At 44.8% G+C, this 72,089-nt stretch overlaps 2 protein-coding genes across 2 annotated transcripts in view; both read right to left on the bottom strand.

The window, feature by feature from the left end:
- Positions 1-33,209: 33,209 nt before the first annotated feature.
- MCM6 (minichromosome maintenance complex component 6) lies at positions 33,210-50,979 on the bottom strand. Its single transcript, XM_077447769.1, has 17 exons — positions 50,802-50,979; positions 49,816-49,962; positions 49,613-49,723; positions 48,545-48,794; positions 47,022-47,187; positions 44,829-44,974; positions 43,460-43,610; positions 43,235-43,376; positions 41,080-41,221; positions 39,768-39,875; positions 39,521-39,676; positions 38,955-39,083; positions 38,664-38,825; positions 38,336-38,462; positions 38,103-38,258; positions 37,871-38,010; positions 33,210-35,234 (listed from the first exon to the last, which is right to left on the bottom strand). The coding sequence occupies exons 1-17, from the start codon at positions 50,900-50,902 to the stop codon at positions 35,115-35,117; spliced, it is 2,454 nt and encodes an 817-aa protein (XP_077303895.1). The 5' UTR covers positions 50,903-50,979; the 3' UTR covers positions 33,210-35,114.
- A 13,679-nt stretch (positions 50,980-64,658) lies between these two features.
- The window catches only part of DARS1 (aspartyl-tRNA synthetase 1), a 177,075-nt gene continuing 169,644 nt past the window's right edge, over positions 64,659-72,089 (bottom strand). The window contains exons 17-18 of the mRNA XM_077447770.1: positions 70,035-70,106; positions 64,659-66,213 (exon numbers count right to left, since the gene is read on the bottom strand). Of these exons, the coding sequence (XP_077303896.1) occupies positions 66,122-66,213; positions 70,035-70,106 (164 nt within the window). The 3' untranslated portion in view covers positions 64,659-66,121. The remainder of the gene's footprint in view (positions 66,214-70,034; positions 70,107-72,089) is intronic.

Here is a 72,089-nt window from a genome sequence, read left to right as displayed (position 1 = left end):
CTGTACCCATATGAAACTTGCGTCCTTTTTTCCACACAAATAGAGCTTTCTTTTAGTGGTATTTAATCACTAGTGGGTTTTTTATTTTTTGTGCTATAAATAAAATAAAACGCAAATTTTGTGAAAAAAAAAGCCTTTTTCTTTGTTTCGGTCATACATTTTTGCTAATTAGTAATTTTTCTTCATACATTTTGGCCAAAATTTATACCGCTACATATCTTTGGTAAAAATAACCCACATTAGTGTATATTATTTGGTCTTTGTGAAAGTTATAGAGTCTACAAACTATGGTGCCAATCACTGAAAATTGATCACATCTGATCAGGCCTTCAGTACATCAGGTGTATCTCAATTCTTGAGACACTAACAAGTCAGGAAAGTCCAAATACCCCCCAAATGACCCCTTTTTACAAAGTAGACACTCCAAGGTATTAAGTAAGTAGCATGGTGAGTTTTTTTAAGTTGTCATTTTTTCCCACAATTCTTTTCAAAATGAAGATTTGTTTTTATTTATAATTTTTTTTTACAAAATTGGCATATTATCAGGTTATTTCTCACACACAACATATGCATACAACAAATTACACCCCAAAATACATTCTGCTACTCTTCCCGAGTATGGCGATACCACATGTGTGAGACTTTTATACAGTCTGGCCACATACAGAGCACCAACATTGATGTAGTACCTTCAGACGTTCTACGAGCAAAAATGACGCATCTCATTTCTCAACCACCTATTACACTTTTGAAGGCCCTGGAGTACCAGAACAATGGAATTTCCCATAAAATGACCCCATTTTGGAAAGCAAACACCCCAACGTATAATCTGTGAGGCATAATGAGTCTTTTGAACGGTTCATTTTTTTCCAGAAGTTTTTGGAATATGTGGAAAAAAATGAAAACGCATTTTTTTTTTTTTACACAAAGTTGTCAATTTATAAGATATTTCTAACACATAGCATGTATATAGCAAAAATTACACCCCAAAACACATTCTGCTACTCCTCCTGAGTATGGCGATACCACATGAAGTAGTACGTTCAGGGGTTCTAGGAGCATAAATGACACATCTCATTTCATTCCTACCCATCACACTTTTGAAGGTCCTGGACCACCAGGACAGTGAAATTACCCACAAAATGACCCCATTTTGGAAAGCAAACACCCCAACGTATATTCTATGAGACATGGGCTGCAAATAGGTACTCGGGTACTCTGATGGCCTGGTGACAGGTACTCGGGTACTCTGATGGCTTGGTGACTGGTATTTGGGTACTCTGAAGGGCGGTGACAGGTACTCAGATGGACTGTGACAGGTACTCGGGTACTCAGATGAACTGTGACAGGTACTCAGGTACTCAGATGAACTGTGACGGGTACTCAGATGGACTGGGACAGGTACTCAGGTACTCAGATGAACTGTGACGGGTACTCAGATGGACTGGGACAGGTACTCAGGTACTCAGATGAACTGTGACGGGTACTCAGATGGACTGGGACAGGTACTCAGATGAACTGTGACAGGTACTCGGATGAACCGTGACAGGTACTCGGGTACTTTGATGGGCTGTGACAGCTACTCGGGTACTTTGATGGGCTTTGACAGGTACTCGGGTACTCTGATGGACCGTGACAGGTACTCGGGTACTCTGATGGACCGTGACAGGTACTCGGGTACTCTGATGGACCGTGACAGGTACTCGGGTACTCTGATGGACCGTGACAGGTACTCGGGTACTCTGATGTGCCGTGACAGGTACTCGGGTACTCTGATGGGCTGTGACAGGTACACGGGTACTCTGATGTGCCGTGACAGGTACTCGGGTACTCTGATGGACTGTGACAGGTACTCGGGTCTTCTGATGGACCGTGACAGGTACTCGGGTACTCTGATGGACCGACACAGGTACTCGGGTACTCTGATGGACTGTGACAAGTACTCGGGTACTCTGATGGACTGTGACAGGTACTCGGGTCTTCTGATGAACTGTGACAGGTACTCGGGTCTTCTGATGGACTGTGACAGGTTTTCCTGAACATGTCAAAGAAGAGGTTTTACAAATTTTCTCTTTTAGTAAAAGGGACATTACAGCCACCATAAAACAACAAGGAATTTCACATGATGGGATACAGCAGCAATAAATGACAGTTAATACACAATAAGGCAATTCATTGTAGCTGACATCAGGCATTTACAGATGAAATGTCATTATAATGGGTGGTATAGAACATGTCTATAGACCAGTTTACAACCAAAAATGGTCTATATAAATGCTGCTGAAATTGTTCCAGATAAGGAAGAAATACCTTGATTTATCAAAGCAAGACAAGCATGCAGCAAGTGAAAAATCGATCTGCAAAACTGCAGTAGATCAGATGGATCGGAATGAAAGGCAGACAGCTCTGGGAGGGGAGCCTAGAATTCAGGAACCCCAGAAAAGCCTTAGCTCACTCAGAGAAAGTAGATTCGATTTGCTCTTTTTGGCACAGAGGATAGACAGATTTTCATATTGTGTGCACTAGTCTTCCAATATACAGTATGTCACATGAACAGTAAACAAGCTTCCATTCTACCGTATCTAATGCCCCATACACAATATTCGATTTTCTGCTGATTTTTGTCTTCAGATTTACCAAAACCATATAATATATGAGGTCAAACCTTTATACCCCATACACGCGGTCGGAAATTCTGATGGAAAAAGTCTGATCGGATTATGTTGTCGGAAAATCCAACCGTGTGGGCTCTATCGGACTTTTTCTGTCAGATTTTCCAACGCACAAAGTTTGAGAGCAGGATCTAAAATTTTCTGACAACAAAATCCGATAGCATAAATTCCAATCGTGTGTAGACAATTCCGACAGACAAAGTGCCACACATGCTCAGAATAAACTAAGAGCCGGTTCACACTGCGGGCGATGCGAGGCGACACGACTCGCCTCGCCGCGCTCTGGCAAGTCGCCCCCGTTCTGTACAATGGAACCGTTCTGAGAGGAGCGACTCGAGTCGCTCCGACTCAGAAAAAAGGTTCCTGTACTACTTCTGGGCGACCTCGGGGCGACTTGCATTGACTTCTATACAGAAGTCATCTGCAAGTTGCCGCTGAGGTCGCGGCAGGTCGCGGCGAGGCAAGTCGGTGTCGCCTCGCATCGCCTGCAGTGTGAACCGGCCCTAAGAGACGAAAGCTATGGTTACTGGCCTGTTTAAATTCCCGACATACGTGTTTGACATCACCTCGTTCAGAACGTTCGGATTTTCCGACAACTTTGTGCGACTGTGTGTATGCAAGACAAGTCTTGGCCAAAATCTGTCGGAAATAATCAGACGGATTTTGTGGTCGGAATGTCCGACCGTGTGTAAGAGTTTGAGTTTATATGTAATCAGGCAAGCCCTTGCACTACATGGTTTTGGTAAATCTGAAGGCAAAAATCTGCAGAAAATCGAATGCTGTGTACACACGACCGGACTTTCCGGCAGAAAAGGTCAGACGGAATAATTTCATCGCATAATCCGATCGTGTGTGGGCTTCATCTGACTTTTTCTTTCGAAAATTCTGCCGGACCTAGAAATAGAACATGTTTTAAATCTTTCCGATGGAGTCAACTCCTATCAGGAAAACCATTCGTCTGTATGCTGTTCCGACGGACCAAAAAGGACGCATGCTCTGAAGCATGTACGAGACCGAAGCTATTGGCTACTGGCTATTGAACTTCCTTTTTCTAGTCCCGTTGTGCGTGCTGTATGTCACCGCATTCTTAAAGATCGGACTTTGGTGTGATCGTGTGTACGCATGACAGTTTCAGCGGAACTCTGTCGGAAAAACCTTTGGCGTTTATTCTGACGGGGAAAACCGGTCATGTGTACGCGGCGTAATAGTGTGTATGGGGCCTTAGACAGCGGCCTCCAAACTTTCTAAACAAAGAGCCAATTTACTGTTATTCAGACTTTAGAGGTGCCAGACTGTGGCCAGTGGGAGTAGACAGTAGACAATGGGCTCAGGATTGGTGGTAAATGGAAGTAAAAAAGTTGTATGGTGTCTGTGGTCAGTAGGGAAAGAAATAGAATAGTGCCCCATCACTTATAACAGTGGAAGGAATTATGCCCCATCATTGGTGTCAGTGGGAGGAATAGTGTCAAATTGTTGGTGTCAGTGGGAGGAATAGTACCCAATCATTGGTGTCAGTGGGAGGAATAGTGCCCAATCATTGGTGTCAGAGCGAGGAATAGTGCCCTGTTGATGTCAATGTGATGATTAGTTTCCCATTGTTGGCATTGGTGGAAGGAATAGGGGTCCATGGCTCTTATTGAAAGGAATGGTGCCTAATCACTGGTGTCAGTGGAAGGAATAGTGCTGCATTGTTGGTGTCAGTGTAAGGAGTAATGCCCTGTTGGTGTCAGTGGAAGGATCAGTGCCACATTGTTGGTGTCAGTGGAAAGAATAGTGCCCCATTGGTGTCATTGGGATAATTAGTTCTCCATGGTTGGCGTCAGTGGAAGGATCAGTGCTTCATTGTTGGTGTCAGTAGAAGGAATAGTGCCTCATTGTTGGTGTCAGTGGAAGGAATGGTGCCACATTGTTGGTGTCAGTGGGAGGAATAGTTGGTGTCAGTGAAGGGATCAGTGCCCCATTGTTGGTGTCAGTAGGAAGAATAGTGTCCCATTGATGGTGTCAGTGGGAGGAATAGTGTCCCATTGATGGTGTCAGTTAAAGAAATGGTGCCTTATTGTTGGTGTCAGTGGAAGGAATAGCGCCTCGTTGGTGTCAGTGGAAGGATCAGTGCCCCATTGTTGGTGTCAGTGGGAGGAATAGTAACCCATTTTTGGTGTCAGTGAAAGGAATAGTGCCCCCATCACTGGTATTAGAAGGAATAGTGTCTGGATAAAGGCAAGCAAGGAGTCAGATTAGGCCCCATGAGCAGCAGTTTGGAGACCACTGGTCTAAGACACTGAGGCCTTATGTGTACTATGCAGCCAATTACACAAAACTAATCACATGCTGCAATCTATGTGTTGCATCAATTTTGACACATCCTTTTGAGTTGACAGGCAGCACAGTCAAGTCAATAGGTCTGCACCACAACTGCTTTTACGGTGCATTTCTTCAACTTAAAAAAAAGGCATTCAGAAGGTGACAGGATCGCCACATGAAGGCCTGACAGCGACTGCTTAGCTGCACCCTGAAAAGCAATTGAGCACTGATCACTTTTAAGAGCATGGGCTAGTTACATACTTACATAGTAGGTGAGGTTGAATCCAACCTATGTGTGTGATTATATGTCAGTATCACATTGTATATTCCTGTATGTTGTGGCCATTGAGGTGCTTATCTAATAGTTTCTTGAAACTATCGATGCTCCCGCTGAGACCACCGCCTGTGGAAAGGAATTCCATATCCTTGCCGCACTTACAGTAAAGAACCCTCTACGTAGTTTAAGGCTAAACCTCTTTTCTTTTAATTTTAATGAGTGGCCACGAGTCTTGTTAAAATCCCATCTGCGAAAAAGTTTTACCCCTATTGTGGGGTCACCAGTAGGGATGAGCTTCGTGTTCGAGTCGAACGTACGTTCGACTCGAACATTGGCTGTTCGGCTGTGCGGCCGTTCGGCGAATTCCGAACGTTTGGGCCGTTCGCGTCAAAATTCGAGTGACGCGCGCGCGCGGACCACAATGCACTGCGGTGGCGCAGTGCATTGCTGCCCCATGATTGGCCAAGCATGCACTGTGACCCCGCATGCTTGGCCAATCGCAGCGCCGGCAGCGAGGAGAGCCATGATTGGCCACAGGCATCCTGCCTGTGGCCAATCATAGCTCAGGCTGTGTAGTGCACGCCCCACACTATATAAGGCCGCCTTTGAGGCGGCTTCGTGTAGTGTGTTACTTAGCATCTGAAGCAGTGGGTGTTCTGTGTACCTTCAACACAGTACACACCAATCGTTTTTGGCTGATTTCCTATCTTGCTGCTGTGTAGTGGTTGTTGTCTGTGCCCTGACTGCAGTATACACCACTATATTCATCTCACCTATATAGCTAGTGATCTAGCTTTAACCACTTAACAACTGCCCATTGCCGATTAACGGCTTCAGGGGGGTTGTTTAACTCTGAGAGGCCGTTAATTAACGGCCTCCCAGAATTCTGCTCTCGCGTGCCCCGAGGTGTGCGCACTCGAGAGCATCCGTGACCGCCGGGTCGCATCACGGATCACGGTAAACGGCCGCTCATAGCGGCCGTTTACCACGTGATTGCTCCATCAAATGACGGAGTGATCACTTGGAAACAAACCGGCGTCGTGTTATGACGCCTGTTCCTCCCTCCCCTCTCTGTACCGATCGGTACAGCGGAGGGGAAAGAGATCGGTGTCAGCAGCGATGTGGGCTGCATCTGCAGTGCCCACATCGCTGCTCACCGAATTTAACCCCTCAATTCCCTGCCAATACTCTGCAATACCAGTGCATACTCTGCAGTACCCTGCCATTACTCTGCAGTACCCCGCCATTACTCTGCAGTGCAGTACCCTGCCATTACTCTGCAGTGCAGTACCCTGCCATTACTCTGCAGTACCCCCCATTACTCTGCAGTAACCCCCATTACTCTGCAGTACCCCCCAATACTCTGCAGTACCCGCCATTACTCTGCAGTACCCCCCAATACTCTGCAGTACCCGCCATTACTCTGCAGTACCCGCCATTACTCTGCAGTACCCCCAATACTCTGCAGTACCCTGCCATTACACTGTAGTATCCCCCAATACTCTGCAGTACCCTGCTATTACTCTGTAGTACCCCGCCAATACCCCGCCAATACTCTGTAATACCCTGCCATAAATTGCCATACCCAGCCATACTCGGTGATACCCTGAAATACCCAGCCATAGACGCCCCCCACCCCTCACCGCCCTCCGGTGCTTCTACCAACTCGCCAGTACGATCAAAGCCAGAATTTTTTTTTTTTTTTTTATTTCAGGCTTCCCAGCCTAGAGGTGAGATGTGGGGTCATATTGACCCCCCAGATTTCACTGTAAAGAGGACCTGTCACCCCATATTCCTATTACAAGGGATGTTTACATTTCTTGTAATATGAATAAAAGTGATCAAAAATATATTTTTGGGGAAAAAAATGTCAAACTAACATAAATAAAGTAAAATGAACAATAAAAAAATAAAATAAAAATTAAAGCGCCCATGTCCCCATGTGCTCGCATGTGCCACACATGTGAGGTATCGCCGAGAATGTTAGAGCGAGAGCAATAATTCTAGTCCTAGACCTCCTCTGCAACTCAAAACATGTAACCAGTAAAAAAAAAATTAAAGCGTCGCCTATGGGGATTTTTTAAGTAGCGACGTTTGGCGCCATTCCACGGGCATGTGCAATTTTGAAGAGTGACATGTTTGATATCTATTTACTCAGCATAACTTCATCTTTCACTTTATGCAAACATTGGGCTAACAAGTGGTTAATAATAGAGCTTGCAGTCAGTAGTGTTAGGAGAGTGCGTGCTGTCTGCGTGCTCTGTACCCAGTACATACCGCTATAATATAGGGCAGGCCCCTACTTTCAAACATCCAACTTACAAACATCTCCTACTTGCAAACGCAAGGAGACAGCAGCAAGTGAGATGAAAAAAGATGGACGACAAAACAAATTATACAGGGGTGATAACCCTTCCCTATGTTTTCCAAAAAGCTTAAAGATAGTTTTTTTGACTGGAGCTACACTTTAAAAATGTACCAGTTGAAAATGACAAACAGATTCAACTTAACACAACAAACCTACACAGTCCCTGTCTTGTTTGCACCGCCTGTATACTGCTGTTCTGAGTATATAGGGCCTGGGGGCCACACGCATTTCCTTTTTTTAATATGGGTACAGGGTTCCCTTTAATATGCGTACAAGACCCAAATAGGCTGGTAATGGGCAGGGAGGGCTACCCATGCCATGTTTCTCAATGATTTTCAACCATATTGCAGGAACCAGATATAACATTAAAACCGCAAGCAGTTTTAAATGGTGTTATTTCCGTTTAATGTCATTTTGTGCAGGGACTGTTCTAAACACGGGAAACACGTGGCACTTCACAGGCATACTACAGACACCCCCCAGGCACCATATTTAAAGGAATATTTCACTTTTTTTTTCACTTTAATCGTCATTAAAATCAGTGCTCCCGCCAAAACGGCAGTTTTTAAAACTTTTTTTTGCAGTGACCCATGTCCCCTGAGGCAGGAGGCAGGTCCCCAAACCCTTTTTAGGACAGTATCTTGCATATTAGCCGTTAAAATTAGCACTTTCCAATTCGAACGTTCGAGTCCCATAGACTTCAATGGGGTTCTAACGTTCGTACCGAACGCGGGGGTCGTTCGCAAGTTCTGGTGCGAACCGAACCGGGGGTTGTTCAGCACATCCCTAGTCACCAGTACGGTATTTGTATATTGAAATCATATCCCCTCTCAAGCGTCTCTTCTCCAGTGAGAATAAGTTCAGTGCTCGCAACCTTTCCTCATAACTAATATCCTCCAGACCCTTTATTAGCTTAGTTGTCCTTCTTTGTACTCGCTTTTTATCAAGGGAGATTTGGGCGGCCGTAGAGTTGCGTTAACTTCTATATATCTTCCTAAACCAAGCACAGTTGAGCTGCCTGGAAGAAATTTGTGTGTGTGGGGGGGGGACTGATCTTAGGGGTCAATTTTAACATGGCCCTTGACCTACTGTTAGATGCCTCCAGGTTGTCCACACATTTGTCCTTTTCTTACCTTGGACCAGTGATGGCGAACCTTGGCACCACAGATGTTTTGGAACTACATTTCCCATGATGCTCATCCACTCTGCAGTGTAGTTGAGCATCATGGGAAATGTAGTTCCAAAACATCTGGGGTGCCAAGGTTTGCCATCACTGCCTTAGGCCCCTTTCACACTAACGTCCCGTTCAGGCCCGCCTGTCAGTTTTTCAGGCGGACCTGAACGGGTGCTCCATAGAGCTCTATGGAGCGTCGGATGTCAGCGGTGACATGTCCGCTGACATCCGACCCGCTCCGATCCGAAAAAGTGTGACGGAGGAAAAAGCTATTTTTCCATCCGTCTGCGGATCGGATCGGGTGACGACGGGCACTGCGGTCCGTCGTCATCCGATCTCCCATAGGGGAGAGCGGCGCTGTGACAGGTCCGTCCCTGCACAGTGTGCGGAGACAGACCTGTCATCTCCCTGCTCAGCGGGGATCGGCGGAGTGATCCCCGCTGAGCAAACGGACATCCACGGGGCGGATCAGAACTGATCCGCCCCGTGTGAAAGGACCCTTAGACGCATGAAAAAAGCCTTTCAATCTTTTCTTCTATCTTTTCATGTGACAACACTGAAGAAATGACACTTTGCTACAATGTAAAGTAGTGAGTGTACAGCTTGTATAACAGTGTAAATGTTCTGGTATATTTGAAATTATCTTTTGTTTGTACAAAAAAGTTAAAATAAAGAATTGTAAAAAAAAAAAAAAAAAAAAAAAAACACTTTTGCTTTTAGTTATACTTTAACCATAGGGTCCTGGGTACCAAGAGTGAGCCTGCTAAGGGAGGAGATGAGTAGGGCACATGGGATGACCACCCAAGTTTATGAAGGGGAGAGAAAAATAGGGATGGTCCCTTTGTGTGCCTCCTCACACATCTTGAACAACCTCCCGCTGTATAAACAAATTTTCGCAGGTGGGATCCTCTCTCGTCCCGACCCTGATCTCAGTAAAGAGCCGATGATACAGCTCTTTACCCATGTGATCACATGTAAACACGGAAATGCCATTGATCGGCTCTCCTCACCTCATATAGACTGTGAGCGGAGAGCCGATCAATGGCATCTCCTCACAGGGTAGATATGCACAGATAATCAGAGCACTGATCAGTGCAGCTTCAACAGCACCACCTAAGTGAAGGAGAAAAATTATTTACATAGTGTTCTGACAAAAACTTTTACAAACTTTTTTTGGCTTTTTTTTTTTTTTTTAGCAGAGAATTTAAAAACCCAGTGGCGATTAAATACCACCAAAGGAAAGCTCTATTTGTGTGAAAAAAAAATTATAAATTAGGATTTTTATAACAGCTTACCTGTAAAGTCCTTTTCTTGGAGTACATCATGGGACACAGCACCATAATAATTACTAACTGGGTATATAGGCACCTTCAGGTGATGGACACTGGTATACCCAATACAGGAAGTTCACTCCCTATATAACCCCTCCTCCTACCAGGAGTACCTCAGTTTTTGTACCAAAGCAATATACTTAAACCCCAGAAATAGGTGAGAGACCTCTGTGTCCCATGATGTACTCCAAGAAAAGGATTTTACAGGTAAGCTGTTATAAAAATCCTATTTTCTTTATCGTACATCATGGAACACAGAGCACCATAGTAATTACTACGTGGGATGTCCCATAGCAATGCTATTTGAGGGGAGAGAGAGACTTGTGCCTGCAGCACACTGCACCCAAAGGCGATAGCCTCATTCCTTCTTACATCCACCTGATAAAATTTGGTGAATGTATTAAATCATAAGTCTGAATTATAACTTTCCGAATCCACTTAGTGACAGTGGATTTCGACGCTGCCTGCCCTTTCTTAGGACCCTCTGGCAGTACAAATAAGACATCAGTCTTTCGAATCTGAGCAGTTGCCTTTAAATAGACTTTGTCTTGATGTGGTGAGAGCAGTCAATGTAGTGACTTATCTTCCCTGGAACATGGTTTTAGAGAAAACGATGGCAGGACACTTTTGGCAAAAAATCTGGACGAGGGCACAAAACCACTCTGTCCTCATGAATAATCAAATATGGCTCTTTACAAGAAAGAGCAGCCAATTCCGAAACCTTCCTCGCTGAGGATATAGCAGCCAAGAATACCAGCTTCCTTGTCAGATGAACCAATGCTGCGTACACACGATCAAACAATCGGGTAGAATAATCGGGCAAACTCAAGTCCGCTGGACAGTCCCCCCGTGTGTAGCCTCCGGCGGACTTTTTTTTACCCGAAAGTACGGTGGACTTAGAAAGTATTTTTGCACTCCAATCTTCACGCCGGACTCGCATTTCGGCAGACAATCCGGCCGTTGGTATGCCAGTCCGCCGTACTTTTGAAATGAGCGGACTTTTCACGCGCGGAGAAAAGTCTGCTCATTTTGAGCGCGTCTCCAGGTAGACGGGGCCAGTGAAGGAGGCGTCGCTGGCCCCGTCACCTGGTATGGAGTTAAAGGGGAACCCCAACGCCGAAAAAATCAGTGTGGGGGTCCCCCCAGGTCCACATCAGATCATTGTCCAAGCACGCTACACAGCCGGCCAGGAAAGGGGGGGACGAGCGAGCGCCCCCCCTCCTGAGCCGTACCAGGCCGCGTGCCCTCAACATAGGGGGTGCCTTGGGGAAGGGGGGCCACGAGGCCCCCCCACCCCAAAGCACCTTGTTCCCATGTTGGTGAGGACAAGGGCCTCTTCCCGACAACCCTGGCCGTTGGTTGTCGGGGTCTGCGGGCGGGGGGCTTATCGGAATCCGGGAGCCCCCTTTAATAAGGGGGCCCCCACCCTATGTGAATGAGTATGGGGTACAATGTACCCCTACCCATTCACCTGTAAATAAAAGTAAAAAAAAAAAAAACACAACACACAAGGGTTAAAAAAGTTTATTGCACAGCTCCGGGGGTCTTCCGTCTTCGGGGGTCTTCTCGCTGGACTCCTCCGCTATCTTCTTCTAGCTCTTTTGCTAGCGGAGGAGCCCGGCTTTCTTCCTCGCCGCCGCCCTCTTCTTCCAACTTCGGGGGTCTTGACCCCCTCTTCAGTTCTTCTTGCCGGGGCCACCGTGCCTTCTTCTAGCTCTTTTACAGGCGGTGGCCCTCTTCTGTCGCCGCTTTCTGTTCTTCTCTTCAGATGTTGCCTCGTTGCATCCTCCGCTCACAATGGCACGGATGCGACATGCGGCGACTTATATAGGGACATCACCAGATTATGTCCCTGTCCATTATGGTGTCACAGTCCCAGAGGATGCTCCACCATAATGGGCAGTGTGAAAGTAGCCTTAAGCATAAAATACAGTAACAATAGAGAGAGAAGAAAAATAAATGGACAAGTATTTTGGATTTTTTTATTTAAATTTTTTTTTGTGTTGTTTTTTCTTTTTCTGCACTTTTATTTTAACTGTAAATGTTCCAGATTAGGGTCTCTCAAAATGTGATGTCCATCTCATCTTTTGAGACCCTGTGTTAGTGTGCCATAGGACTGTGCAGTGCTGTATCCTACACTAATACTCCACTAGTGTGTGGTAGCGACGGAAACATTTACTGATGCAGAGACCAGGTTGGTCAGGACAGGAGGGACAATAATAGCGGTCCGCATTTTCTGCAGACACATCTTTGGGGGCTCTTTGGGCAAGGTTAACCTACGGAGGACTTCTGGAAAGTGTCTCTCATGCAGCCGGCTCACTGAATTGCATTGGGAAGTTGGGCCACAGCACCGTCTGGAAACAAAAGGGCTGTGATGATCTCTTCCTGGAATTTTAGGAAGGATCCAGTTCTTTCTGATGCTTTGTATAGCACATAAGCATTCAGTGGAGCCAATTGGAAAAAATATACAGACACTTTTTATACCAGCGTCTGGCCTTACGGGCACTTAAGTACTGCGGCATCATCTGGTCGTTGGAAGTCCACCTGTCCCATGTTAAGGTTGTATTCGTGGACACAGAGGGGTTTCACAAAAACACCAGTCGCCGTTGGAATTTTGACTGCCGTATTTGCGTGAAGGGAGGACAGAACAAAAACATTCCATGTATCCCTCCACTTCATTGCGAGTAAAATATTACATCTCAAGCAGGCTCTCTCCCCCATCTAAGTCGGGATTCTACAAGCCGTTGGGGAAGCCCTGGAGATTATATCGCACGGTGCCACATGGGCCAATTCCACAATCAAAAAGGCGACTAAAAAGTGGCATGCTTGTGTAACGTAGAAGGGGTACCCCTATCCGAATAAGGGTGACACCAAGTCCCAAACAATCTTGCCAGCGCTCCCTATGTAGTCTGGCACTTCTTTTGTTAGTGTAGCGTTGGTGCAACTCATGGTTAGATGTCCTCTTTCCTCTCACTGGAACCGAAAAGGGCTCCACGAGAGGAGGTGACATCACTTACTCTCCCTGTGTTTACATTACACAGGTAGATGACAGGCTCTCATTCGCCAGAACCAATCACCAGGTCCAGGTTGGAAATCATTGGCCTGGAGACTGATCGGTTCTGGAACTAATCCGATCAATGTGGGTGCGCGTACTTGGCGCACAATGAAGGCAATTCGCTCAGGAGAGCCAACCTGCCTCATTACAAATTCGGTGGCTTGTCCTTAATTGGTTAAATATATATCCGATTCAAGTATGTGTTCTTAACCCAAAAAAGTGATTTTTACCAATCTCAGATTCCTCCAAATCTAAATTTTTATTTAATTTTTTGTGATCCGACTTCCTGCTGTGGGCTCTGGACAATGGGCTTTGGACTTTAAGCTATGGGCTTTGCAGTGTACTTGACTGCAACTAATGCCGCGTACACACGATCAAACTATCCGGCGGACTCAAGTCCGCCGCACAATCCACCCGTGTGTGGGCTCCGGCGGACTTTTTTTACCCAAAAGTCCGGCGGACTTAGAAAATAGTTTTGACTCAAAAACTGTCCGCCGGACTGTCGTGTGTGTGCTAGTCCGCCGTACTTTTGAAATGAATGGACTTTCCCGCACGGAGAAAAGTCTGTTCATTTTGAACGCGGCTCCAGGTAGCTGGGACTAGCGAAGGAAGTCAATGTCGCCGCCCTTGGTGACGAGATTGACATGTCGCTGGCCCCGTCACCTGGTATGGACTTAAAGGGGAAAAACGGCGTGGGGGTCCCCCCCCTAGGTCCATATCAGACCCTTATCCGAGCACGCTACCCAGCCAGTCAAGAAAGGGGGTGGGGACGAGCGAGCGCCCCCCCCCCTTCTGAGCCGTACCAGGCCGTGTGCCCTCAACATGGGGGATGCTTTGGGCCCCACCCTAAAGCACCTTGCCCCCATGTTGATGAGGACAAGGGCCTCTTCCCGACAACCCTGGCCGTTGGTTGTCGGGGTCTGCGGGCAGGGGGCTTATCGGAATCCAGGAGCCCCCTTTAATAAGGGGGCCCCAAGATACCAGGCCCCCCCCAACCCTATGTGAATGAGTATGGGGTACAATGTACCCCTACCCATTCACCTATGAAAAAAAAAATGTAAATAAAACACAACACACAAGGGTTTAAAATAATTTATTGCACAGCTCCGGGGTCTTCTTCCGTCTTGGGGGGTCTTCTCACCAGACTCCTCCGCTATCTTCTGCTCTTTTGCTAGCTCTTTTACTAGCGGAGGAGCCACCGCCGCGGGGTCTTTTTCTGACTTCGGGGGTCTTGTCCGCCTCTTGCCAGTTCTTCAGCTCTTTTACAAGCGGTGGCCCAGTCAACATCTTCCCTTTTAAGTCCATACCAGGTGACGGGGCCAGTGACGTGTCAATCTTCGCTAGTCCCGGCTACCTGGAGCCACGTTCAAAATGAACAGACTTTCCTCCGTGTGTGGGCAAGTCCGTTCGGAAAAGCCCCGTGTGTGGGCAGGTCCACTCGCTCGGAAATTTGGCGGACTTTCTGGCGGTTTGTCCACCAGACTAAGTCCGCCGGATAGTCTGATAGTGTGTACGCGGCATAACGTGCGCTGCTTGTTCCAAACAGACATGGGGAGGGGGAAAGAAGGGGTGTGGGGGGGGAAGGGGAATTAACTAGTGGATGTGGATGGATTTTTACTGAAAAAGATAGTTTACGTAAAACAACAAAAAAAATTAAAATCCAACCTCCTCCTCCTCCCCTATAGCCAGCCAATCGCACTCCTTTGTACGATGTTAAAGAAGTGACACTAAACTCTGGTTTAAAAAATATATATTCAATTTAAGTATGTGTTCTTAACCCAAAAAAAAGTGATTTTTACTAATCTCAGACTCCCCCTATCTCATTTATGTTTTTTAGATCTAACTGCTTGAAATGGGTTTTGGGCTGCAGACTGCGGGTTTTGGGCTACAAGGTTTGGGCTGTGGGCTAAACGAGAGGTATGGGAGTTAATGGAGAATGACAGAAGGAGGAAGGAACATACAGAGACCATTTCATAAAACAATCTTTACAAGGACATTAACTAGAATGTCTATCTTATCTATAAAATCTACCTACCTACCTACCTTTTTTAATAAACAAGACTAAAAACATACATACTATCTTATCATATCACTATCTTATCTATGCTTACAAAATATTTTTTTTCAAACAAACAGAAGCGAGAAGAAAGGGAGAGGTTAGGGGTTAAAAGGAGGGTGTGATAACGAATAAGAAACACACAGCAAGAAACAATTTCATGACAAATAATTTGCAAGTACATTGACTATAATATCTATAAAATATATACAAGAACAAAATATATACATACTATCTTATCTATATTTACAAACTTTTTTTTTGTATTTTTTAAATTTCAAACAAGCAGAAGTGAGAGGAAATGGAGAGGTTTAGGAGTTAACAGCAGATGTGACAAGGAATCAGAGACACGCAGATAAGAAATGATTTCATTAAAAATAAATTACAGAAACATTAAGTAGTGGATCTGTATGGAGTATTAAAAAAATTATATATTTAGTGCCACGAAAAAAAAGAAAATCTGGCCTCCTCCTCCCCCAATAGCTGGCAAATCACACTCCATTTTTGTCGGCTGGTAAAGGAGTGATTTAAGGGCTTACATTTTTGATTTCACACCTCACTACCTATCACGGTTTTCGAAGGCCATAAAAGGCCAAGATGGCATGAAACTCCCTCAAATGACCCCATTTTGGAAAGTAGACACCCCAAGCTATTTGCTGAGAGGCATGGCGAGTATTTTTCAGTTCCCATTTGTTTTTAAAAATGAACAAAGAAAATAATTATTTTTTTTCTTATTTCAAAACTTTGTGACAAAAAGCAAGGCCTGCAAAATACTAATCATACCTCTCAGCAAATAGCTTGGGGTGTCTACTTTCCAAAATGGGGTCATTTGGGGGGATTTTGTGCCATCTTGGCATTCCATGGCCTCTGAAACTGTGATAGGCAGTGAGGAGTGAAATCAAAAATGTACACCGTTCAAAATCCTGAAGGCGGTGCTTGGTTTTTGGGGTCCCGTACGCGGCTAGGCTCCCAAAAAGTTTTGTGTCATGTGGTATCCCCGTACTCAGGAGAAGTAACAGAATGTATTTTGGGGTGTCATTTCACATATGCCCATGGCATGTTTGAGCAACATATCATTTAGTGAAAACTTTGTGCAAAAAAAATAAAAAATTGTCTTTTTCCCGCAACTTGTGTCAAAATGTAAAAATATTCTGTGGACACGATATGCCTCTCAGCAAATAGCTTGGGGTGTCTACTTTCCAAAATGGGGTAATTTGGGGGGTTTTGAACTGTCTTTTTTTGTGCACAACATTTAGAAGCTTATATCACACATCACCCACTCTTCTATTCACTTGAAGACAAAGCCCTGACACTTTTTGTTTACATGAAAAAGTTTAAAATAAGGACATTGTTTAGACCCCTTTCACACCACACCACCCATTGCGTCTACCGCCGGATTTGCGGCACATTTCGGCCGCTAGTGGGGCGCTTTTACCCCCGCTAGTGGCCGCAAAAGGGTTAAAACCGCAGGCAATACGCCGCAATAGCGGCGTTTTTCCGGCGGTATTACAGCGCTGCCCCATTGATTTCAATGGGGGGCAGCGTTGGAGGAGCGGTAAACACACCGCTCCAAAGAAGCTGCTGGCAGGACTTTTTTCTGACGTCCTGCCAGTGCACCGCTGTAGTGTGAAAGCCCTACATACAATGGTGCAGCTTCTTTAGGGCGGATTGCAGGCGCTATTTCTAACGCTATAGCGCCTGCAAAACGTCCTGGTGTGAAAGGGGTGTCAGTGTAAATAAATCCGGCCTCCTTCACCTCTTATAGCTGGTCAATTCCTCTCCTTTTTTATAAGATGTTAATGAAGTGACACTAAACTCTTTTTTTTTTTTTTTAAATGTGTTTTGCTGTTTATATTTTGAGTTTGTTGCTACATTTTGTAGTCTGGTCTTAAAGAGGAAGTAAACCCTGATGGGTTTACTTTCTCTGATTCCCTGCAAAAGTAAAGCATAATGGGCTACTATGGACAACTGAGGTCCTTGTCGCCATCAACATGGGGGCAAGGTGCTTTGGTGTGGGGGATGCAAAGCCCCTCTGACCCCAAAGCACCCATGTTGAGGGCATGCGGCCTGGTTTGGTTTGCAGGGGGGGGGGGGGGGGTTCGCTCGTCCTCTCTGTTTTCTGGCCCGCCGGGCTGCATGCTCGGATAAGGGTCTGGTATGGATTTTGGGGGACCCCCACTCCATGTTTTTTTTTAATGTTGGTGTGGGGGGGTTCCCCTCCGAATCCATACTAGACCCAAGGGCCTGGTATGGACCTGGGGGGACCCCACGCTGTTTTTTTTTCACTATTGTTTTTTTTAACCGGCAATTCTTTTTTTTACATTCAGCAGAGAAGCCCGCTAACAGCTGATGACTCACTGGTTGTTAAGGACGCGGTGGCCAGCTTCACAGCCCTTTCCTTAGCAACCAGCTATTTGCAGTGTAAAAAAAAAAAAAAAACGCAAAATGCAAATCCCTGCAAAATTGCGGTGAAATCGCTGTAAAAACTTGTCTCCAAAAATGTGGCAACCACCGCAAAAAGCACTGCAGAAAAGCTCAAAAGCAACATGCATTGATGTGAATCTAGCCTTATGCCCCATACACACAATCGGACTTTGACAACAAAACCGTGGAATTTTGATCGAAGGTTGTTGGGTTGGCTCCAACTTGTCTTGCATACACACAGTCACATAAATCTTGGCCAACAATTACGAACATAGTGATGTACAAGATGTACGGCGAGCTGATAAAAATAGGATTTTTATAACAGCTTACCTGTAAAATCCTTTTCTTTTGAAGTACATCACAGGACACAGTAATACTATGTGGGTTATAGGCCACCTTCAGGTATTAGTCACTGGCACGCCCTAAACAGGAAGTTGCCTCCCTATATAACCTCTCCCATACCGGGAGTACCTCAGTTTTGTATCAAAGAAATACACAAGTATTCTAGAAAGAGGGGCAGGACCTCGGTGTCCCGTGATGTACTTCAAAAGAAAGGGATTTTACAGGTAAGCGGTTATAAAAATCATATTTTCTTTAAATGTACATCACGGGACACAGGGCCTTAGTAATTACTATGTGGGATGTCCCATAGCAATGCCAACTGAAGGGAGGGAGACACAAAAAAAGTAGGGCACCATGAGATCAGAGGACTTATATTGCGACATCCTCATGTCTTTACATCCACCTGATAGAATCTGTTAAATGTATGGATTGAAGACCAAGTTGTGGCCTTGCAGATTTGAGCCATGGAGGCTTGGTGATGCTCTGCCCATGAAGCACTAACAGCCCTAGAGGAGTGCGCTTTCATTTGAGGAGGGTGGAATCTACCTCTAAACTATAAGCTTGAACGATTACTTGTCAAATCCATTTAGAAATAGTAGATTTCTATGCTGCCTGTCCTCTTTTAGGAACTTCAGGCAACACAAATCAAAACATCCATTTTCTGACTCTGAGCAGTCGCCTTTAAGTAGATTTTGACTGCTCTTACCACATCAAGAGAATGTAGTGATTTTTATTCCATAGAACAGGGTTCTGGAAAAAAAAAGAAGATAGAGCAATATCCTGGTTTAGATAAAAAAAAAAATGATACTACCTTCGGGACACAATACTACCTTATGCTTGTGAATAATAATTGTAGAGGCGGGCTCCTGAAGAGCACACACAATGCGTTTTTCAAAGTAAAACCTTGTCTAAACTGCAGTTTGGTTTAGGTACATTTGTCTAAATTGGACTATGAAATGGAACAGTTTTAGTGGTTCAACCTCATACAACACCTAATAGATAAGGCACCACATCCCTGAAAATTGAAACATGAATCAAGAAGCTAGAGAGGGAATTAGGGATTTTAACGGTGCAAGTGACAACTAGATAGTAAACATTATTAAATAGGATACAGAATTATAATACAAGTATTTATTAAATTCAAAGTTAAAATCATTAACAAATTATGCTAAAAACAAAAACACAGGACAATGCAGTGCAGTGGTTGTTCTCATTAAACACACATAATCCCGACATGTTTCGCAATAGGTTGCTTCTTCAGGGGATGTGTGAATATTTCAACGAAATCTAAATCAAAATGCAAAATACAAAATAATATAGTGACAAAATATATTACAAACATGTGTCAAAAATCAATAAGTATGAGTGCAGGCTTGGGAAAAAAAAAAAAAAACACACACAACCACACCCACCTTAAACCACTACGTAGATGATAAAGTAGGGAATTTGTCCACCTCAGGAGTTAACCACAACCATGCTGGGTCGCAGGGGGCTAAAAAAACAGCCAAAAATTGCTGATAGGAGAAAATATACAAAGAAAGAAAGGATTGTTGGCAAATCTCAGTAGATATAGATAGAATTTTAAAATTAATAAATGAGTAAATATAAAGGTTGCTGAAATAAGTCAACCTAAAGGGGGTAAACACCCTCCCAAATACCAAATAAAATGAAAAAAAGTTAGTAAAGATGTATTTATATTTTGATAAATTACTTACATCAATTGAGAAATTGTAAAAATATGGGCGAGCGTTGAAAGTTTGGCACTAAAGAAGACAAACTATCGAGAGAGTACCAGCTGAACAAAAAATATCAAAAAAGAGACAAAAATGAAAAATTAGAAAGAAAAAAAAATAAAACAGAAAAAAATATATAAAAATATATACATACATATATAAATATATATATATATATATACACATACATACAAACATATGCACACACATATATATATATATATATATATATATATATATACACACAATTAAAATTCAAGAAAGGAACCCCAAAGCATAAGGTTTTAGACTAATAGATAAATATAAAGGTGGTAAGAACCATGATGATAACCCAGGTGTATAGAGTGTATGGCAAAGCCAAGACCAAACCGAGGAGGAAAAAAAAAAAATTATTATTTTTTTTTTCGATGTGCATGTTAAAGAGAAGCTGAATAACAGTGCAAAGCATGAAAATAGAGAAAAGGAAAAAAAAAAAAAATAAAAAATAAAAAACGAAACCAGGCAAATGGAAAATATCAGCTATAATAGTATAAGATAGATGTAGCAAATAACTCACTGATAGATACAGGATCTTGAAAATAAAGCGTCACCCTTGGCTGCAGCTAGCAAGGAGTGACAGTATAACGCTGGCTTTTTATAAGCCCAGCCATCAAGCCGGCGTCTTACGTCGCCGGCTTGATGCGGACAAAGAGAGCGCTATTGCGCAAGCTCGCCAGTGGGACGAGGCTACGTAAGCCTACAACTCCCATAGTGCCTCAGGCCGGCGGGCGGGGGAGGAGGGAACGATCAATGCCTTGGTCGCAACCCTCCCAAAGGGGCGGCGTCGTGCAGGATCGCAACCACCTAGCCATCCGCCCACTCAGACGTAGAAGGACAGAGAGATGGATGATGGAGAAAACAGGAGGGGAGGGATGGCCTGAGTATGGCCAGTCCCTCCGAACCAACCAGAGGGGAGCATCGCAGCGCTGAAAAGGGGAAGCGGCACTCAGGGCGCCTATGCCCCCGGGCGTCCGTGCGAGCAACATTGGTGGGGGGACCAGAGAGGTGGACAATCGCGGTGGGAAAAAAAAAGAAAAAAAGAAAAAAAAAAGGGAAATATAAATAAATAAAAAAGGGGGAAGGGGAGACTCCCTCCAAATCAGAGAGAGTCAACAACATAAAAATATTTCTCAGGAGCTGCAGATCATAATCTTACAAACAGTAATATATTATTGTTTATTTGTTTTACAGTTTATTATATATAAAATAATATACACATATAGCAAATTATGAAAAAATACAATTGATAATAATAGGGGGAAAAAAAAAAAAAAAAAATTACATTCACCCCTCTCACAAGGAGGTCACCAGAACTAAAGGACCGGGAAAAATTCACAAAAACGGTTTGAAGCTTAAGTTTTCATTAAAGCCAGGAGGGATTGTGGCCCTTAGATTGAAGATCCACTCAGCTTCATGCTGAAGTAGAATATTGTCCACACTGCCCCCTCTCGAATCCAGAGGAATGTGCTCTAATGCAGAGAAAGTGATACATTTAGGATTGAAGGCATGGAAAAGGCCAACATGCCGGCTGATGGCCGTCTCCATTCTCTTTTTGATAATGGGTTTAATATGATCCTTGATTCTAATGCAGAATTGTCGCTTTGTTTTGCCTACATAGAATCTGCCACAGAGGCAACGGGCAAGATAGATGACGCCCTGTGTTTGGCATGTGACACGGTGTCTAATAAAATCTCTACAACACAATTCCCCATGACAAGGGAGTTGAAGTTGTATGTAGTTTCCTCTCTGAAAGAGGTTCATCCTTTTCACAATACAGTACCTTTTGTTGTGGACCTTCTTGAATACATTTTGAAATATAATGTTTTCATGTTTGACTCTACCCACTACCTCCAGGTGCAGGGGGTCGCGATGGGGACTAAATGTGCCCCATCGTACGCCAACCTGTACCTGGGGGGGTGGGAAAAAGATACCTTCTCTAGAGAAGATTTGTCACCGTTCTTGGACAAAATCATTTCTTGGTTTCGTTACATCGATGATGTTCTCTTTTTCTGGTTGGGCACGGAAATAGAATTAAAAAACTTTTTTGAATTGATCTCTATCAACAATTTTAATTTGAAATTCACTATGCAATACAGTCAATCCAAAGTTAATTTTTTGGATTTAACTATTTTTTTGGACAATGAAGGCAGACTTAGTTCTTTCCTGTTCAGGAAACCTTCTGCCGGTAATACGGTTTTACATGCTACTAGTTTTCACCCAACCTCTCTGGTCAATAGTATCCCCTATAGTCAATACTTGCGCTTAAAGCGAAATTGTAGCAAAAACTCTGATTTCCAATCAGCAGCTGATGATCTTTATCAGAGATTGAGAAAAAGAGGCTACAGCCACAAATGCCTGAAACGAGCCTACAACCGTGTCAAACCCAAAAATAGAACATCTCTTATCTTTTCTACCCGACGTTCAAATACAAATGAATCGGTTAGAATAATCACTCGCTACTCTAATCAGCATCACAAGTTTAAGGAAATTTTGCATACGTTTTGGCCACTCCTTTTGGCCGACCCTACCACCAAGAAATATATCAAAGACTTCCCTGAAGTCACTTTTAAGAGGGTTCCCTCTCTTAAAGATAAACTAGTGCACAGTCATTTTGAACAAACAGATTTGAATGCTAGAAAAGTAATCAACGGCACCTTCCCATGTGGAAATTGTGATGTTTGTTGTTATGTCAACTCTCATACAAAACTTAAATTGCCAAATGGCAGATGGCACTTTATTAGACACCGTGTCACATGCCAAACACAGGGCGTTATCTATCTTGCCCGTTGCCTCTGTGGCGGATTCTATGTAGGCAAAACAAAGCGACAATTCTGCAGTAGAATCAAGGATCATATTAAACCCATTATTAAAAAGAGAATGGAGACGGCCATCAGCCGGCATGTTGGCCTTTTCAATGCCTTCAATTCTAAATTTATCACTTTCTCTGCATTAGAGCACATTCCTCTGGATTCGAGAGGGGGCAGTGTGGACAATATTCTACTTCAGCATGAAGCTGAGTGGATCTTCAATCTAAGGGCCACAATCCCTCCTGGCTTTAATGAAAACTTAAGCTTCAAACCGTTTTTGTGAATTTTTCCCGGTCCTTTAGTTCTGGTGACCTCCTTGTGAGAGGGGTGAATGTAATTTGTGTTTTTTTTTTTTTTTTTTTCCCTATTATTATCAATTGTATTTTTTCATAATTTACAATATAATATACAATGTGTATATTATTTTATTTATAATAAACTGTAAAACAAATAAACAATAATATATTACTGTTTGTAAAATTATGATCTGCAGCTCCTGAGAAATATTTTTATGTTGTTGACTCTCTCTGATTTGGAGGGAGTCTCCCCTTCCCCCTTTTTTATTTATTTATATTTCCCTTTTTTTTCCCACCGCGATTGTCCACCTCTCTGGTCCCCCCACCAATGCTGCTCGCACGGACGCCCGGGGCATAGGCGCCCTGAGTGCCGCTGCCCCTTTTCAGCGCTGCGATGCTCCCCTCTGGTTGGTTCGGAGGGACTGGCCATACTCAGGCCATCCCTCCCCTACTGTTTTCTCCATCATCCATCTCTCTGTCCTTCTACGTCTGAGTGGGCGGATGGCTAGGTGGTTGCGATCCTGCACGACGCCGCCCCTTTGGGAGGGTTGCGACCAAGGCATTGATCGTTCCCTCCTCCCCCGCCCGCCGGCCTGAGGCACTATGGGAGTTGTAGGCTTACGTAGCCTCGTCCCACTGGCGAGCTTGCGCAATAGCGCTCTCTTTGTCCGCATCAAGCCGGCGATGTAAGACGCCGGGGCTTATAAAAAGCCAGCGTTATACTGTCACTCCTTGCTAGCTGCAGCCAAGGGTGACGCTTTATTTTCAAGATTCTGTATCTATCAGTGAGTTATTTGCTACATCTATCTTATACTATTATAGCTGATATTTTCCATTTGCCTGGAATAGTTTTTTTTTTTTTTCCTTTTCTCTATTTTCATGCTTTGCACTGTTATTCAGCTTCTCTTTAACCACTTGCCGACCGCCGCACGACGATGTACGTCGACAGAATGGCACGGGCAGGCATAAGGGCTTACATGTACGTCCTTGCCTGCCCGCCGGTCGGGGGCCCGATCGGGCCCCCGCCCGGTGCCTGCGGCGGTCGGTATTCGTTCGGGAGCGATCCCGGACGAGGGGACGGCCATTCATTCATGGCCACCCCCTCGCGATCGCTCCCGACGAATGAAAATGTCCCGTGACATCATTTCCTCTCCTGTAATGTAAACACAGGAGAGGAAGTGATGTATTCTCTCCTCCGTGTCGGTATTTTTCGTTCCGTCACCGAGGAGAGAGCATCGGTGAGTTGCACAAGCACTACACTACACAGTAGAACATGCCAGGCACACTCACACCCCCCCTTTACCCCCCGATCACCCCCCAATTACCCCTGACCCCCCAGTCACAGTGACACCAATTGCTTTTTTTTTTTTTTTTTGCATTGGTGTCATTTGTGACTGTAATAACTGTTAGGGCAGTTAGGGTTAGCCCCCTTTAGTTCTAATGTGCCCCCCTAACCCCCCCAATAAAGGTTTAACCCCGTGATCACCCCCCGTCGCCAGTGTCACTAAGGCTGGGTTCACATTGCAGCGGTTTATGAGAACGAATGTGATTCGCACCGCACTGCAGTGCAAATCACATCCGATCTCTGTGCGATTCGAGTTCAGCCATACAGATAGTATGGCTGAATTCGTGTCGCACCCGCCGCAAATTCGCACGGGACCCTTTTTTTGGCCCGCAGCAGAATCGGATCGCATGGGTGTTCACACCATGCGATCCGAGTTTGCAGATCGCACTGCGATATGCGAACTGATCTGGGGGTGTCATTAACATTTCACTGACACTCCCAGCAGTTCGCATAGGGCAGTGTGAACTGCCGCCGGGAGGCATGCGATGCGGGAACCCGCCGCGGATTCATGGTGTTCCCGCATCGCTCCAGTGTGAACCCAGCCTAATAAGCGATCGTTTTTCTGATCGCTGTATTAGTGTCACAGGTGACACTAGTTAGGCAGGTAGGTATTTAGGTTCGCCGCAGCTTTTTATAGCGCCAGGGACCCCCATATACTACCGCATAAAGCCCCCTGATTGCCCCCTAGTTAACCCTTTCACCAGTGATCACCATATAACTGTTACAGGTGACGCTGGTTGGTTAGTTATTTTTTTATAGTTTCAGGGCACCCGCCATTTATTACCTAATAAAGGTTTAACCCCCTGATCACCCGGCGGGTGTCATTTGTGACTGTAATAACTGTTAGGGCAGTTAGGGTTAGCCCCCTTTAGTTCTAAGGTACCCCCCTAACCCCCCCAAAAAAGGTTTAACCCCGTGATCACCCCCCGTCGCCAGTGTCACTAAGGCTGGGTTCACATTGCAGCGGTTTATGAGAACGGATGTGATTCGCACCGCACTCCAGTGCAAATCACATCTGATCTCTGTGCGATTCGAGTTCAGCCATACAGATAGTATGGCTGAATTCGTGTCGCACCCGCCGCAAACTCGCACGGGACCCTTTTTTTTATATATGTGTGTGTGTGTGTGCATATGTTTGTATGTATGTATGTATATATATTTGTTCAGCTGGTACTCTCTCGATAGTTTGTCTTCTTTAGTGCCAAACTTTCAACGCTCGCCCATATTTTTACAATTTCTCAATTGATGTAAGTAATTTATCAAAATATAAATACATCTTTACTAATTTTTTTTCATTTTATTTGGTATTTGGGAGGGTGTTTACCCCCTTTAGGTTGACTTATTTCAGCAACCTTTATATTTACTCATTTATTAATTTTAAAATTCTATCTATATCTACTGAGATTTGCCAACAATCCTTTCTTTCTTTGTATTTTTTCTCCTATCAGCAATTTTTGGCTGTTTTTTTAGCCCCCTGCGACCCAGCATGGTTGTGGTTAACTCCTGAGGTGGACAAATTCCCTACTTTATCATCTACGTAGTGGTTTAAGGTGGGTGTGGTTGTGTGTGTTTTTTTTTATTATTTTTTTCCAGCCTGCACTCATACTTATTGATTTTTGACACCTGTTTGTAATATATTTTGTCACTATATTATTTTGTATTTTGAGATACATTGAGATTTTTAGATTTCGTTGAAATATTCACACTCCCCCTGAAGAAGCAACCTATTGCGAAACATGTCGGGATTATGTGTGTTTAATGAGAACAACCACTGCACTGCATTGTCCTGTGTTTTTGTTTTTAGCATAATTTGTTAATGATTTTAACTTTGAATTTAATAAATACTTGTATTATAATTCTGTATCCTATTTAATAATGTTTACTATCTAGTTGTCACTTGCACCGTTAAAATCCCTAATTCCCTCTCTAGCTTCTTGATTCATGGACTATGAAATGCTCAGCCAGGCCACAGGGGGCACTGTCTGTTGTGGCAGACATAGAACTATGGTCTGGTCAGGTGCTTAAGTTACTCTTTTTCGGAGCCAGGTAAGTGGGAGTGGCCCTCTTGCTGTGCCCTCTGAGAGAGGATATTTTAAGATGCAGACACCATGTGGTTTGGGGGTTTTGGTCCAGTATGATGTGCTGACTTCATGGTCCTGGTCCTCCTGACCAGCCCCCAGCAAGGCTATGGCCTGGGGGTGCAGATCCACCCGACTTTGGTGCCTGGGGCTGGCTAGCCCAGGGCAAGGAAACTAAACCAGGATTTTGAGGTGGTTGGGTGCCATCTCCGGCTCGGGAGAGACCCATTGTACTTCAAGCATTCCAGGGGAGGACTCTTTAGAAGAACATCATGTACGGGTTGGTTTTCTTAACAAGAGCCTGGAAGGGCTGAAGTAACCGAGAGAATCCAGTCTTGTGGATATCGCCAAACAGGCTGAAAGATCCAGGTATCCTACAAGTGTTCTACAGCAACGTCTTTGACAAAGACTTTGTTCCTGAGTAAGCACCTTGTTGGCTGCTAGGCCTTGTGAGAGAGGGACTGTCCAACCTGCACGCTCATCCAGCTGCGAATGGTTATTCTCTGGATGCAGTCAAAACAAGCAAGTTCTTTAACGTTTTTTGGACTTTGACATACGAGTACCTGAACTCCTTTCCAACCCCCTGATCCCAAGTTGAAAGACTGTTCAATGGTTTGAGTTTTGCAAATAAAATCCATTCGAGTGGATCTATTGTCAGTCTCAAGTTACTGGGCCATCTACCACAGGACATCCCCTAGACGTGCAACAAGGAGAACGGAAGGTAACGGTAAGCCCAAAAATAATCAGACGCTCCTTCGGGGGTTAGTGCTACATAATAATATGGCTCTTTAGAAGAAAAGAGCAGCCAACTCCGATACCCTTCTTGCAGAAAATATGGTTACCAGAAAAACTAGTTTTCCTTGTCAAAAAGGACCAAGGGAATATGTTGTATCGGCTCAAAAAAAGTGTCTGTTTTTTTAATGCCAATAAAACTAAATTCAAGTCCCAAGGGTTCAGGGATGACCTATCCGGAGGATTAAGCCACGTTAACCCCTGAATAAAGCTATGAACCAGAGAATACGAAGCAAATGGTCATTGAAATAATACCGATAAGGCCGAGACCTGTCCTTTGAAAGTACTCAAGGCCAGCTTTATTTCTAACTCCATCTGCAGAAGGTCAAGGATTCTACCTATGACCTACTTCCTGGGGTGCCAACCCCTGGTTTCATACCAGGAAACATGTGCTTTCCAGACTCCATAATATACGATTATGGAGGCCAGCTTGCTTGCATTAACCAAGGTAGATACCACTGAACCTGACAGCCCAGGCTTCCTCAGAATGTGGTTCTCAATAGCCAAACCGTTAAATTTAGCGCTTGAAAAAGTAAGATGGAATAACGGACCTTGTGAGAGAAGGTCTGAACATGGTGGTATCATCCATGGGACCCCTACCACCATGCTAATGATCCCTGCATACCAAGATCTTCTGGACCATGCCGGGGCCACAGGAATCACCGACTTCCCTTCCTGCTTGATCCTGCGAAGAAGTCGTGGATGCAGGCAGAAAAGGAGGAAATGCATAAATCAGTAAAATTGATTCCACGGGAACACCAAGGCACCTGTTCCGCATGCTAGCGGATCCTTTGTTCTTAACACAAAGTTGTCAATCTCTTTGTTGAACTTGGACGCAAACAGATCTATGTCTGGGATCCCCCATCTTTGATCTATTGTCAGAAAGATATGGGGGGGGGGGGGGGGGGGGAGAATCATTCTCTTGGGAACAACTGCTGCGGACTCAAATATGGATTGGATCCTGACAGGACATCTCTGTAAACTAAACATCCAGGCCCTCAGGGCCAAGCAATCTGCCCGAATGTTAATGGGCAAGGTCATTTCTGCTCTGGACCACTTTTCTTGGACAGTTGCCTCTTCACCACTTTCCAGGTAACTGGTAGGAAGGATTTTTCCCTTTTGCAGATTTTTGGTTATCAACCACAAACTGAGGCTCCGACACACCTTTGAAGTGAGACACATTGGGAAATCTAAAGCTTGGACCTTCTTGTTCCAAGCCAATAGGATACTGTTTTGCAACAGCCTTGAATGAAACGAAGCATAAGGAACGGCCTCGATTGAAGCCACCATCTTTCCCAACAACCTCATGCAAAGCCAAATAAAGGATTCTTTTTTGCTTTGACAACCTGAATCAGTTCCTTTATGGTGCTGATCTTTCTTTATGTTGAGAACCCATCCTAGGTATCCCAGGTAGTTGACTGTGGTGACCATACTTTGGTCTAAGCGGGCTACTGACTAGTCTATCAAGAGCAGATCGTCTAGGTAAGCTATAATCTTTATACCTTGGGCCCTTAACTAGAGGAGGGGCCAGAACCTTTGTAAACACTCAAGGTGCAGTAGCTAGACCGAAAAGCAAAGCTACAAACTGAAAATTAAGATTTTCTACCTTAAAAAGTAAATATTTCTAGTGAGCGGGGAAATATGCCCATGGAGGTATGCACCCTTGATGTCAATTGACGTCAAAAGTTCTCCTCCTTGTAGGATGGAGACAACGGATTGGAAAATGGCTAATTGGACCCAATTTGGACATTTTCACTTAGGGGTATACTCACTTTTGTTGCCAATGGTTTAGACATTAATGGCTGTGTGTTGAGTTATTTTGAGGGGACAGCAGATTTACACTGTTATACAAGCTGTACACTACTTTACATTGCAACAAAGTGTAATTTCTTCAGTGTTGGCACATGAAAAGATATATAATAAAATATTTACGGTACAAAAATGTGAGGGGTGTACTCACTTTTGTGAGATACTGTATGTGTATGAGCCCATTTCCTTGTGCCCATAATGCTCGTTATGTCATTCTGGTTTGGGAGGTGTAATGAGGAGTCCTAGCAGTGCTGAGAGCCTACACCCGGAGAATGTATTCCTTACCTCTTGCTGCTCATCTTATACACAAGATTTAATAGTCGGGTGTGGAAGAGGAAGGGGCATCCATGGGGTATCTGGGACACTTTTTCCCAAAGGAAACCGTGAGCCTAAATCTGCCTGCAGCACCACCTTCCAGAGAATGAGGTGAAGTATATTCTTGTGCTGTGTATTTGTGTGTGGAACAGGTTGGCTCTATACACTGTATCACCCCTCGTATTTGTTGGGTGACCGTGTCAGTGGGACTTCCGCTTTACCTTCTGAATGCATTCTTGAATCAATAATTGTGCTCTACTGCTTTGTTTCACAATGCTAGTATGGTAGTATGTGGGGTATAATTTGTCTCAGAAGTTAAAGCAGAGTAATAACACTGAGCCACTGAGGGCTTCCCCTAGTACAGCGATGGCGAACCTTGGCACCCCAGATGTTTTGGAACTACATTTCCCATGATGCTCTTGCACTCTGAAGGGTAGTTGATCATGGGAAATGTAGTTCCAAAACATCTGGGGTGCCAAGGTTCGCCACCACTGCCCTAGTATCTAAACAGCAAAATGTTCCACCCCCTCTCTCTCAAGTAACGCTGTAGCCAAATAAATGTTATATCCTTTTATAGATTTTACATGTAATTTACAAACCCCCTCCCTTTCTAAATGAACACAGTGAGTAGTGATGCACCAAAATTTCGGCCGCCGAAACATATCGGCCGAAAATGCCCTTTTCGGCAATTTGCCGAAAGAGAAAAACAGCCGATAATGGAGCCTAAAATGGGGAGTGGCCTGGGTGGGGGGCGGGGCTCCACCCCCACCCCTGGTGACGCCCATCATAGCGCAGGAGAGCCACCTCCGCCGCCTTTTTGATAACAGCGCCGGGAACATCACAGCTTTCATTTTAATTGCTGTGTGTTCCCGGCCGTGAGCCATCACACGCAGCCCCTCCCCCTTGTCAGGGCACTTAGATAGACAGATCATGCACAGGCTGGCTGCAAAATGGCACACTGGCTGCAATGGGGACACACTGGCTGCAATGGGGGATGCCTCCTGTACCACGTCCTCTGTCTCTGACCATCTCCTGTACCACGTCCCCAGTCTCTGACCATCTCCTGTACCACGTCCCCAGTCTCTGACCATCTCCTGTACCGTGTCCCCAGTCTGACCATCTCCTGTACCGTGTCCCCAGTCTGACCATCTCCTGTACCGTGTCCCCAGTCTGACCATCTCCTGTACCGTGTCCCCAGTCTGACCATCTCCTGTACCGTGTCCCCAGTCTGACCATCTCCTGTACCGTGTCCCCAGTCTGACCATCTCCTGTACCGTGTCCCCAGTCTGACCATCTCCTGTACCGTGTCCCCAGTCTGACCATCTCCTGTACCGTGTCCCCAGTCTGACCATCTCCTGTACCGTGTCCCCAGTCTGACCACCTCCTGTACCGTGTCCCCAGTCTCTGACCACCTCCTGTACCGTGTCCCCAGTCTCTGACCACCTCCTGTACCGTGTCCCCAGTCTCTGACCACCTCCTGTACCGTGTCCCCAGTCTCTGACCACCTCCTGTACCGTGTCCCCAGTCTCTGACCACCTCCTGTACCGTGTCCCCAGTCTCTGACCACCTCCTGTACCATGTCCCCAGTCTCTGACCACCTCCTGTACCATGTCCCCAGTCTCTGACCACCTCCTGTACCGTGTCCCCAGTCTCTGACCACCTCCTGTACCGTGTCCCCAGTCTCTGACCACCTCCTGTACCATGTCCCCAGTCTCTGACCACCTCCTGTACCATGTCCCCAGTCTCTGACCACCTCCTGTACCATGTCCCCAGTCTCTGACCACCTCCTGTACCATGTCCCCAGTCTCTGACCACCTCCTGTACCATGTCCCCAGTCTCTGACCACCTCCTGTACCATGTCCCCAGTCTCTGACCACCTCCTGTACCATGTCCCCAGTCTCTGACCACCTCCTGTACCATGTCCCCAGTCTCTGACCACCTCCTGTACCATGTCCCCAGTCTCTGACCACCTCCTGTACCATGTCCCCAGTCTCTGACCACCTCCTGTACCATGTCTCCAGTCTCTGACCACCTCCTGTACCATGTCCCCAGTCTCTGACCACCTCCTGTACCATGTCCCCAGTCTCTGACCACCTCCTGTACCATGTCCCCAGTCTCTGACCACCTCCTGTACCATGTCCCCAGTCTCTGACCACCTCCTGTACCATGTCCCCAGTCTCTGACCACCTCCTGTACCATGTCCCCAGTCTCTGACCACCTCCTGTACCATGTCCCCAGTCTCTGACCACCTCCTGTACCATGTCCCCAGTCTCTGACCACCTCCTGTACCATGTCCCCAGTCTCTGACCACCTCCTGTACCATGTCCCCAGTCTCTGACCACCTCCTGTACCATGTCCCCAGTCTCTGACCACCTCCTGTACCATGTCTCCAGTCTCTGACCACCTCCTGTACCATGTCCCCAGTCTCTGACCACCTCCTGTACCATGTCCCCAGTCTCTGACCACCTCCTGTACCATGTCCCCAGTCTCTGACCACCTCCTGTATAAAAATATTTTTTTAAAAACAGTCATTTTCGGTATCGGTGCTGTTTCGGTATCGGTTTTCGGCCTAGTGTATTTTTCATTTTCGGTATCGGCACCAAAAAACCCATTCGGTGCATCCCTAACAGTGAGTGATCAGTACTGATCACTCACTGTGTTCATTCATAACTGAAGCATAATAAACAGTTTACTATGCTTTTGTTTATGAATTAACAGGAGCCTCGTCCTCCTGTTCATTAAACTGCAGTACAGCTGAGGCTACAGAGAAGGACGGGGTTCTCAGTTGCTTTCTTGGTTTCAAAAGTGAGATCTGTTTAGATGTAAAGATGAGATCTGTTTAGACCCGATATCTCAGCAAAGAAACCCCAAAAAAAACCTCACCAAAAAGCCTAAAAACATAAAAAAAAATGATAATAAAAAAAGTGATATAAAAAGCCATGCCCAATATGAAGCATAAATTGTCATGTATAAAATGCATGAAAGTAACAAACCTACAGCTTTTATGCTGGCCATACATTATACAATTGTCTTGTACAACTTTAATATAATATTTTAGGTCAAATCTAAACACTTTCAGTTTGTATGCAGTCAGGCAGGCCCTTGCACTACATCATTAAAGTCTAATGAAAATTCAATAAGACAATTGTATAGTGTATCTCCAGCTTTATAACGATTTTAACTGTTTGGGGGGAGTGGAGAGAATTTAATTTCTATTGGGCGCTGTTCTGTCCCTGGAGTTCCCAGAAACACGCCTCCTACCTGGCCGCAGACAAACTCAAAATGGTGCCGGCTCAGCCCTCAGGCACTTCATGTGACACATCTGTCATTCCTCTCCGCCAATTGGAGGTGGCGTGAGCGAGGCGACACGCGCTGGCTGTGAGTCTCTGATGTGCGCTGACCGGAGTAGCGGCAGCTGAAGAGACATTCGGATTTCTCCTCCCTCCAGCCTGCGGGTGGCGATAGAGAACGGCACTGTGCAGTGAAGACAGGCAGGCCTGTGTGTGCGTCATGGGAAAAGCTGCAGTGCTCTGTGTCTCTGTCTGCGGGATGGGGGAGGAGGGCACAGAGTGTGGAGATCCCGGAGGAGGGACAGCGGGGCACCATGTCCGACAGGCACGTGCAGTGTGGAGGCCGGGGAGTGTCTGTGTCCCGACAGTACTCTGTGTGTGACTGAAACAACCTCTCCCCCCTCTGTATGTGAGAGATATGCCCACCCCCTCCAGTGTGTTATCCCTCGGGACCCGGTGTCATTGGATTTGATTGACTGCAGTGAGAGCCAATGGCTGCGCTGCCATCAATCTATCCAATTAAGAGGCGAGAACCCCGGGCAGGGAGGTACAGTGTGTGGATTGAGGGGCCGGTCACTGTCAGAAGTTTTTCACCTTAATGCATAGGATGCATTAAAGTGAAAAAACCCCTTTAAGAAAAGCACATCTCATAGAACTTCCTTCATTAAACACGGGAGTGGGAAGAGAAATTAACACTTCAGAAGGTTTTAGACTGAAATATATTTTTTAATATAACAAAACCAGTTTTTACCATAATTGGTATTAAAAAATTAAATAGATCTTACAGTTCAAAAATCGGGCTAAAAAGAAATGTTAGATCAGGGATATGCAATTAGCGGACCTCCAGCTGTTGCAGAACTACAAGTCCCATGAGGCATAGCAAGACTGACAGCCACAAGCATGACACCCAGAGGCAGAGGTATGATGGGACATGTAGTTTTGCAAGAGCTGGAGGTCCGCTAATTGCAGATCCCTGCGTTAGATGAATAAAAAGGCATTTTAACTGTGCAAGAATGTAAAAATTATAGGTATGCACCTGATGCATGTTGATCAATGTTGCCGATATGTGACAGATGTTGGGCTAAACCAACTCATTGGCAAAATGAAGTGTAAGGCACTTATTAAACAAGTCTAAGCAACAGTTGTGAAAGTCAAAATGCACTAATCTTAAAACCAGGCTTTGCTAAAAACAAAAGTCTAATAAAAGATTAAAAAACACCTTTTAATTCTACTGCCTTCTTGGGTATCCCTAAAGGGAATCGCTGCAACCCCTCATACATTTTAGAGAGACAACGGGGGTTATTTACAAAAGGCAAATCCACTTTGCACTACAAGCGCACTTGCTGTAAATCTGAGGGGGTAGATCTGATGATTCTCATCCAATCAAGCTAAAATGCTGTTTTTATTTTCCTTGTGTGTCCCCCTCAGATCTACAGTGACTGCACTTCTAGTGCAAAGTGGATTTGCCTTTTGTAAATAAACCCCCAATATCCCTTTCAAGTGCAAAATTGTTATTGCAAAATAACCTGTTACACAAACATCCCCAATATCAGACACCAGGGGGAGCAGTAAATGAATTTGCTCTGTAATGCGGCAGCATATCTGAGCGCGCCAGGTATTTTGTTGCTGGCACTGAGAGGGGGGGGGGGGGGGGGGGGGATAGCAGCGAGTATCAGTGGGCTGGAAAACCTTTGCAAAAAATAAAAATAAAAAAAAAAAAATAAAAAAAAAGGGGGGGGGGGGAGCAGCTACTTTGTCCTGAATGGGCAAGGCTACAAAAGTGTTTAGCCTAGGCTCACACTGAGTTGCACAGAAACCACACCACATTCCTGTAAAAATTCACATGTGATGCAGTGCAATTTGAACCCATTCAATTTGTACAGCTCAAAATTGCACCGCATCTGCAACCAGATCACCTGCTGCAGATCGCAAGGGCAGTGGGATTGAATACAGTGCAAGAAATGTACACATTCTACAGTGAACCAAAACTAAAGCCAAAAATGCATTGCTCTCCAAAGTCTCATTGAGATTTCACCTCACTTCCTGTTCCAGCAATGTTGACACAAGCACAAGAAATCTCCCCAAAAGACAGGGCAACAAAATATTAAAAACTGAGCTGAGGTTCCAGCACTTTCCCCATTGTATCCAATCAAAATTTGACTGGAGGTGATCAACCTCTGATTTACAGGCATCAAAGCTCCTGCTCAGCATTGAAGTAAGCCAAGAATGGAGAACAGCAGCTTCCCCACAAGGCTTTTTATCTGACCTAACTGCAGGATTCAGGGACTGGGTAAGGAGCGGGCCACACTTTCAGCTTTTGCAGACACTTGTCCATTAAAACTCCACATCAATCATAATGACCGAATCCATATGTCAGACTTGGAACTTGCAGAGGAATCGGCCAAGACCACAATACGAATGTTTCTACCAGAATAAAACTTCTCGGGCTCTTTAAAATAAAGACAAGTTTTGCTTTCCAGAAAAGCTCTGAAAAAAAAAAAAAAAAAAAAAAGTCTAAAAGCACGTGTCTCTTGGTGTCAAGGAAATCCAGCCTGGAAAGCTTTGAGTTGTAGCGGGAAGGAGCTTCCAATGTCAGTATTTACAGCAACTCTAATCTTCCAGCAGGTAGTTGGGGTTAACAACCAGGTAAGGATCCTCTTCCTTTGCAGCTTCCTCTTCACTGCCAGAGACTTTCAGACTAGTCTGTGATAATTCAATCAGGATCTGATCCTAAAAAACAAAAAAACACAAGGGAGATGCATATTTAGGGGTGAAATCAACCAGGAAATCACACCTCATGACAGACAAGGATATATTAGTGCCAATGCACGCCGTCCCAAATTTTTAGGGCTCGTTCACACCATACCTCTGTGAAAACTTATGTGAAAAACCCGTGCAGATTTCAGTCCGGTTTTTTTTATGCAAGTTAACCTCAGTTTCCATGCGCAACATTTATGTACCCTAGTCACACCAATGTTGGTGTTGCATCTTTTTTCCTGTGCAGAAAACTGCATATAAGTTGCAGATTCCTGCACAGAAAAAAAAATCGTTGTGGTGTTTACAGGGAGCACAGAGAACCATTGTTGTTTTTTGAGCCCTTGCAGAAAAACGGATGTCTCTGCACCATGGTGTGAACAAGGCCTTCATTTGTGCCAGGACATACATGCGATTGTCAGCCTGTTTCCTTCACCTGAAACCATCAGGGCCAGTTCACACCATAGAAATGCAGTCCGGATGCGTTCCAGATGCTTTTCTGCGTGCGTATTTTTGATGCAGCCCAGTGCACCCCCCAACTGTAAATAAGGACATATTCATTCCAGTCTGTTTAGGGTGCGTTTTACAGTGTTTAAGTACAGTCCAGTGCAAGCACTGGTGTGAACTATTCCGTTGAAAACCATAACTTACCATTCATTTTTGATGAAAAACAATAAAAAAAAAAAAAAAAAAAAAAAACACAGATAACTGCCCTGATCAGCTCTCGAAAGCTCTGTACTAATGATCTGATTATCGTCCGATTGGTTTGAAAGTGGTATTTTTCATACTATTTTCTGATCGTGTGTACCAGGCATTAGGCACTATAGAAGAAATAGGTGCAGATCAAAAAGGAACCCCCCCCCCCTTTCCCCAACACACAGTCATCAAAATACAGTTTGTTGAAAGTGCGAGTACCTAACTGCCATTTCCACTGCAATCACTCAGAATAAAACCATCAGATTACAACAGTCATCCCTCCAGGGAAGGTTTGGAGGTTTACGTCCAGTGGCTAGGTACTGATATTTGTATTCAGGTGATGCTTGGAATGAAGATATGTGAAAAAAATTTGATTTCTCTCATTTACATACAGAAATAACGGTCAAGTAAAAAAAAAATGAGTTGAGACAAAAACCTGTGTTTTGTTTACAGACTGCTCTGGGAATGAAAAACCCACTTGGGTTATAAATGCAGGTCAACTGCACCCTTCAAAATTCTGAATGGTCACAGAACACACAGCCTCAAACTGATGCAGTCGAAAGCTAAAAGCCTGTCCGCACAGAATCGAACGCTCTCAGATTAGGACTGTAGCAAATATAAAGATTAAACTAGCAGAATAGGACTTTGCTGTTGTAAGCACCCCTGGTCCTAGTTTATCAGTTTTGATAGAAAGTGTAATCCGCATGTAAAATATGAACCATAATAAAAATAGATTACATACTAAATGCCATCATTACAGTCTTAACTGCATATAGTTCTAAAGGATAACTTTCACACCCATTGACACTACAAGAGTTTCATGTTGGTAAATGGTTATCGAAGTGACTCAGAAAGGTAGCAGAGAGAGCGCAAAAACATAAAATATATGCTTGCTGTAAACTAAAAGATACTTTTACAAAGAGTTCAGTAGCCATTTATATAAGCCATCTTAGAGCTAGTTGGAGCTTACACGGGGCTGGAGACTGTCCCTCCACTCTATGCGACAGCACCGGGCCATTTACCAGTGCCGTCACATACACAAGTATCAGGAATTTTTTTTTTGCTCCCAGTAGTAAAAAGGAGAGGTGGCTGATCCAGGAAAAGTACGTACTGCTGAGAAGCAATGCACGAGCTCATTAGGCCCTCTATAACCTATGGGTAACTCCCAGTTCAGGGAAAAAAGAAAAAGCAAGATGAACTTGCAAACTAGGTAGATTGTCTCCGGAGAGCGTTGCATTCTGTTAACCCAGCAACTGCCATCATGCAATTTTAAAGGCCAAGTCCACAGTTTAGACCATGGGTGCTCAACCTGTGGCCCTCCAGTAGTTGCAGAACTACAATTCCCATCATGCCTGTGGGAGTCATGCTTGTAACTGTTAGCCTTGCAATGTCTCTTGGAACTTGTAGTTTCAGCAACAGCTGGAGGGCCACAGGTTGAGCACCCATGGTTTAGACCACGTTACACCCATCAGGATACAACATGAAGCAGGCTCACATATGCCATACACAAAAATCAATCCACCCCCCCCATGCAGATTTATGATCCTTTGAATTTAGCATAGTGGTTTGTGGCTCCGCTTGAACAATTGTATCATCCAGATCTGAGAGATATACTGCACATAAACAGTTATCACTGCACATCGACTATGTGGGTGATCCCTACTCCACATCTCATCTGAGGAAAACATTGCAAGATGATCGCACAATGCCTGCGACAACGATTGTGGGAGCAATGCTCTGCTAGATTCGGTGTAAAAAATGAGCAGATTCACATCAGATCAGTGTTGCATTCGCTACTTTTTTTTGCAAAAGGCAATACAAACCCATTACCTCTTGCATAGAGATCCAGCAGCACCGCTACACAGAAAGCTACGTTTTGTAATTATATTTATGTTGAAGACTGTCAATATACTTACATAATGAACTAGTCTGTGGATAACTTTCTCAATAATCTGTTTCCGGTTTACGAGTTCCTCTTCAGAGTCGATCTCTGACTCTATATCCTTCAGATACCAGTTAATGAGCTCACTTTTCTTCTGTGTTGATTCATCCTCATCTGTGTGGACCAAGCACAAGACAAGCCAATTAACGACCACGTCCCTGCTATAAGCATTAACCATGACACAAATGTTTAGCCTGCTTACTGACCTTCTATCTTCCTCAGCTGCAGGACCAACAAATTGGAGATTCTCTTGTATTCTGTAAAGCTGAGACGCAAGCTTGGTTTAGCAGATGTCTCCATAGGCTCGCTATCTGCGTGACCATTTATTCCATTCACATGACCGTTGGGTATTCCGGCATCGCCTGAAACAGCAGCACGTTAGAGGAGGAAAGTCTTGGCATCATGACCAGTCCTAGGCAGGAAATCATAGAACACTCACCATTGATGCCCTCCTGAGCTGGCTCTTCCTCCTCATCCTCCTGATCCAGGTTCACATCCGGAGTCTCCACTCTTATAATGGACTTGTTCAGAAGCCGGAAAGCTTCTTTGACATGTTTTGGCTGCACCTGTAGTAGATTGGGAGAAGATATATATTCAAAATTTCTTCACCCATTTAGATCAATATGTATTCTACATTTTTTTTTTTTAAACCAAAAAAACACGATAGGCTGTAATTAATTGGCTTGTGCAAAAGTTATAGCATCTACAATCTATGGAATGTTTTGAGACAGCAAATCTCTATAATGACAAAGTTCCATAATCCTCACCTCATCACTGCAATGCATCCTCGCCATGGATTCAGACAGGCGGATCATACTCTCCAGCTGCCGGACAGTGATCCTCCAAGCCGACTTAGTAACTCCAGAGCCATCCCTCTGCCGCAGCCTCTTGTACTGCTCCACTATGAAGTCTTCTGAGTCTTTGGAAATCTGTTGCAAGTTGAAAAAGTTTTATATAAAAGGCAAAAACCATACAGAAAAAAATAAATAAAATAAAATCCAGCTTTTTGCAAAAAAAAAAAAAAAAAAAAAAAAAAAAAAAAAATCCTGTAAACTTACTTTAGGCTTGAACTGCCGGGCAAAGAGCAGGTATCTACGGACTTCATCGAGGGTGTACACTCTATCAATGGATTCTTCAATGCGGGAGTGTAGGTCAACAATACGCCGAGCAATGGCGTAATCCGTCACCTGAAAACCATTACAAGTTATTAGGACAGAATTCTCAGACCGAACCAAGCTAATAAACCTGGATACTAAAGCAATTATCGAAAAGTCGTTGGGTTTAATGAGAATGGTCAGACTAAAATAAAATAAAATAAAAAACTCAATTTAAAATATATAGCTAAAGCCAAAAACAGTTTTGGAGAGTAGGAAAGGGTCAGAAGAGTACACATTGGAGAAATTAACCCTCCATTTGTCTTGGTGACAAATTAAATAGGAAATTCAAAATATGACAGGTGTCACTAGAACAGGTAATAGAGGAGAATCTTCCTACAACGATACCTTCCAGTGTCACCTGTCTATGGGGGAACTCCTCACTTTGGGAAAACGCGTTACTAGTCATTATCTTGGTTATGAAGACTTCACTTAACTAGAAAGATTAATCTAAAATGCTTTGATGGTACCTCATTGCATTCATCAACCAGGATGAAAAAGAGGTCAAATCTTGACATGATCGGAGCAGACAAGTTTATGTTCTGTTTCAGGGACTTTGACCTGTCATAACGACCGCCAACAGGATTTGCAGCAGCCAAAATGGATGTTCTTGCATTCAGCGTTGCCTGATGAAGAAAAAAAAAGGTACAAAGTCAGGTAAACTCCCAGAAGGAAATGTATTAGAGGGAAACTGGTCATCCAGTCTGTAAGGATTACCTTAACACCAGCTTTGGTGATGGAGATGGTTTGCTGTTCCATGGCTTCATGGATTGCCACCTGGTCTTTCAGGTCCATTTTGTCAAATTCATCGATGCAACACACACCCTGGAAAGGGAAAAACGTATTAGTTGGGGCAGTCAATGCAACGCAGCAAGTAGGCAGTTGCACTGGATCAAAATGCACTGAGCAAAGTTACAGGCATTACAGTCTAAGCTTATATGGTTATAGGTCTGTGGGATAGGCTTTAAGGCATAGAAAGCATAATATATCAGGGCAGAAATGCCACCTCTGCCATACATGCCCATTTTCCACTGTTTTAACCCTTTTCAAAAAACTAGTTATCCTGATCCTAGTCCCTGGTTATCTGCCACAAATGCAGGCAGCTCTTCTCTTGTGGAATGACTATTCTTTGTGGACAGAAATTTCAAGGCCGACGTGGGCCCAGGGGCAAAAGCCATTTAGTCTGTTTGGGTCAAGCTGGCCCAAATGACCTATCGTAACAAACTTTCAAATTACATTTTTGTTAAAAGATCAGAAGTTGTTTGTGTTTGCCTATACTTTACCACAGGCAAAAAAACATAAGCCATATTATATCCATTAACATCACATCAGCAGCAGACCTCAGAAGCTAAAAGTGGAACTTTAATCAAAAAATTAAGTCAGCTAGATCACTTAAGACTGGCTCCTTTGGCAGGTATAGCTATATAAAAACCATTAATAAGTGTCTATACTGTTTAAAATCCAGTAATACCCTGCTCTGCACATGCTCAGTTGCTCTCAGTTTTCAGGCACTGCCGCTTTTGTAAAGGCCGATCTGCTGACAGCCTTAAAGTGGAATAAACCCTACTATCCAAGGAAGCTGCTTCTGTTTCATCTGCAACTGCTATGATGCTGCACATGTGATCAGTTATGACACCAGCCATTTGATGGTTTGACAGTATTTTTGAGGACACAAGCAAATGTGACAGTTACATTCCTTGAATGCTGGGAATGGTAACTTTTTTTGAAACCGTTAGATGGGTTTAGTTACGCTTTAAGATTTACTGCTGATCAGGGGGCTCTGGGCTTCAGGGAAGAAACAGGAACATTGCTGGAGGCAATATAGAGCACACACCAATTTTGGTAGCATAATTAAATGTGGAATGTACGTAGCTCGAATAGAACATTATTTTATCAAATTGTAAAGTTCTGCTTTAAAGCCAAAAGTTTCTGGTGAACATTTTCATATCCTGCTTCAGAGTGAATGCAGAGACTGCAGCACCGACTACCAGCCCTGGAGGTATAAAAGAAACCAATAAGGAGAACTCACATTATCGGCCAACATCAAGGCTCCGGCCTCTATCACAAATTCATGGGACTCCTCGTCCCTCACTACAGCCGCAGTCAGACCGGCAGCGCTGGACGCCTTCCCGCTGGTGTACACCGCCCGCGGGCTGAACTCCTCAACGTGTCTGCGGAAACGAGTAAACTTTGTAAAACTGATGTGCAGAGGAATTCATTAATGCAAATCACCTCTCGTTAAATACAGATTAAAAAGGACTGACATGTGCAAGCCATTTGCTTGCAGAACATTCACAGCAACACATACCCCAAAAAAAACTGCCGAATTTCACTCTCTCAAACATTGACTATTTTTAATCCTCATGCTGCTAGCATTAGTAATCAGATAGGAAAATATGTCATATTAACTAGATTTACATTTTAGTTACTTCCAAGTTTCCAGAAATAGATGTCGTCCTATAGCCAAGGAATCTTCAGGAGGGGAGGAGAGCTTTTCTCAGCTAAGCACACCCACCTGTCTGCATACCTGAGGTAAGGGCAGACAGATTCAAGGAAGTAAATGCTACATGAACATCTAGGAGGGCACCATGCCCTCCCCAAAGCATCTGCACTGCCTGAATCTACTCCTATTCTCTGCTCTACCAGAAGTAACCCCCTGACTGCCCTGTTGCCCCCTTAGATTTCACCCTGTACGTGAATCATTTGCTCTTACTCAAGATGGCCACAGCCACAAATGCTAAGGCGAGTTGTTTTTCAAAGCGAGCGCTTGGCAAGAAAAAAAAAAACACCACACAACACAACAAACCATGGAGACATGGATGGGAGAGTTTGCTTTGAATATTCAAAATTAAAAAGCATTTTTTGGTCTGTGGTGCTCCAGATATAGTGTGGGTTTGCACAAAGGAGGGGAAAAAAAAACAAAAACAAAAAACATTTTTTTGTATTGAACATGTTTCCCAGGCAGATTACAGAGCTTTGAGATGAGCTAAAACCACTGTTTGCATTGCATTTGCTCCTGAGTGGCAACTGGCCACAAAACGCGTTAAGCCTGTCGATGTCATGTTCCAAACACATAGCTTTACCTCAACTGTGATTTGCATCCTATAACCCAATTGTATCCATTACTCAATTAGCATTGGCTTTTTATACTAGTCATTTTCATGGGGATACCATGAGATTTCAGGTACGTGCACGAATTAATTTTTTTTTGTATGCCATCGTCTTGTGTACATAGATAAAAATACTCATGTTCAATGCTTTGTTTATATGCAGAGTAAACAATTTTACAATTTCTCCTACCATGTGTCTTGTGCCTCACTCAAAGTCCCCCCAAAAAAAAAAACTAATTTATGTAGTGCAAGGGTCTGCCTGATTGCATACAATTTGAAAGGGTTTAGGTCTGACCTCATATTATATGGTTTTGGTAAATCTAAAAGGAAAGTTGTACAAGAAAATTGTACAAAAAGGATATAGTGTGTAGCCAACTTTAGAATGACAACACTTTCATTATTTCAGGGTCCCGGGGGAGATTTCGCCTTACTTCCTGACCTGGTGAAGATGTGTCACCAAGACAGGAGACAATTAAAGTGTAAGCCCACCTTCAATGTATTTAACTCCATAGGTGATGAGCTGTCAGTGCCCAGGCAGCCAGTGTAACAGTCTGAGGATCTGAAATCTATGCTTCCCTCTCCTCTTTAAGGCTTCTGGTAACAGAACAATTTGGATTGGCAAGTGGGAATGCAAGGAATCACTCTGATCTACCTTGTAAGCAATGCCAAAAAAGGGGAGGAAGAGGAAGAAGGCGGCATTTCAAATTCCCAAACCAATGCACTGGCTGCTTGGTCAGACAGCTCAGAAGCAGGATTATGTTTCTAGCTTTTTTGCCAGTGTCCAAAACAGCATAACCCTATCATAATGAAGATACTGTATGTGCAGGAAGTACAACAAAAACAGGCAGATTTCTATACTGTGTGATCTAGTCTTCATATAAAATAAACCACAATTCTACAGCGTCCAAGACAGTCAGGACATATTCAACACCGATGTGATGTAGAAAATTGCATTATGCCAGGCATATACAAGCTCTCTCTATATCAAAATGGAATGCACATGTGGAAATGGCTTTTGTTTGGGCAGCTGTACCCACTATAGAAAAAAGAAAAAGAAATGCATGTTCTACTTACTTGAGGAACTGACTCTTTGCTGTACTTGGGTCTCCGACAATGCAAACATTGATGTCTCCACGCAGAGATGTGCCCTCCATAGTGGTCTTTGGGACACCACCAAAAAGCATGAGCAAGACGCCTCGCTTCACCTCATCATTACCTGCATGATGAGGGGGAGGGGGGAGAATTAAGATTATGACAACACTTTGCAGAAGCTGCAGGCTCAGTGGAGGATCAACTTACCATGTATGGTAGGGAAGAGACTGGTGCACAGATTATGGTACAGGTTCTTATCCTGGCTCATCTCAAAAACCTTCTCCCATTCCTTCACAGTCATCTGGTTCTTAATGCTCTCCGCTGTCATGTCCTCATCGTTGAGATCTTTTCCACCAAACTGGAAGAGAAAAATAAAAAAAAAATAAGGGTATTTAGAAATTGGGCAAAAAATGTTTTCTTAACTCTCACACCATCACCTACATCCCCGTCACACAATTAACCGAACAGGCCGAAAGCGATCTCTCAACAAGAGACCCCATATAGCTCCATGAGCAATGCACACAAGTACAAAGTATTCCTGCTTTTCTGTTTAAAGAGGATCTCCAGTCTCCTGTGTCACAGAAAGAGAAGAGAGGCACCTTTAAGTGTAGCAATATGTTTACATTTAATAAGGGTACAACATTTAGCAACTCACATGGTTGATTAAAGTGGTTGTAAAGTACATTTTTTGACTTTTACCTACAGGAAAGCCTATAAAGGCGTTTTACCTGTAGGTAAAAAAAAAAAAAATATCTCCTAAACCTGTACGGTTTAGGAGATATTCCCCTCGCAATGCGCCGCTGACTGCAGCGGCACATGCGCACAGGGAATTCTCGGCTGTAAGCCCGGCAGACGCCAGAGCCTGCCGGGAAGAATCTCCTGCGCGCATGCGCGGGAGTGACAATATCGCGGCTCCGGCCACTCAAAGCGCCGCGTTACCCGGAAGAAACGCAGAGGGAACATGTAGCTCCCTCTGCGTGGATCGGGTCAGATGTCGGGGCCTCGTTCTAAGGGAAGTATTTCATAATGAGCTAGAATGCGGTGCGGTTTTCCATTGCAGGCGAGTTAAAAAAAAAAAAAAAAAAAAAAAAAAAAAACAGCGGGTTTACAACCACTTTAAAACAGGCACATCCAAGTATGCAGGCATCCAGGGTAAAGCTGTCCACATAGACCGTCTTCACCACTGTCAGTCTGCAAGTGACTGGGAAGACTACAATGCAGTAGAGCGATCTGAAAGCGATGCTTGTGGAATACAGAGTATAAGGGATGATGTTGATGGCAGTGAGGACGAAGTCTATGTGGACAGCTTTACTCCAGATGCGCCTGGTTTTAATTATCAACCATGTGAGTTGCTAAATGTTGTACCTTCAACAACTGTAACCACATTGCTACAAATATATAAATATATATACACATATATATACACACACACTTTTTTTCTTCTTTAAATCAAAAAACACTGTTACCACCATCAATAAAAAATGCGCATTATAAAACTGTATTCTACAGGCATTTCCAAATCTGGACCCTAGAGTAGATACACCCCATTTGTACAATAGGCCCACATGTTACCTACCCTAGGATTTGTCGCTGAAACATAGCATGCAAGGAAGACCAGTTTGTAGGACAGGTCTCGGACACCAAGCGCTTTAAGACCGCGGACTCCTTCTGCTTCATAACCTTCAGCTGCTCCCACTCGAGTGCTCGTTTCCGCTCGAACACCTGTTAGAAAATGATCAGTCATGAAACCCACCCACAGGTATGAGCATATGACACCCCCTACCCACCCCCAATGCCAAAATATACACACTCTCACGAAAGTGAGTACACCCCTTGCATTTTTGTAAATAATTTTATTATACCTTTCCATGTGACAACAGTGAATAAATGACACTGCTACAATGGACATTTTCACTTACGGGTGTACTCACTTTTGTTGCCAACGGTTTAGACATTAATGGCTGTGTTGAGTTATTTTGAAATTTTGAAGGGACAGAAAATTGACACCGTGCGCAAGTGAAAGACTTTACTCCCTGCAGGCTTTTTCTGGCACAGAGACTGAAAGCAGTAAAGGCAAAGACAGCCAGGCCTATTGTATTTTCAAAAGGTGAGAAAGGCAGGCTACATCTACACATGCAGGTCTCCTTATGGTTTGCATCTTTTTCTTCTTGCATTAGATTATGCTGATGGATGGCCAGAACACATCGGCTCCATAAAATCTGCACTTGCATAATTTTATTGGGTTTAAAAACAATATTAAAAAAAAGTAGTTACAGAAACAGACTAACATTTGAGAAATACACTCCATCAGTGCCATTTTATTTTTATACTGTGGTAATTTTAAACCTAAATATTGCTAAATGGTCAGAATCCGGGCTCTGAGATTAGACCAATATATTATACATTATGTCTATGATATAAATATGAAACACTAAAATACTTTTAAAAAATTAAATGAATAGGCCAACTCATCCAGGTTTGATACATTTAGCAACATGGTCAGTATTACTGCACCAATAGTGTCACAGCGATGACACATGGCTGAGCTATGAAATGTAACAGACACATCTTAGCCAAAAGGAAAACAAAGAAGATACCAAATAGATAAACAGGTCAGACTTTTAAGGGATGGAAGCAAATAGGAAAGTAGAAAAAATATATATATTTTATTGAAAAATGCAATATCATAACAGTGTACAAAACAATATAAAAATCATATGAAATGATATAATTTGTACATTGAGCCCTTGTGCGTTGCATCTACGCATAAAGGCTTCCTCAGGACACGGAAAAAGGTTCAAAGATGTAGCAAGAGAGAACAATAAATCTTACTATGTTCAAATGAGCTGCGCCTCAAGTACACATGTCATAGCAACCAGGACAGATCCAAATATATGGAGCGGTCAACCACACTGTGAGAGTGGACAGCAAGTGCCACATTCTGATGAGTACAAACAGAAAATGATAGTTGCTTATAGCAGGGGCAGGAAAGAAGTCTCAGTCAGTAAATTTCCATCAATGGGGACAGCCAATAGAGGACATAATCCCATCCACATAAAGCTTAGTAGATGCTGGTGACACATATTATGGTCAAACAGCATATAAAGACTAAAAAGGTAAAAGTATTTTTATGGAGACAATGAAGGCATACCCCTTGGAGACAGCCCAATGCGATATCACAGTGTGGTTGACCGCTCCATATATTTGGATCTGTCCTAGTTGCTACGACATGTGTACTTGAGGCGCAGCTCATTTGAAGATAGTAAGATTTATTGTTCTCTCTTGCTACGTCTGAACCTTCTCCAGTGTCCTGAGAAAGCTTTTACAGCAAAACACATAGATGCGACGCACAAGGGCTCAACGTAAAAATGATTTCATTTCATATGATTTTTATATTGTTTTGAACACTGTTATGATATTGCATTTTTCAATAAAATATATGTATTTTTTCTACTTTCCCATTTGCTTCCATGCCTTAAAAGTCCGACCTGTTGATATCTATTTGGTGTCTTCTTTGTTTTTTCCTTGATACATTACGGATGTGGCATTGTGGGTGCTCCCCCTTCCTATGAGAATAAAAAAAAGAAGAGTTCCCCTTGGGGTTTTCAGGCAGCAACAAGAAGCAGAGATAAATCCGTGAAAAGTTATATTTATTTTATTGATTCAATGGCTTATTTGCCATATTTCCCCCTTCCTATTTCACATCTTAGCCAAACATGCATGATCCGTCTTCAGAGTATTCCACAATCTGAAGACCTTGCACAGTTACCTGGAGTAGCCAACTGAGCGATATCCGGTACAACGATTAGAGATCCAGTGAAATCACATCTGTCACCAGCCTGACAAGACTCCACAGCCTCAGCACGGAGGATGATTTCCACACTACGAGGAATACTGCCCCGTGGGAGCTCCGCCTGAGTCTCCTGGATACGAACCTAGGGAGAAGAATAAGACTGCGTGTCACGCCAGAATCTGATGTCCCTGCGGTAGGTGATGGGCGCACAAATACCATCAGGCTTTTATATGCCAACTATTTCATTTCCTAAACGCAGTAAAACAAACTGCAATATGTGTCCATTCTTTATGCCGAGTGTGACCTGGTCCAAAAATGTTAAAGCGGAATTAAGCCTGTAAATGGTCCCCAGGTGGTTTATTTCATAATGTGCACCACGTGTAAGCTCATTAAAGTGATGGTTTAAAAAAAAAAAAAAAAAAAAAACTTTCCAAACAGGTTATACTGACCTGCTCTGTGCGAAAGGGTTTTGCACAGAGCGGCCCCAATACCCCTTTTCTGGGGTCCCCCCACAGCGCTCTTGGCTCATCCTCTTCACCGAGTGCCTCCACAGAGAGCCAATTTCCATGGGGCGCTCGTGCGGGTGCACTCCCGAGTCCTGCTGCTGCGTCCATTCACACAAGACAATAGTTCGGTCAATTGATTTGATCGACATCAGTGGGAGCCAATGGCTATTGGATATTAAACAAAAAAAAAAAAAAACACCCGCCCCACACAATTTTTTTCCTTTTTTTAAGCAGAAAATTGCAATAAGTGTATATTGATTGGTTTGCGTAAAAGTTATAGCATCTACAAAATAGGGGATAGATCTATGGCATTTTAATTTTTTTTCACCAGTAATGGCGGTGATCTGCGATTTTTATCAGGACTGCAACATTGCGGCGGACACATCGGACACTATTTTGGGACCACTGACATTTATACAGTGATCAGTGCTATAAATAGCCATTGATTACTGTATAAATGTCACTAGCAGGGAAGGGGTTAAATAGGGAGTGATGGGACGGCTCAGTGTTTCTATATACTCGGAACACACAATCTGTCTCCTCTCCCCTGACAGGGCGTGGATCTGTGCGTTTACACACACAGATCTGCGTTCCTGCTCAATCGCGGGAGCCCAGGGGACATTGCAGCCGCCAGGCACGTGCACTGGCTACTCTGATCCGGCGGGGGCGTCCGTGCGCCCTATGCCGGCGTGAAGCTGAGGGCATCATATGATGCCCGCCCAGGATGGGAGATCCCATCTGCGGACGTCATATTACCATGGGCGAGTATTGAAGTGGTTAAAGGAGCTCTGGGCGCATTTACTCAGATTTAGAGCTTCTAACCAGTTCTTGAAAGCAGAGATTTCTATTTATCTAAACGCAGGTAAAATGGCCACGTTTAAAAATCACCACGTTTAGAAATGAGGTGAAAATTCCAAACAAAACATAATAAGCAGAGATTCCCACATTGAGGCATTCATACAGATACCCACTTGGGTTGAAGTGGTTTATTACCTTTTGGAAATCAACAAATCGGGACTTATTAGTGTCCAGCATGAAGCGCCTCCTGTTGGCGCACACAGGGTTCCGACAGATACTGGGCTGGGTGTATTTGAACTGCTGCTCCACATCTTTGACTAGAGTCTGACAGTCCAGACAGAGGAAGGTACCACTGACCAGCTCGGGATGCACAGGGTGAGTCCGGACAACCTGACCACTGATTCTCATAAGAGAGCCGATACGAGGAGTGGTCAGTTCTCTGATCCTAAGGAGAAAAAGAAAAACAAACAAGTCTCAGATTCAGCTCTATGCAAAAGACATAACCAAGGCCCCTTTCACACTGGGGCGGGATCGGCTGTAAAGTGGCGCTATTTTAACGCCAATTTACCGTCATTTTAGCGGCGGTATGCGTCCACTAGTGGGGCGGTTTTAACTCCTGCTAGCGGCCGAAAAAAGGTTAAAACCGCCTGCAAAGTGCCGCTGCCCTTCGCCGGCGGTATAGCTGCATTGCCCATTGATTTCAATGGGTAGGAGCGATGAATACACGGCTCCTTCAACCCGTCCAAAGATGCGGCTAGCAGGACCTTTTTCACAGTCCTGCTAGTGCGCCGCTCCAGTGTGAAAGCCATCCGGCTTTCGCAGTGGAGTGAAAGGGGCTACAGCACTAAAAATAGCGCCTGAAAAATGCCCCCGGTGTGAAAGGGGCCTTAATGGCTTTTAGCTAAACACAGGTGTAAGGGGACAGTTTGCCCTGCAAAGGCAAAACAATCTCCAAGTGCACAGGGCCAATGATTCTACTCCACCGCCCTTTTTTAGTGAGGCTGATTGGGACTTTCTAGTGCTATCAAATCGGAGAACAAGTCTTCTGCTCCTCTATACCGGGAAGTAATAGGCATCCATTACACTCGGGGGCTGATCATCACAGGAAGGGAACCGGACACAATAGACAGCACCAAAATAAAAATGCAAGGAGTTGTCTAATACGGTTTCCCATTGCGACAAGTTGACGGACTGGTAATCTGTACCACGGGGAGAATCTGAGTGCAGAAATGAGAAAAAGCCACGTCATGGAGCAGATCTTACTTGTGTCTGCTGGGGAGGTCTTGGAAAGCCACGTAGAATTCCTTGTTCTGGGGAACATTCCCATGGTCTTTGGCAAAAGATCGCACAGCTCGGCAGAGGTACGGGTAGACTCTGATAAGAAGGAATAAGATGTCAGAAGGTGGAGGACGCCGACAATGATTACAGGGGAAAAAAAACGGCAACATTCATAGGATGAGCCTCACCTATAGAACTCCTCCTGGACGGTGGTGGCCAGCTGCTGGTTGAACTGCTCCAGATCCTGGAAGCTGACCAGAAGTGTGTTCCTCTCGGGGCGGATCAGCTCTTCTGCATCACTCTTATACTTCAACTCCCCATCCGTGTTCTGAAACCTGAAAATGACACCAACACACAATCAGTGCCATGAAGGAGAAAGTCTCAATGTGCACCACCTGCATGTAAATGACAACTTCCAGCCACTGAGGAACTACAATCCCCATCATACACCAAAAGACTTTCCTCTTCAGCAGCTGAGAATTTATAATTTCTAGTATAACGTGCCAGTCCGCCATGGAACTACAACTCCCAGCATGATGTCAGTCTCTTATAGCTACCGAAGAACAACTCTCCCCAGCCCCATCGCACCCCCCTTACAGAACCACAACTCCCAGAAAGCCAAGCCAGCCTCATCGCTGCCCCCCACCCCCCGCAGAACTACAACTCTCAGCAAGCCAGCCGCATCGCCGCCCCCGCAGAACTACAACTCTCAGCAAGCCAGCCTCATCGCTGCCCCCCACCCCCCGCAGAACTACAACTCTCAGCAAGCCAGCCGCATCGCCGCCCCCGCAGAACTACAACTCTCAGCAAGCCAGCCTCATCGCTGCCCCCCACCCCCCGCAGAACTACAACTCTCAGCAAGCCAGCCGCATCGCCGCCCCCGCAGAACTACAACTCTCAGCAAGCCAGCCTCATCGCTGCCCCCCACCCCCCGCAGAACTACAACTCTCAGCAAGCCAGCCGCATCGCCGCCCCCGCAGAACTACAACTCTCAGCAAGCCAGCCTCATCGCCCCCCCCCGCCCGCTGCAGAACTACAACGCCAAGCCAGCCCCATCTCATCTATGGGGTAAATAAACGGCCGATCAGTGCCATGACCCCTTCATGTACGGAGGGCCCCGATCACACGGTGACCGGAGGGGTCCCTCCTCCTTCCCTCCCACCGAGACACTCACTCCTCTAGGAAGTCCTGGAACAACTTCTGACACTTGTCGGCCAGCTCATCCTTCACATGGGGAGCGGCGGCGGCCGGAGCACCGGGCTGAGCGACATCCATCCTGATTACCGATCACACGCTGCTACCGCTTGGTACGCTGAGACTTTCGCGCCAAACTGCAGTCACGTGAACCGGTTCGCGCCACTCGCAGCCAATAGGACTAAAGGGACGGGCCAAATTTTCGCGCCATAGAATCCAGAGGGGAGGGGTTAGGGAAGGAACAATAGGCGAGTAGCTGTGTTTCTGGAAGGAGTGCTGTGTGCTCTGAGGGGCGCCCTCTGGTGCTGGGAGGATAAAAACGTTTATATACACGATATTATCAAAAGTATTGGGACGCCTGCCTTTACACGCACATTAACTTTAATGGCATCCCAGTCTTATTCCGTAGGGTTCAATATTGAGTTGGCCCCCCCTTTGCAGCTATAACAACTTCAACTCTTCTGGGAAGGCCGTCCACAAGGTTTAGGAGGGTGTCTATGGGAATGTTTGACCATTCTTCCAGAAGAGCATTTGTGAGGTCAGGCACTGATGTTGGACGAGAGGTCCTGGCTCGCAGTCTACGCTCTCATATATCCCAAAGGTGTTCTATCTGGTTGAGGTTAGGATTCCTCCACCCAAAACTCGCTCATGGACCTTGCTTTGTGCACTGGTCCTCCTGGTGGAGGGAGATTATAATATGGGGTTGTTTTTCAGGGGTTGGGTTTGGCCCCACCAAATGATTTGGACCAGTGCACAAAGTAAGATCCATAAACACATGGATGAGCGAGTTTGGGGTGGAGGAACTTGATTGGCCAGCACAGAGTCCTGACCTCAACCCGATAAAATACCTTTGTGGTGGATTATAGCAGAGACTGTGTACCAGGGCCTTCTCGTCCACATCAGTGCCTGACCTCACAAATGTGCTTCTGGAAGAATGATCAAACATTCCCATAGACACACTCCTAAACCTTGTGGACGGCCTTCCCAGAAGAGTTGAAGCTGTTATAGCCGCAAAGGGTGGGCCAACTTAATATTGAACCCTACGGACTAAGACTGGGATGCCATTAAAGTTCATGTGCATGTAAAAGCAGGCGTACTAATACTTTTGACAATATAGTGTATTTGTAAACGTGTGCGCAGTTAATTTAGTTGACCAAAATATTTCCGTTGACTAAATTAACACAAATTTAGTTGAATAAAGTACAACTAAAACAATTCAGTTGACCAAAATACGACTAAAACTAAACCACCATTTTACATAAAAATGAACATTGACCTACCACACATGAATAAGTGAGGGACATCTACTAAACTAAGCTGCTAAAAGAAAATTAAAGGGCTGTTACTGATTAAAATTTTCGTGTTCGCTTAATCAATTTTTTTTTAATCAACGAATTTCGATTAATTATAACACACATACAGATCCAACTACTTTTAGCTGATCTCCTTGCATTGCAACTCTGCATTAGTCAGTGGTAAATGTGGTATACACTGTATACCAGTGATGGCGGACCTTGGCACCCCAGATGTTTTGGAACTATATTTCCCATGATGCTTAACTACAGTACAAAGTGCATGAGCATCATGGGAAACGTAGTTCCAAAACATCTGGGGTGCCAAGGTTCACCATCACTGCTATATACAATCACCGACACTAGTTAGTTTTGTTGGGCTTGCCGTTACCTTCTCCACCTCGGTGCTCATCTAGGGGTATACTCGAGGTTGATGGCCCAATAAACTGTAGAGAGCGACACTTCAATCCGCTTTAGGAATCTTTATTAGCAAAACATTTAACAGAACACAGTCTCTCAGTAGGGAATAGAGGGTATGGGTAGGAAAGCTCAGGTACTCTTGGAACTGCTGACACTTGAAATGTCTCTCTCTAGGCGATCCAGGGAATAGCCACTCGCAACTGGATGTTACATCTATCGGATAAATCCCCTTTTTGTGGACTTAGCAACCGACAGGTGATTCAAAAGAACATAGTCTCTGCCACAGACTTGGTTGTAGAACTTTAGAATGAGGAAAAGTCTCTGCCACAGACTAGGTTGTAACTGAAGGATGAAACTAGGAACTTTCATGCAGTACCAGTATCTTGCAGCTGGTCCGGCGATACCGTAAGAATGCGGATTCACTTTGGTGTCCTTTCCAGCTTAGCTTCCAGGCTCCTACTGAGCAGCCAGCCTCGTGCGTGGTCCTCTTCTGAAGAGTCCTCCCCTGGTTGCGCTCTCAGTTGCTGGGCCTCTCCAAACCCGAGACAGCACCGGACCACCTTGGAACCCTCCTTCCAGTTACTGTGCCTCGGGCTAGCCAGCCCCGAGACTCGGAAATGGATGGATACGCACCCCAGACCATGAGGGCCTCTGGGGGCTGGTCAGGAGGACCAGGAAGTCAGGACATACTTCTGGACCGGAAACCCAGAACCACGTGACCTCAGCACCTTAAGTACCATCTCCCGGGAATACACAGCGAGACAACGCACCCACTGATTGGCTTAGAGAGAGAGATTGGTTCGACTTTTTGGGTACCAGACTGCATTCCAATGCCTGGCAAAGGTGACACCCACACCAGGCAGAACATAATACAGTCCAGCCAAACTGATGCTGAGACCATAATTAAACCCTAAAGCCCAACTATGGTCTTAGGAAAAACTAAATTTACAAAAACATAGCGCATGCTCTTCAGGAGCCCGGCGCTACACTTAACTTCACAGTTCACACAAATACGTTTTAAATTCAAACTGTAGCACTGATCTAAGTATTTTTTTTTTCCACAGTAGAGTGACAATCCTTCCATTCTAACTAATCACTCTCACCTTATGGCATGGACCCCTGTGCAAACAGGTGGTCATGCAAGCGGGTATCAAAAGGGTTAACACGGACCATAAACTTCTCTCACGTCTCCTTAGATCTCAGCAAGGACGCCAGGTCATGGGTAGAAAGAAAAGATCTAAGTGCTCACCGCTTAAGTATAAGATTTCCTTTTTTTGTTCCAACACAAACTACTCACATAAAGATGATAAAAACACAGCATGTAAAGCCGACAATCGTGTTAGTTCCATAGGGCAGCAGCGGGTGACGTCCTGCGTAGCTCCTCCCCGTACGCGTTACGTTCAATCAGAACTTCAACGTCACCAAACTCCCCCCCCTTTTCCCATCGTTAGCAGACAGAGGCCCTTGGGGAAGGGGGGAGGAGTCCGGAGACGTCAATGTCCTTGACGTCACCGGATCTCAGACAGAACTCCCTCAAGACCCGGAAGCCGGCGGAAAGGTGAGTTACCAATTAAAAAAATTAATCAAGGAATTAATCTTTCATTTCCACAGCCCGAAAAATTAAGAAAAAAGCCTTTATTATTTTTTCTTCTTAGTATTGTATGTTGGTATTATATTAAGGTACAGTGCATACGGAAAATAGTCACAGCCTTTGCGCAATACTTTGGTGAAGCTCCTTTGGCACAAATTACGACCTCAAGTCTTTTTGAGTATGATGCTACAAGCTTGACACACCTATTTTTGGGCAGTTTCTCCCATTCTTCTTTGCAGGACCTCTCAAGCTCCATCGGGTTGGATGAGGAACGTCGGTGCTCAGCCAATTTTCTGATCTCTCCAGAGATGTTCAATCAGGTTCAAGGCTGGGCCACTCAAAGACATTCACAGAGTTGTCCCGTAGTCACTCCTTTGTTATCTTGGCTGTAGGCTTAAACCTTGTACACACGGTACAAAAATCAGAAGGGGATTGTAGATTGACAGGCTGTTGTCCAAAATTCTTATGCTCCTTCTTCAATTTTTTTCCAATTTTCGGACAACAAATGTTGGATGACAGGCTAGTAAATTTTTTGGCGAAGGACGGCTCGACGTCTGATTTTCCGGTGGTCAGTACACAAATCCGTCACACAAAAGTCGAAAGTACAAACACGCATTCTCGGAATCAAGGAACGACTAGGAAGAGTTCGGCCTTGTAAACTACCGCTCGTAATCTAGAATTAACATTCATGACGTAATTCATGAAATGTCAAAATTCTCATCTTCTTTAATGGGATAATAACTACATGCAAAATTACTTTGCATGTAGTTATGCCAAGCGTATTTTAAAAGGCATTTGTTTTGTACTATCTGAAAATCGCAAATCAACGCTCACCAAACTTCCACTAACATGAAATTGGCAGAAGGGGCCCAAAGGGTGGTGCTTGAGAAATGAACTTCCTCTTTATACACTCATAGTACGTCACTACGTTCGTGTTTGTCAAACGACAATTCGTGGATAGTTAGTATGCTAGACAAAATCCTGCACACGCCCTTTTCACAAAAATTGGACGCTCGTCGTAAAACAATCAAACTGTGTACAAGGCTTTAGGATCCTTGTCCTGTTGGAAGATGAACCTTCATCCCATTCTGAGGTCCGAAGCACTCTGGAGCAGGTTTTCATCAAGTATGATTGGCGGAGTGCTGCAGAGATGGTTGTTCTTGTGGAAGATTCTCCTTTCTCCACAGAGAAACGCTGGAGCTCTGTCAGTGACCATCGGGTTCTTGGTCACCTACCTGACTAAGGCCCTTCTCCACCGATCGCTCAGTTTGCCGGGTGGCCCACTCTAGGAAGAGTCCTGGTGGTTCCAAACTTGTTCCATTTACTGATGATGGAGGCCACTGTGGTCATTGGGACCTTCGATGCTGCAGAAAATTTTCTGTGCCTCGTTACAATCCCATCTGAGGTCTACAGACAATTCCTTGGACTTCACGGCTTGGTTTGTGCTCGACATGAATTTACCACAGATGGACACCGATCAAATTGTAGAAACCTCAAGGATGATCAGTGGAAGCAGGATGAACCTGAGCTCAATTTTGAGTGTCATGGCAAAGGCTGTGATACTTATGTACATGGGATTTGTTATGTTTTTTATTTTTAATAAAATTTGCAAAGATTTTAAACAAGCTTCTTTCATGTCGTCATTATGGGATATTGTTCTCGGGTTGAGGTCAGGAGACACAGCCTGATCGCTCTCAATTCGAGCAGATTGATCAGCAACTCGGATTCTACCGTCGACCAGAGGCCCTGAGTCGACTGAACCCCCATCACTCCACCCCAGCCGGATAGACTGGCGTCCGTAGTGACCACTGTCCACTTCAGGAGGAAGGAACGATTTTCCGGACTGAATCACCGGGGACCTCAACCATCAGATCATAGAGTCCCTGACTGGTTGGCTCACCTGGATCTGTCAATCCAGGGACAACTGAGACTTGCCCCATTTTAACAAGATCTCCTTCTGCAGTACTCTGGTGTGGAACTGGGCTTAAGGTACTGCCTCGGAGGCTACCATGAGCCCCAGTAGTCGCATGCAAAACCGGAGCAACCACCACTTGCGGTTCATCAGCAGTTTTACCGTGGACCTGAGAGTCTGCAATTTGTCTGAAGGGAGAAAAACTCTTGCTTCCGTGGAGTCCAACAGCAAACCTAGGTACTCCAGACGCTGGGTTGGCACAATCACCAACTTCTTCAGGTTCAACAGCCACCCAAATTCTTGCAGGGTCTGCATGGTGATCGCCACATCCTCCTAATTCTGAGGTGGAAGATGCTCTCAGGAGGAGATCGTCCAGGTAGCCCACGATTGCAATCCCACGTTGTCTCAGCAACGCCAATACTGGAGCCAATACTTTGGTAATGGGCTTCCCCGACTGCAAAACGCAGAAACTTTTGATGCCGAAGGCATATGGGCATGTGCAGGTACGCATCCTGGATGTCCAAGGACGCCAGGGAGTCCCCTTGATGCAGTGCAGCGACTACTGAGCGAACTGATCCCATCCTGAACCTCTGCACTTTTACAAAGGGATTGAGGGCTTTCAAGTCCAAGATTGGACGTACCCCTTCCTTCTTGGGAACCACAGATTTGAGTAGAATCCTTGGAAGCGTTCCGGAACAGGTACAATCACCCCTCGATTCAGCAAGTCCCTTACAGCCCCCAACAGGGCCTCCCGGCGAACCGGGGACATGGGTATGCTGGAGAGGAAGAATCTGTTTGGCGGCCAAGAGAGGAAATCTATCTTGTAGCCTGTGGAAATCAGATCACAGACACATTGGTTGGATAACCGGGAGGACCACCGGGCTGCAAATTCCCGAAGGCGATCCCCCACCTGAGACATGGGTGGGGGCAAACCTTCATGCGGTAGCACTTTTGTTCGTAGGCTTGCGGTTCCAGGGACGTTTTTGACCGTCTGTGGGCATCCTGTCGGGCTGGGGACATTTTGTCGAAGCACCGGGCGTATGAAAAAGCCGATTGTGAGCGTGGAGTTGTCCCTGGCCTGTGGGAATAGAGTACTCTTACCACCAGTGGCATTTTTTATAATGTCATCTAACGAGGCTCCAAAGAGCTGGTCGCCAAGGAAAGGAAGATCCGTCAGGGCTTTTTTGGATGCCTGGTCAGCAGACCAGCATTTTAGCCAAATTAGGCGCCTCAGAACCACAGCTGACACTGACGTCCTGGATAACAGAGGGAGAGTATCCAGGGCCGCCTCACAAAACGTACTTAAGGCCTTGCAGTAGTTGGTCTGCTAGTTCCACGCAGACAGGGGAGGCCTGCTGCTCTCCCAATTCGCGGTGCAAAAGTTTTGCCCACTCAGTCAGTGTCTGCGACACCAGTGCCGATGCCAGTACAGGTCGCACGGCTGACCCACAACCGTAAACAAGGAACGAGCCACCGCCTCAGCCTTCCTGTCTGTGGGATTCTTTCTTCCCATGTACCGCCTCTATCTTGGCAACGAACAAATTGAGGACCACCGTAAGGGTGTCCATAGGGACCGCGCAGTCCGCAGGTGACCTGGTTGCAATTGCCTGAATTTCGGGGGAAGAAACACCTGTTTCTGAAGCCATGCTGACCCTACCCTGTCTGCCACCCGAAGGGGACTTAGGACAGTGACAGTCCCACCCTCCTGCTGCCGCTGACTGAGGGGCTCTAACCCGCTGGACTCCCCACCCTGGGCAGTTCCGCGCTGTATTACCGCAGTGCCTGATGATCCCCAGCACTCCCAGATGCAGAGATAGCAGGAACTGTGTCGGTGGCCGATCAGTGAACGATCGGTGAGCGATCTGACACACGTGTCCAGAATCACAGGATAAACGTCCCAGCGCTCTGTGAGAATCACTAGGAAAATGGCCGCTTGAAGCCAGAAGCCAGTGTGACCCTTGCCCATACTTAAAATGGCCGCTGAACATCGCTATGAGAGGCTAGAGAGAACATGTGGCAGACACAGCGCTGCACCAACACGGGCTAGACCACACAGGCATCCAGCAGGAATAAGCTGCAGGACCCAGGCACCCAGTACAGCTAAACCCAGAGGGGAGAGCCCAGACACACACACACAAACACACACCGCTCAGCACATGTAGAGCCCCCCCCCCCCCCGTGAGAGGGGAAAGGAGGGGAGTTAGGGACAGGGGAGAGAAGAGAGGGGGGTGAGGGGGGCCCCCAAATCGACCTCCCAGGGAATGCCCAGCTGCTCCACCCTGGCGAGGCAGGGAGAGCTGTACTTACCAGTCCTAAAGAGCTGGGGGACATTCCACGGTAGTCAGCTCCTGATCAGTACAGGGAAGACTACTGGCCTGGCATACTGTGACGCAGACATCAGTAGCCTGGTCATATGTATGCCCCAGAGCATAAAGCTCACCGACCACCTCTGGAGCTGAGGTATGTCGTGGCCTGCCGAGCCGTAGCTGCGACCTGCACACGCTCGATGGCCAGACTGGGGAGACTACAAGGATAAGTGAACCAGCCCGTCACCCAGCCGGCTGTTGATAGAAGATCACAGGATCATTCATCTTGCGTAAAAAGCCAAGCTTCTGCATCAAAAAAACAAAAGGTCTATGGGCCCGCAGGGTTCCTAGGTCTATCTCCTTCGTTAGGCAAGAAAAAACTGAGTCTGCTAGGGCAGGCTGTGGGGGTTGTAGCCTAGGGACTGCCTTCTGGGCGGAACTGAAAGCTCTGAAGTGTTGTGTTACAACTTTGCCTAGTATCTCCAGTGATCGGGCTGACAACCCATTTTGTTACAGAGAGGAGCTGTGTCGGTCGGTGAATATAAGAGAAATCAAACGAGTCCTGGATAGGAGCGGCGTCCTGATTATGTGGCACGCCGACTGTGTGAAGGGAGGCCATACATACCCATCCAGCCCATGTGCACGCCGAACCACACCAGCATCAACGCAAGCACGGCAGGGCTGGGCCTCAACATAGGCGATCAGCACTGCCCATGGACACCAACCATATTCCCGACCTCTCGGCTGGCTAGATAACTCGCGCTGCACACCATGGCGCCAAACAATGTCACAGGTGAAGCTGGATGCGTGTCACCGATGCGTCCCCCCCATCAAGTCCGCACCCCCCCCAAAGACCCACCAGGGCAGGGGGGGAAATTAGGAGGGAGAGAGGATATCCAGAGCCCATCGCAGCTCCCGGACATCAAACAAAACTAATCCAAGGTCCATAGAATCACATCTAAATCTCTGAATGGTTGTGTGTGTGTCACAATGGTGCTGTATCATCTCTAGGGCACAGGAAAGCATTCACTACAATGTTCTTCCTCTATGTGGTTATACAATTGGTATGTCTCATGCATTTTTCTATCTTCAATAAATATACAACTTGCATTTAACTAACCCACACGTTGTCCATGTCCTCATTTAAAGTCCCAACTTTCCCCTTTTTAAGCACATACCTGTTTGCAGCAGCAGAGAGGTGCTTCTTTGATGCTATGTGGTGGCAAAGATCATGAACAGATTGTGGAAGAGACAGAACCCCCTTAGGGCCAGTTCACACCACATGCAGTCCAGTTCGTTTTTTTCCTGCATCAAAAATGCATGGAAAGTAGGCAATATGGTTTTTAAAGAGGAAGTAAAGCCAAAAAATAAATAAAAAATAGACCCTGCAAGGCAAAGGCATAATGAGCTAGTATGCATAGCATACTAGCTCATTATGAATAACTTACGTGAGATTGAAGCCCCCAAAGTGACCCTCGTTGTCCTCCACAGACACCGCCATCTATCCTGGAGTGACTTCCGCTTATCGTGGCTCCGGCGCTGTGATTGGCCGGAGCCATGACGACGTCACTTCCACGCATGTGCACGGGAACCGCCACTAACGGCATGCTCAGTGCACCTTATAAGGACATGTGGGTTCCGTGCGTTTATGCTTTTTACACATTTACAGTACAGTCCAGTGCAGGAAACTGCAGCATGATCTACTTTTTTTTTCCCACCAGCTGTAAGATCTGGTGTGAACTATGCCATTAAAGTGGTTTTAAACCCTTACAGACCACTTTTACCTACGGGTCCAAGAAATATCTCCTAAACCTACATGGTTTAGGAGATATTTGCAAAAGACAGGCCCCGCCGTCTACGGCGCATTCGACGCCATCTATCCCAGAGTGACTTCCGGGTATTGCGGCTCCGGCGGTGTGACTGACCGGAGCTGCAATGACGTGACTCCCACGCATGCGCATGGGAGCCGTCACTAATGGCATGATCGCCGTTAGCAGCGGCATGCTCATGCCCCGGGGGTAGATGAGAAATTAACTTGCAGAAAAGCATCTGGAATGCATCTGGACCACATTTCTATGGTGTGAACTGGCCCATAGGCTTTATGACAGAAGTGTTAATTGCAGTAGCTGTGTTCAAAATAATAGTCGTGCGTTTAAAAAAAGTGGGGAAAATCCTTATAATAGCTTTTATTTCCATACACACAAATCCATTGGGAACAGTCTATTCCAAATCAAAACATTACTTTACAGGAAGTGAAGAAAGCAGCGTGTGCTTTTTTCTTTACAAACTCCAACATTTACTGTATAAACTGAAAAATGCTTGAAGATTTTGCTTTCCTGTGAATCACTGAATATTTAATGGTATAAGCACTGTTTCTGAGAACTGCATCACACCTGTGTTGCATGGAGTCAACCGACTCAGGTATTCCAGCCCAGGACAATTGCACTACATTCCACAATTCTGCATTTCTTGGTTTTATCTCAGAAACAGCATTTGTGATGTCACCTCATAAGTGTTCTATAGGATTAAGGTCTGGGAATTGGGCTGGTCACCCCATAACGTTGATCTTGTTGGTCTGGAACCAAGATGCTGCTCACTTACTTGGGGTTGTCGTCTTGTTGAAACACCCATTTCAAGGGCATTTCCTCTTCAGCATAAGGCAACATCAACCTCTTCAAGTATTTTGATGTATTCAAACTGATCCATAATCCCTGGAATGCGATAAATAGGCCCAACACCATAGTAGGAGGAACATCCCCATATCACGATGCTTGCTTCACTGTCTTCACAGTGTACTGTGGCTTAAATTCAGTGTTTGGGGGTCACCTGACACACTATCTGCAGCCCCTAGACCCAAAAAGAACAATCTTACTTTCATCAGTCTACAGACTATTGCACCATTTCTCATTAGACCAGTCAAGGTGTTCTTTGGCAAATTGTAACTTCTTCAGCACATTGTTTTTTCCAACAATGGGACTTTGTAGGGGGGTGGGGGGGCTTCTTGCCAATAGCTTGGCTTCACATAGGCGTCTTCTTATTCCGCGTATACATGACTGGACTTACCGGCAGAATAGGTCTGACGGGATCAGGGCGTCTGACAATCCGATCGTTTTTCGGGGGGGGGGGGGGGGGGGGGAAATAAAAAATCAGACGGACCTAGAAATAGAACGTTTCAAATCTATCCGACAGACAGATTTGAAGATATTGTGAAAAACGTCTGTGTGCTAGTCCCACGGACCAAATACAACGCAAGGACAGCTACTGGCTACTGAACATCCTTGTTTAGTCCCGTTTACGTCATCACGTTCAAAATAAATGGACTTTCAAACGGACTTAGTCCGTTCGTGTGGGGCCAAGTCCGTTCGTTCGGAAAGTTCGTAGGACCTACTCCGTTGAAGTCCAATCGTGTGTACGTGGCATAATTGTTACAGGACTCACAGATAACTTTACACCTTCTTTGGTCACCCTGGAGCTGATCATTGGCTGAGTCTTTGCCATTTTGGCTTTTCTTCCATACATTTGAATGGTAGCTTTCCATTTTCTTCCAAGTCTTTCTGGTTTTAGTTGCCATTTTCAAGCATTTAAGATCATTTTAGCTGGGCAGCCTATCCGTTTCTGCTTCTTTATATGTTTTCCCCTCTCCAATCAATTTTATTTTTTGTAATTCCTTTATTCCCCAAGAAAGTACAAATTATCCAATCAACTTTTTAATCAAAGTACGCTGTTCTGAACAATGTCTGCAACGACCTATGTTACTCAGATTTTCAGAGAGTTAGGCCCCTTTCACACGGGACGGATCCGTAATGACCCGCCCCGTGATGATCCGCTTGCTCAGTGGGGATCGCTCCGTTTATCCTCGCTGAGCCGGCGGATGACAGGGCGGTCCCGGCACACTGTGCCGGGACCGCCCTGTCAGATCTCCGCTCTCCTCTATGGGGGATTGGATAAACACAGATTGTCATTGGTCCCAAAATATTGTCAAAAGTATCCGATCTGTCTGCCGCAGTGTCGAATTCATGATAAAAATTGCAGATTACCGCCGTTACTAGTAAAAAAAAAAATAATAATAAAAATGCCATAAATCTATCCCCTATTTTGTAGTCGATATAACTTTTGCGCAAACCAATAAAAATACACTTGAGATTTTTTTTTTACCAAAAATACGTAGAAGACGACATATCTGCCTAAACTGTTTTTTTTTCAAAATCGCTCTTTTTTTAATAGCGCAAAAAATAAAAACCGCAGAGGCAATCAAATATCACCAAAAGAAAGCTCTATTTGTGGGGGGATGATAAAAAATTTAATTTGGGTACAGTATAACATTACCACCCAATAGTCATTCAAAATGTTAGTGTTTAAAGCTAAAAATTGGCCTGGGCAGGAAGGGGGTGAAAATACCTGGTATTGAAGTGGTTAAATAATGCCACCTGGGTGACACCATGTTTTCACAGACTGAATGACCTCACTAATTGAACTCCACACTGCTATTATTTCTGAACACGCTCCTTTCAATTAATGATTCAATTACACACAATCAGCTGTATGCATGTTATAACTGTTGGTTTTCTATTACTCTACTACACCTACTAGTAAATTATTTGCCATGTAGAAATATAACATATACCAAAAACAGTGATCGATCTCGTTAGTGATGTTGGACTGCTTTTATTTTAAACTGCAAATCTATATCAAAGCCACACTGCTTTGTCCAGGTCGCTCGGTATTGTGTGGTCCCACACTCTATATAGGGGGACCTTGACAAGGCATAATGACTTTTAATCTCCCTGGCGGTATTATTCAGTCCGGTTTTAGGTGCTGAAAGCGGTACAATTATTTTGCATGGAAATTTGGCGTTTTATTTTGTAGTACTGTAATTCTTAGGAATAACGCTCTTAAATCTCTTCAAACCACAGTCTAGCAGACATCCCGGGTATGATAAAGTTTATAATATAATAAAGAATAATAAAAAATATTCAATAATGTAATCAAATCCTAAAACACTTAAAAAGGGACAGTTTTTGGTTGCTATGGACAATCTCCAAATTCCAGGCAGAAAAAAACAGTATTTATAATATAAAAGTGCATGCAGGGCACTCCACAGACCACTAGGGACAAAGGGGGTGTGTAATTTTTAATACAGCACTGTAATCTGTAAGATTACAGTGCTGTGTGTGTTTTGTGTACTTTTACTTTTTTGAATTTGCCGCCGTTCTCCGCTCCCGTGCACCGTAACGTCGCAGGGAACGGAGCTCGGCGGCATTCGGCACTGTGAATCGAGCGTAGGACGGCTCGATCACACAGCGCGGCGGACATCGCTGGATCCAGGGGACAAGGTGAGTAACTCTCCCTGTGTCCTCCCCTGCATCGAGCGATGCGATCCCGAGTCTGGCTAGGGGTTACCGCTCCTGTAATTAAAATCCCAACAGGAGCCAGACTCGGGATTACCGCTAGGGGGGTTAATACAAAAATATATACTAATGCCACCTGTTTTTGAGGAATGGCAGCCATTTGATTTGGATTTATACAGTGGCATTGGTGGCTATGTACCCATCTATACTGATTGTAGGTGACAGTGCAGGACAGGATTTGGAATGTTAGGTCCTTATTACTGTCTGGGTACATGTTGGGGAGATGCATACATCTTTCTCGATATGTCCTGACAACCAATGATCTTTGACTTTGGAAAGATCTCCTACTTACTGCTTTGTCTCTGGGACAGGAAGTAAAAATAAATCTCCCCAACTAAGCACAGAAAGTAAAAACCCTGACTTGGATCTTAGAGAGGAAGTAAAGCCTGGAAAAAAAAAAATACACCCTGCAAGGCAAAGTCATAATGAGCTAGTATGCATAGCATACTAGCTCATTATGAAGAACTTACCTGATATCGAAGCCCCCGAAGCGACCCTTGTCCACGTCCTCCGTCGCTGCCATGATACCCGGAGTGACTTCTGTGTATCGCAGCTCCGGAGCTATAATTGGCCGGAGCCGCAATGACTTCACTCCGGCGCATGCGCACGGGAGCCTTCAGTGACTTGCGGCGTGCATGCGCCCTAGACAGCGTTGGCCATTTTTTGTAAAATATTTCCTTAACCGTGTAGGAATACATTATTATTATGCGCAGAAGAACTTGGTAACACTTTAGCCATTCGCTAACCTATCCAAAATTAACAAAAAAAATTCCCATTCATACATTAAATTAGTACATGTAAGAGATAATGGTTTATGTTTATGGAGCAGTAGGATTCTTGTTTACCCAAATACCCATCAAAAGACACAAACTTGTTTATACCATAAAGATCCCATAATAAAAAGCAACTTGTTCATAGAATTAGTCAAATATTTTATTTTCTTTAGTAGAATTCACTTGCTATTTAAATACAGCGATTTGTATTTCTCACCTCTTTATTACAAAACAGTATGGTCTCTTATTCTGAAGTCATGTTAAAATCGCACAATAACGAGAGTTATTATCTACATACAAAAGCCTGTACTTGTTTTAGGTCTGATTTGCTATTCTAGAACTGTCTGCTAACTGTTTAGCTTCCCACAGCGTTTAGGCAGGAGTCATAAAATTCTCCAAATCCTGGAGACCCTCCCTAGCTACAGCTCCCATTAAAATGCATGCTTGTAAGACCTCAACCATGCTTGTTTATATGAATAAAGGACAATCTAAGGATTCCTCTTATATCAAGAGAACAAAAGGCCACCAGCCAACAAACTCCATTACAGTCTATCCTCATAATCGGAGCTCTCCTAAAAGTATCAGCTGGAGGTACAGGAAGCCTAGGCAGACATCCAAGGTGTTATCCAATCTTCTCAAAATGGTATCTCAGGGCTACAGGATAGGTTCACCACATCCCAGTGCTGAGGTTTGATCATGTCCTCCCTGTGATCTAGATAACTTAACTTACTTTACACCTGTGGCAAGGATGATGCAGGACTCATAAGTCCATCCTGGACAGGAAGTTATTTGAACATGTTTAAAGTAAGTTAAGATTTAAAGTGAAACTTTAGGCTCCACAATGGAAATGGGTGGACAGGCAGCATTTTTAATGCAGAAGAAACATGCTTTGTTTCACCTGCATTAAAGCTACTTACCTGCCTGTCTGTCTGTCTGTCTGTCTTCCCCCTGTATAGTGAGCTGCTCAAGCGCAGCTCACGGCACAAATTCGGTAATGCCGAATCTGATGGAGTGACGTCATCTCGGGCCGGCCAATGACAGCGGCTGGTGCTCGAGATCCAGAAGCCGGCCACCCAAAGAGGTCTGCAGACAGTGCATCACTGGATTCTAGGCAAATATAGTTCTGCTTTAAACTAAATTTCCAGACCAAAGGGCAAAAATGACTGAGCCTGGTGGGCATGTAGGTTGACCACTGCCCATAAGTATCTTCTAGTTCCATCGGATATACTAAGCTACACGCCTGGCCCTAGTAAAAAGGCCAACATTTATTACTGTAAAAACAACTAAAAGTAAGGGAACCCAAGAATGTTTGGATTGCCCAAGTATAGAGTCTGGTATTAAAATAAGTTTACATGATATGTACTCTAACCCCATTAGCAGCTCCAGTATTTGATAACATAAGAAAAAAAGGTAAGGCTATGGGATCCAGCAACTCTTGATGGACAGCTTGGGGGGGCGGTCCAGTGTTAGGATGTGTTATAGGCATTGACTGGCCCTATTCTGAGGTCCATGGTTTGTGATTGTAAGAAGTGTTAGGAGAGCAGTGTACAGTCTAGAATATGGCTATGGATAGCAGGTGACTTTCATAAAGATGGTCTCTACGGGGTGAGTCTTTTGGGGTCACGTGGGAACATGGAGGTCTGGCGGACGTTGTGCAGTCCCAGGTACAGCATGGTGACTCGCTCTAGACCTGGAATAGAGAGAAACAAATAAGGGCAACTGAATGTATTTTATATACAACAATGGAGGACCTGTATGTTTCCAGAAGGCTCCAGAAAACAAATACCAATATTCTAATTGCTGGACATTCTGAGGCAGGGGTTGTAAGGCCCAGGGAGGTTTCCCTCTACTGGACTGTTCATAACTTAAAGGAAAGCAAGTTCCATGGAGAAGAGTCTGTTGCTATTATAACCAGTTGGTGTGGTTTCTAAAGTATTATCGGGGTGTTAAGAGAGATAAAAGAGGCTAGTTTATGATTTAGTAAACCTCACAAAAGTAATAAAGGTTTAGGTAAAACTCCTTTCCCACTGACACCGATTTTACCCCATTTGCGGTGCGTTTTTCACAGGACATGTGACTCAAAAACCGCATCAGAAACACAACACGACTATTTTTGATGCATTTTTGCCGCATTTTCAATGCATTTCGATGGGGAGGGTCATTTTTGGTGCTTTATTTATTTTTTTAAATGACCAAATATGCACCAAAAATGCGGCAACGGACCAGTGTGAAAACATACATAGAATTTAAAGGGATACGTTTTATTTCAGCTTTTCCTGCACTTTTTTTCATGCAAAATGCTTCAAAAACTGCTCAGTGTGAAAGCAGCCTTAGGCTGGGTTCACACCGCTGCGGCAGCGAGAACCGGATGTGATTCGCACCGCACTGCAGTGCAAATCACATCCGATCTCTGTGCGATGCGAGTTCAGCCATACAGATAGTATGGCTGAATTTGCATCGCACCCGCCGCAAACTCGCACAGGACCCTTTTTTTGGTCCGCAGCAGAATCGGATCGCATGGGGGTTCACACCATGCGATCCGATTCCTGTCCGAGTTTGCAGATCGCACTGCGATATGCGAACTGATCTGGGGATGTCATTAACATTTCACTGACACTCCCAGCAGTCCGCATAGGGCAGTGTGAACTGCCGCCGGGAGGCATGCGATGCGGGAAAACGCCGCGGATTCACGGCGTTCCCGCATCGCTCCAGTGTGAACCCAGCCTTAAAGTGATTGTAAACGCTCACCTTGTAAAACAATCCATTCAAGTTAAAATATAAACAAAAGGCATAACATATGTGTATGGATATATATAAAAAAAAATCAACACCATAAACACGTATTTTTCTTTTTTTTTTTTTAAGACCCTTTCACACTGGGTGGTTTTCAGACGTTTTAGCGCTATAAATGGCCTCTGCAAAGCGCCTGAAAACCGCCTCCCATTCATTCCTGTGTCTTTTCACACTAGGGCAGCGCGTTTGTGGGACGTTTCAAAAAGTCCTGCAAGCAGCATATTTGGGGTGGGTTGGGAGCGCTGTATTTAGCATTCCCAAAACGCCCTGCCCATTGTATGAATGGGCAGTGCTTTCAAACTGTCTCAAAAGTGATTTGAAATTGCCGCAAAACTGGACTTTTTATTTGCAAAAAGCGACCCGTCAGCGGCCAAAAAGAGGTGCGAAACCGCCACTAAAATGAGCGGTGCTTTAGTGTTAACAGCCGGCACTTTCAGTGTGAAAGTAGCCAAAGTGATCACATTCCCTCTATTCTCAGCTGCATTAGAACTGAGGGAGGAGAAGCAGCAGCTCACTGTGCTTCCTAGTGAATAGCTGTGCAGGGGGGAATCAGGACAAGTCTAATCATTAGAGGAGAGCAGACTGAGTTCCGCTGCAGAACTCACCACCATGTGCTCTCCAGCTTAGTGTGGTCAGTTTTTAAAAAGGAAAGCATAGGGACTGGCAGGAACACCAGGGAGTTCACGCAGCAATACAAAAAGAAGGGGATACTTCCTCATTCAAGTACATGGTACGGCACATGTCAGGAATATAAAATGTTGTGGTAACTAACACTTTAATGTTCACTTGAAAATGTCAGGTAGTAATGTTATAGTGTAATTGAACTTTCAGTTTAAATCAGCTAAAGATATTCCAGGTACATCAAAACAAGAGAAAATCTTTGTTTCCTAAGAAAGCAGCCACAGCTTCCATAGCAAAGCCTGTCCCCTGCCAACATGCTGTAGAGAAGGGGACCCCCTACAATCTGTGAGGAAGCAGCGTTCTCACTGCAGGGGTCTGGCAAATCCCCCGCTGAGTCAGGGTTGGAGCTCTACAATCAGCAAAGCTCATGCTCCCTGCAGATTGGAGAGTTCCATCTCAGCAAAGGGCATAAAACCTCTGCAGTGGGACCACTGCTTCCACACAGAGAACAAGGGTCCTTCTCTGCAGCATGCTGGCAGGGGACAGGTGTTTCTTCTCAGGCTGCAGCTGCTTTCTAAAGAAAAAAAACTGAAAGATTTTGCGCACCTTTTATTTTGATGCACCTGGAAAGTTTTTAGCAGATTGCCTGTAATCGCCTGCAATGAAATATGAACAAAGCATATTCCGCTTTAGTTTGTACTTTCTTCAATCCAAAGCAGTGACATTTTTGTCTCTTTCCTCATTCTATCTGCATAAGTCACTTCTGACAGTGTATGCCAAACACCAGAGAATCTCGGGAGATTCCTCTACGAGATGGTGTAGAGGGGGGGTGTGTACATTCCCTCCACCCAGGTCTCCTATTACACTCCGCTACAAAATCAGATACTAAATAGGTAATGGCTAGCTCCAGCCAAACTGTGTATCATTTTGGATAGTGAATAAAGTTTTTGATGGGTTTTTATTTGTGTGTGTGACTACATTTGCAGGATTTTTTCCTTGCTTCCCTGCCTGTGAAACCAAGTCTAGAAATTGGAGCTTATAGGCAAAGCAAGGCATTGACAGCATTAAAAATCATGTCAGCTCAAAGGCTGGCCATAGAGCAGGGATATGCAATTAGCGGACCTCCAGCTGTCGAACTACAAGTACCATGAGGCATAGCAAAACTGACAGCCACAAGCATGACACCCAGAGGCATTGCAAATCCCTGCCATAGAGGATACGATTTTCTTTCCTTCCACCTGTAGAAAATTGCTCAATTCCCCCATCAACACAGACAGGGTTGATGAGGGAATGCTTCCTGCTGCGCTATTATATTCTGCCAGAGGGGGCGCAGGGAGCATTCCTGGCCAGCAGAAGGCAATAGTTATTTCTAGCAGTTATAGCCACTGGCAGTAACCGTATGTAGAAAAGACCTACATCAGCCTTTATCAACCTTTTCAACACAGAGGAACCCTTGAAATAGTTCTCCGGTCTCGAGGAACCCCTTCTAAAAATTAGAAATCTACAACTTATGATACATTAGTGTGATGGTCAGTGAGAGGAATGGTCCTCACACTTGTTGTCATTGGGAAGAATTACCTCCTTACAGATAGCTAAAAAGATTAATGGTGTCAGTGGGAACTTATGGGAGAGGCAGAAATTGCCCAATGCTGAAGGAACCCCTAGCAACCTATAGAGCAGGGATCTGCAATTAGCGGACCTCCAGCTGTTGCAAAACTACAAGTCCCATCATGCCTCTGGCTCGAGGTGTAATGCTTGTGGCTGTCAGAGTCTTGCTATGCCTCATGGGAATTGTAGTTCTGCAACAGCTGGAGGTCCGCTAATTGCATATCCCTGCTATAGAGGAACCCTGGTTGAGAATCACTGATCTACATGCTGGTTGTACCCAAGTTGAGTGATTATATTGGATACAATCAGTCTGTTCACACATGGATCATATCTCAGCTATTCCCTGCTGAACCGTACAGGATTTGAACTGTCTATGGCCAGCTTTACCCTTCCCCTTATTTGTGTCGACATTTCCAATCATTTCCTGCCTAGACATACACAGGGAATATGTGAACATATATATACGTATATGAATATGGGACTAGTTACCAATGCCTCCTCCAGCATGAGGTGGAGCTCCGTAACGGAAGGAGTCAATGTACGCCTTGATCTTTTCCAAGTCTAAAGTAAAAAGAAAACATACCGTGTTACAACTATTTCACATATCAGAGAAGCTTTAATAGTGTAAATGAACTGTATGGATGGCACAGAATGGAAAATCGATTGACTAAAAGATTTCATGTAAAAAGCTTGCCCTTTAAAAAGCTGTGCTCTTGGTACAAGATGGGGTTGCATGATCCTGTCGGCATTTAATCACTGTGCTAATTATTCTGCATTGCCAAAGCAGGCTAGCATGTATTCCAGCCTGATGGGGGGTGCTGGAACCAGAGGGGTTGTGTCCCATGACGTCAGCATGTCCTGACAGGGTGAAACACATTGACGTCATGGGACACACCACTTCAGGCTTCCCAACACTCTCCATCAGGCTGGAATACACGCCAACCCGCTTTAGCAATGCGCTAGCACTGCGATTAAATGCAACACCATTATACCAAGAGCAGGAATGGACTTTACTTAAAGCGGTAGTAAACTGTGTAAAAAAAATAAAAAATTCACCCTGCAAGGCAATGTCGTAATGTGCTAGTACGCATCACATACTAGCACATTATGAGAGACTTACCTGAAAAGAAACACTCCAGCGGTGCGCTGTCACCACTGACAGGGCTTCCATCTTCACCCAAGTCTTCCTTCTGGGTTTGTGGACTCCGGCCATCCGACTGGCCGAGCTGCCATGACTACATCCCGCGCATGTGTGCAGGAATCGCTGTTTACAGCCAATGAAGGAGCGGCGTGGTGTTCCATTACTTTAGAGCGCATGTTTCGGTGACGTCTCTGGATTCTGCTCTGTGGAATATCCCCCAAGCGGTGCACATTTAGGAGATATTTATCTTACCTATTGTTAAGCCTTATTATAAGCTTACCTGTAATAGAAATCACTGACATGACTTTACCACTAAATTAAGGCCGGGTATCACACTATTGCGCATTGGATGTGGGTTTCCCTGCATCCAATTTGCATAGCAGGAGATTGTGACCGGCTCTCTATGGATCTGGCTTCACATATCTCCGCAGCAACTCCGGTGCGAATTGCACGGAATCTGACCTGAAACGGTGAATGGGGACGCTTGGGCCTAAGGAACCTGGAGTGGGTGAGAAGACATCATTTTACTAAGAACTGAGGTGTTGACTGCTTTTCCATGTGTAGCTAAGCCCCCCGGGCCATTACTAGGTTGACAGCCCAGATTTAGATGTTTGCAGATGGTTATACTCCATGGTGGAAGTCCCAGTTTGTTACATTGCTGACGGTTTTCCTCAGCTGATTTATGGACATTTATGTACTTAGTACAGCAGGCCGTTGGATGTAGTTGGGTTCAATAAAACTGCTACCAAGCAGCGGTACTTTTTTTGCAGTAAGCTCTGACCGTTGGATTTTCCCCCCAAAAAAAACAAACGCTCCGATGCTCAGACAGGAGGTACTTCTAATGGTATTCCAACATGTAATGCTTCATATGATGCAGCCCTCCTCAGATCCAGAAAACATTAAGCAACTGCAAAAACACACACAGGAGGGTGCAAATGTCTAGTGCATTACCACCATACAACTGCATTAAATATGAAAAACAATTGCATACTCACAAACATGCAAATCAACAGGCGTATCACATATAAATCATATATATATATATATATATATATATATATATATATATATATATATATATATATATATATATATATATATATATATACACACACACATATAAAAATAAAATAACATATAAATTATATATATATATATATATATATATATATATATATATATATATATATATATATATATATATAAAACATCCAGCTGTAGGCAATGTCATCTAGCCTTATACCCCACGGTTGGAAGGATAATGTGTTTTGGGGGACTTGCCCCCTTCCTCAGAGTTAGAGATCAGAGCTTCCTCAGAGCCGGCTCTGAGGAAGGGAGAATGTTCCCTGAAACACGTCACCTTTCCAACCGTGTGGTACAAGGCCAAATGACATTGCCTATGG

The sequence above is a fragment of the Lithobates pipiens genome, unplaced genomic scaffold (assembly GCF_037356315.1).
Source record: "Lithobates pipiens isolate NorthernLeopardFrog02 unplaced genomic scaffold, aLitPip1_a1.2 Scaffold_22, whole genome shotgun sequence".
Classification (NCBI taxonomy): domain Eukaryota; kingdom Metazoa; phylum Chordata; class Amphibia; order Anura; family Ranidae; genus Lithobates; species Lithobates pipiens.
Note: the sequence above shows the minus strand (reverse complement) of the source record. Positions and strands in the feature narration are given on the sequence as shown.

What these genes read in the sequence shown, in the direction of transcription:
- MCM6 (XM_077447769.1), bottom strand. Translation starts at nt 50,902, where the DNA reads ATGGATGTCGCTCAGCCCGGTGCTCCGGCCGCCGCCGCTCCCCATGTG. An exon ending in GGATGCATTGCAGTGATGAG is followed by an intron (nt 38,463 to 38,663) that starts GTGAGGATTATG and finishes AATCTACTACAG; the next exon opens with GTGCAGCCAAAACATGTCAA. An exon ending in TCCACAGACTAGTTCATTAT is followed by an intron (nt 35,235 to 37,870) that starts GTAAGTATATTG and finishes TTTGTTTTTTAG; the next exon opens with GATCAGATCCTGATTGAATT.